At 45.4% G+C, this 72,089-nt stretch overlaps 2 protein-coding genes across 3 annotated transcripts in view; both read left to right on the forward strand.

Annotated features, from left to right (window-relative positions):
* The first annotated feature begins 24,265 nt into the window (after nt 1-24,265).
* Nucleotides 24,266-32,841, forward strand: RIT1 (Ras like without CAAX 1). Its single transcript, XM_063439227.1, has 6 exons — nt 24,266-24,585; nt 29,233-29,352; nt 30,100-30,156; nt 30,536-30,609; nt 30,857-31,048; nt 31,582-32,841. The coding sequence occupies exons 1-6, from the start codon at nt 24,273-24,275 to the stop codon at nt 31,810-31,812; spliced, it is 987 nt and encodes a 328-aa protein (XP_063295297.1). The 5' UTR covers nt 24,266-24,272; the 3' UTR covers nt 31,813-32,841.
* A 17,826-nt stretch (nt 32,842-50,667) lies between these two features.
* Nucleotides 50,668-72,089, forward strand: part of IGSF8 (immunoglobulin superfamily member 8) — a 32,275-nt gene continuing 10,853 nt past the window's right edge. The window contains exons 1-2 of one of the 2 annotated variants that reach the window (XM_063439427.1): nt 50,668-50,689; nt 50,775-50,929. In XM_063439427.1, coding sequence (XP_063295497.1) covers nt 50,878-50,929 — 52 coding nt within the window. In that variant the 5' untranslated portion in view covers nt 50,668-50,689; nt 50,775-50,877. Of the gene's footprint in view, nt 50,690-50,756; nt 50,930-72,089 lie in introns of those variants that run through there. The other variant, XM_063439426.1, reaches the window with a different exon arrangement.

Raw genomic sequence — 72,089 nt, forward strand, 5'->3', positions numbered from 1 at the left:
TGACCTACCTACATAAGAGTGTACATAAATATTGTAAAGCGCTACGGAATTTGTTGGCTCTTTATAAATGGCAATAATAATAATAAGACAAAACTGTATATAACACTGAAAAAATGTCTGTTGTAATTTTTATCTTTTGCGTATTTGTGTGTATATATATATATATACACACACACACACACACACACAATATGTGACCTTGGCACTCACACCTTTAATGCTGCTCAATTAAATCTTGCCTTGGTGCAACCTTTGCTTACACATATATTCAGGAAAGAGTGGGTGCACTCACAGGTCTTTTCTCCAAAGTATATCTTTTATTATTGGTTACATATACATTGTCCCGATCAACATTTCGACCCAGAAAGGGTCTTTTTCAAGATCAACAATATAGTGCAGTTAGTGCAAATAAATAAGAAATGTAAAGTTATTACTTACCAATGAAGTGTGAGGAGAGATCCAATACCCGACCGAACCCGGAAGTGCACAGACGCTACACGTGACCGAACGTGATGACGCAAACGATGGCGTCGGCGTTGCTAGGCAATGTATGAGTTACTAAAAGATCGTGATTCCCCAGTGCTGTGCATATATATATATATATATATATATATATCCTATCATATATTAGTATTCAAGCAAGCCGGGCTATAACCACAGCCAAACAAGAACCATTAGCATTAGTTAGAATTTTTTTCATTAGACTCTATTTAACCCCTTAGTGACCAGACCACTTTTCAATTTTCTTACCGTTTGGGACCAGGGCTGATTTTACATTTCTGCGGTGTTTGTGTTTAGCTGTAATTTTCCTTTTACTCATTTACTGTACCCACACATATTATATACTGTTTTGCTCTCAATTGAATGGCGCTCAGACAGTCTCCCTGTTGGCAGCTCCTAGAGTCCTATTGCGGCGATGTGATCATAGTGATCACATGGCACTGGAGGGCCGGGGTGGCCGGAGCAGCTGCAGGGGTCTCCGGCATTCCCTCCCTGACTGTGATCGACACGGATCGCCGATCCAGGTAAGTCCAGGGCTCCTATTTGCCGCGGACATACTAGGTACACCTGCGGTCCGTAACGACCGTTTTGTTTAAGGAGATATACATAGAATTAAATTATATATATATCTAAGTGTATTTTTATATAAATATATTGTGTAAAAAAATAATAAGAGAGCGCAATGTATGGGAAAAAGCTAAACAATATAAATAATAATATAAATATAAAATATATGAAAGCTGATAAAACACACTAGAAATTTCCTTACAATTTCACAATATACAATGCATAAAAAATTTAAACGTGTTGCGCTATATTGGAGAAGCTCTCAGTTATATGCTGAGCACTCCGTAAATAATCTGATGGAAGAAAAAACAACCACTTTATACGTTTGAATTATCAGTTGGTTATAAAAAAAAACCTTAAGAATATCCACATCAAATATTGGTCAATATGTATTCTTCCACACATTAAAAAATATTAAACTGTCCCAGAGTCCTTGGGTGTTGAAGTGGTTTATCTTGCCACACAGGTAGGATCCACAGACTGGGGATACAATGTATACCACAGCAAATAGCAGTACCTTAAAAAGATACAAAATAAATCCTCATAGTGTAACACTTTATTTATTGGCTTAAAAATGTTAAACCCTCTCCCCCAAAAGGAACCCTTACATAGACAAAAGGTGGTACTTGTTTCCACAAACAAGCATGGGTTTTGTTAGAGTGAAATGTTGTTACCGCCCGTCCTTCTGATCTTATCGGTTGTGGCTGAATCTCTCTGCCGTGCAGCTGACTGCTTATCTTGGAAAGACGCCAAGTTTCAAAAGCCGGTATTGGTAATCACCCTGCATTCACCCTTCTAGGATAGAAGCTGTTAGCACTTCAACGCGTTTCGCCCAAACACTCTGGCTTTTTCAAGATCAGCATATAACTGAAGGCTTCTCCAATATAGCGCTAACACATTTAAATCTTCTATAAATATATATTAATATAAAATACAATTAGAATAAAATTACCTATACATATATATATATATATATATATATATATACAGTTGCAAGACAAAGTATGTGAACCCTTTGGAATGATATGGATTTCTGCACAAATTGGTCATAAAATGTGATCTGATCATCATCTAAGTCACAACAATAGACAATCACAGTCTGCTTAAACTAATAACACACAAAGAATGAAATGTTGCCATGTTTTTATTGAACACACCATGTAAACATTCACAGTGCAGGTGGAAAAAGTATGTGAACCCCTAGACTAATGACATCTCCAAGAGCTAATTGGAGTGAGATGTCAGCCAACTGGGGTCCAATCAATGAGATGAGATTGGAGGTGTTGGTTACAGCTGCCCTGCCCTATAAAAAACACACCAGTTCTGGGTTTGCTTTTCACAAGAAGCTTTGCCTGATGTGAATGATGCCTCGCACAAAAGAGCTCTCAGAAGACCTACGATTAAGAATTGTTGACTTGCATAAAGCTGGAAAGGGTTATAAAAGTATCTCCAAAAGCCTTGCTGTTCATCAGTCCACGGTAAGACAAATTGTCTATAAATGGAGAAAGTTCAGCACTGCTGCTACTCTCCCTAGGAGTGGCCGTCCTGTAAAGATGACTGCAAGAGCACAGCGCAGACTGCTCAATGAGATGAAGAAGAATCCTAGAGTGTCAGCTAAAGACTTACAAAAGTCACTGGCAAATGCTAACATCTCTGTTAGCGAATCTACAATACGTAAAACACTAAACAAGAATGGATTTCATGGGAGGATACCACAGAGGAAGCCACTGCTGTCCAAACAAAACATGGCTGCACGTTTACAGTTTGCACAAGAGCACCTGGATGTTCCACAGCAGTACTGGCAAAATATTCTGTGGACAGATGAAACCAAAGTTGAGTTGTTTGGAAGAAACACACAACACTATGTGTGGCGAAAAAGAGGCACAGCACACCAACATCAAAACCTCATCTCAATTGTGAAGTATGGTGGTGGAGGCATCATGGTTTGGGGCTGCTTTGCTGCGTCAGGACCTGGACGGATTGCTATCATCGAAGGAAAAATGAATTCCCAAGTTTATCAAGACATTTTGCAGGAGAACTTAAGGCCATCTGTCTACCAGCTGAAGCTCAACAGAAGATGGGTGTTGCAACAGGACAATGACCCAAAGCATAGAAGTAAATCAACAACAGAATGGCTTAAACAGAAGAAAATACGCCTTCTGAAGTGGCCCAGTCAGAGTCCTGACCTCAACTCGATTGAGATGCTGTGGCAAGACCTCAAGAACGCGATTTACACCGGACATCCCAAGAATATTGCTGAACTAAAACAGTTCTGTAAAGAGGAATGGTCAATAATTACTCCTGACCGTTTTGCACGTCTGATCTGCAACTACAGGAAACGTTTGGTTGAAGTTATTGCTACCAAAGGAGGTTCAACCAGTTATTAAATGTAAGGGTTCACATACTGTTTCCACCTGCACTGTGAATGTTTACATGGTGTGTTCAATAAAAACATAGCAACATTTCATTCTTTGTGTGTTATTAGTTTAAAGGAACACTATAGTCACCTAAATTACTTTAGCTAAATAAAGCAGTTTTAGTGTATAGATCATTCCCCTGCAATTTCACTGCTCAATTCACTGTCATTTAGGAGTTAAATCACTTTGTTTCTGTTTATGCAGCCCTAGCCACACCTCCCCTGGCTATGATTGACAAAGACTGCATGAAAAAAAGACTGGTTTCACTTTCAAACAGATGTAATTTACCTTAAATAATTGTATCTCAATCTCTAAATTGAACTTTAATCACATACAGGAGGCACTTGTAGGGTCTAGCGAGCTATTAACATAGCAGGGGATAAGAAAATCTCAATTAAACAGAACTTGCAATAAGGAAAGCCTTAATAGGGCTCTCTTTACAGGAACTGTTTATGGAAGGCTGTGCAAGTCACATGCAGGGAGGTGTGACTAGGGTTCATAAACAAAGTGATTTAACTCCTAAATGGCAGAGGATTGAGCAGTGAGGCTGCAGGGGTATGTTCTATACACCAAAACTGCTTCATTAAACTAAAGTTGTTCAGGTGACTATAGTGTCCCTTTAAGCAGACTGTGATTGTCTATCTGTCACGGTAATATACCCCAACACGCAGGAATAGTTCAATAGTCAATAGACAAGTAACCAGGGTTCGTCTTACCGGACCTTAGAATGGCCGGACTAGGACGAGTAAGAAAGACAGAGTCTAGAACAAGCCGAGGTCAAGGGAACTGAGAGACAGCGTAACGTAGAACAAGCCGAGGACTGGTACACAGAGGACAAAACAGCGGATAAGCAAGCAAGGATAAGGAGAGAGCGGAGTCAGGAACAAAGCCAAGGTCAAGCACCAAAAAACCAACTGAACGATACAAGCACTAAAGGGAACTGGACAGAAACCACGATAGGGCAAGGAGCAAGGGAAACAGGTGAGTACAAATACCCTAAAGTTCACTTTGATTGGCCCTTGTCATATCCACGCCCCCAAAACGTGAGTGTATGGGGAACGTGGTATGACAGGGGCCAATGGGAGACTGATTCTAATTTAGTCTCCCACTGTCCCTTTAAGAGCGCGCCCGAGACGCGTGGCGCGCTCTTAGTGTCGGGCGGGACACGTGACCGCTTCTCGCGGTCACTGCCCGCCTGACAGATCTTATCGTTGGCTGAGCCGCGCGCGGCTCGTGCAGGAGCAGGACCGCGCGCGGCGAGAAGAGAGGACCCCGGCTGGCCCCTGGAGAGGGTAAGTACCGCTACAGTACCCCCCCCCTGAAGACACGCCCACCGGGCGGGGAGGAGCAGGCCTGGCAGGAAAACGAGCGTGGAAAGAACGCACAAGGCGAGGAGCGTGAACAGCGTCAGCGGAAATCCAACTGCGTTCCTCAGACCCATAGCCCTTCCAATGTACCAGATATTGGAGGCGACCCCGAAGCAAACGAGAGTCAATTACAGCCGCCACTTCAAACTCCTCATGGCCCTCCACAGAAACCGGAGGAGGAGGAGGGACATGCCGAGTATAACGGTTGCACAGGAGGGGTTTTAACAAGGAGGTATGAAACACGTTAGGAATGCGTAGATTTTTAGGAAGATCCAATGCATACGAGACAGGATTAACCACATGCAAGATACGAAAAGGACCAATAAAACGAGGGGCCAACTTCATAGAAGGCACACGAAGACGAATATTGCGAGTAGAAAGCCAAACCCGGTCTCCCACAGCATAGGATGGAGCCGCCCTGCGATGCTTGTCTGCCTGAACCTTCTGGCGAGCAGCTGAAGCCACCAAAGAACACTGAACCTGCTCCCAAGTATTACGTAGACTAGCCAAATGTTCGTCCAGAGCTGGCATGCCCTGTAAGGAGAATGCAGCTGGAAGAACCACGGGATGCCGGCCATAAACAACGTAAAAAGGGCTGTTACCGGAGGATTCATGAGCAGCATTATTACGAGCAAACTCAGCCCAAGGAAGAAGGTCAGCCCAATTGTTCTGATGGTGGGACACGAAACAACGAAGATACTGCTCTAGAGATTGGTTGGCACGTTCAGCAGCTCCATTAGACTGGGGGTGGTAGGCGGAAGAAAACGAGAGGGAGATACCCATCTCTGTACAAAACGTTCTCCAGAATCTGGAGATAAACTGGCTACCCCTATCGGACACGATCGAAGTGGGAATACCATGCAACCGAAACACCTCCCTGGCAAAGATAGAGGCAAGTTCCTTGGATGATGGCAATTTGACAAGAGACACAAAATGAGCCATCTTAGAAAAACGATCCACAATCATCAGGATGACAGTTTTACCATTAGAGGGAGGTAATTCAACAATAAAATCCATGGATATATTGGACCACGGCCTCTCGGGTATGGGCAACGGATGCAACAACCCACAAGGAACTCTGTGGGAGGACTTCATACTGGCACAAGTGCTACAGGCATTAACGTAATCGGTGACGTCCTTGCGCAAGGAAGCCCACCAGAAATATCTAGAAACTGCTGAGAATGTCTTAGAAATACCAGGGTGTCCAGCAGTTCTAGTGTCATGATATAATGACAAGATGTCTCGTCTCTCCGGTATGTCAACGAATAGCTTATCAGCAGGCCTCTCCCCAGGAGCCAAGTTTTGTTTAGCCTGAATAGCTTGTAAGAGAGAAGACGAAATAGAAAGAACAGTAGTAGCTATTATTCTGTCAGGCGGAATGACAGGGGTAACATCGACCTCGAGTTTGTCAGTAGTCTCGAATTGTCTGGACAGAGCGTCAGCTTTAGCATTACGATCACCCGGTCTGTATGTGATTATGTAATTAAAACGAGACAAAAACAGAGACCACCTGGCCTGCCTAGAAGACAATCTTTTTGCTTCACTAAGGTACTGAGAGGTTTTTGTGATCCGTTAAAATGAGGATGGGATCCCTAGTACCCTCTAGCAGATGTCTCCATTCCTTGAGCGCCAAAATGATAGCCAGGAGTTCACGATTGCCTACATCATAATTCTTCTCTGCTTTAGACATCTGTCTGGAAAAGAAGCCACAAGGGTGTAACGGCTTTTCAGGTGAATCTCTTTGAGACAAGATAGCACCTACCCCTATCTCAGAAGCATCAACTTCAAGAATAAAGGGCAGTGAAGGGACAGGATGCTGTAAAATAGGAGCAGAGGCAAATGAAGCCTTCAGGAATTCAAAGGCCTCGAGTGCTTCTGGTTTCCAGACATGAGTATTACCATCCTTCTTGGTCATTCTGGTTATAGGTGCTACAATGGCAGAAAACCCTTTAATAAAACGCCTATAATAATTAGAGAACCCCAGAAAACGCTGAATGGCTTTCAAACCCTGAGGTAGAGGCCATTCCATAATGGCAGACAGTTTCTTGGGATCCATACGAAAACCCTTGGCAGAGATTATATAACCCAAGAATTGGACTTCAGATTGATCGAATGAACATTTTTCGAGTTTGCAATAGAGACCGTTAACCAGAAGAGTTCTCAACACTAATTTAACATGCATGTGATGAGTCTGTAAATCAGTAGAATAAATTAATATGTCGTCCAAGTATACTATAACGAATGTATGTATATATTGACGTAGGACATCATTAATAAATTCTTGAAAAACTGCTGGGGCGTTACAAAGACCAAAGGGCATCACAGTATATTCGTAGTGGCCACTCCTGGTATTGAATGCGGTCTTCCACTCGTGATCCTTTTTGATACGTATAAGATTGTAAGCACCCCTAAGGTCCAATTTAGTAAAAACTGTGGCCTGTTTAAGTCTATCAAATAGTTCTGTGATCAAAGGTATGGGGTACGCATTTTTGACGGTGATTTTATTTAGGCCCCTATAGTCAATACAAGGCCTTAATTCGCCATCTTTCTTAGATACAAAGAAGAAACCTGCCCCTGCCGGGGAAGAGGATCTTCTTATAAATCCCTTCTCTAGAGATTCCTTAATATATTCCTCCATAACCAGATTCTCCTGAGGAGATAAAGGATATATTCTCCCTTTGGGAGGCATCGTACCAGGTAATAAATTAATAGCACAATCGTAAGGCCTGTGAGGTGGCAATTTTTCAGCCTCCCTTTTATCAAAAACAGATTTAAGAGACAGGTACTGAGGGGGTATGACCGTAGGCATGGGAGGAATATTAGTAGAATTCAAAGGGGTGATTTTAACAATACAAGACTCTTGGCAAGAATCACTCCAAGAAACTATTTGTCCTGACTCCCAATCAATGGTGGGATTATGAGTACGTAACCAAGGATACCCTAACACGAGGTGAGAGGAAGGAGAAGTAATGATCTGAAACCGAATGGTCTCAGAGTGTAACACCCCTGTAGACATATGTAGTGGAACAGTTTCATGTGTGATAACTGGAGAGCATATGGTCTACCATCTATGGCCTCAACGGCCAAGGGTGTCTCCTTCTCTCTGGTGGGTATGTTATTCTCCTTGACAAAACTGGAATCAATAAAGTTTTCGGCCGCTCCGGAATCAACCAGGGCTAGTATATTCCCTGCTACGCAGTTACTACCAAGGTGCAGGGAAACAGGGAGAAGTAATTTATTAAGAGGCAAATGTGAGGACTGTGATGTCACACCCAAGGCCAGTCCTCTATACGGTCTTAGGTGCGATAGTTTCCCGGACGCACGGGACATTCTTGTCTCATATGACCCCTCGTACCACAATAAAGACAAAGTCCCTCCTTTCTCCTATAAAGCTTTTCAGCGTCAGTAAGTTTGGCAACCCCTAACTGCATAGGTTCCTCCTCAGAACCTTTAGATCCCTCGGGAGTCTCAGCTCTAGGGGAGTTAACGGGAACAAAACGTCTATTTCTGGACCTGGTATATAACCTGTCACGGATCCTGTTATCTATATCGATAAGATAGTCAATCAGGTCCTCCAGGGGTACAGGGAGGTCCTTAGCTGCTACCTCATCCAACATAGTTTCAGACAGACCCTCCATAAACGCAGTAGTAAGCCCATTATTAGTCCAATCTACCTGTGAGGCAAGGGTACGGAACTGAATAGCATAATCGGCTACAGATTTAGATCCTTGCTTTATTCTCATTAATGCCCTGGCGGCATTTTTTGACCTTTTAGTCGTGTCAAATGTTCTACGAAACGCTGTGAGGAAGCTAGTGAAGTCGTGTACCATAGGCCCATTAGCCTCCCAAATAGGATTTGCCCATTCTAGTGCCTTATCCGTAAGCTGGTGCATAAGAAAACCCACCTTAGATCTATCAGTGGGAAATGAACGTGGGTACATTTCAAAGTGGAACTCCACTTGATTAAGGAATCCCCTACATGTCTTAGCGTCCCCTCCATACCTAGGTGGCGGGGTTAGATGTGCTGAAGCATTAGGCATATTAGCTGTGTCTGGTATAGGGTTTACAGGAGGCGCAGGTACAGGTACCGGAGCTGATCTGGATAACAGTGTCTGGATGGCTTGAGCCATTTGATCCATACGGTGATCCTGTTCTGCGAATCTAGCCTCATGAGTGGCCATCTGTTGTCCTAAACCTGCGGGGTCCATGGCCCTATCGTAATGTCACGGTAATATACCCCAACACGCAGGAATAGTTCAATAGTCAATAGACAAGAAACCAGGGTTCGTCTTACCGGACCTTAGAATGGCCGGACTAGGACGAGTAAGAAAGACAGAGTCTAGAACAAGCCGAGGTCAAGGGAACTGAGAGACAGCGTAACGTAGAACAAGCCGAGGACTGGTACACAGAGGACAAAACAGCGGATAAGCAAGCAAGGATAAGGAGAGAGCGGAGTCAGGAACAAAGCCAAGGTCAAGCACCAAAAAACCAACTGAACGATACAAGCACTAAAGGGAACTGGACAGAAACCACGATAGGGCAAGGAGCAAGGGAAACAGGTGAGTACAAATACCCTAAAGTTCACTTTGATTGGCCCTTGTCATATCCACGCCCCCAAAACGTGTGTGTATGGGGAACGTGGTATGACAGGGGCCAATGGGAGACTGATTCTAATTTAGTCTCCCACTGTCCCTTTAAGAGCGCGCCCGAGACGCGTGGCGCGCTCTTAGTGTCGGGCGGGACACGTGACCGCTTCTCGCGGTCACTGCCCGCCTGACAGATCTTATCGTTGGCTGAGCCGCGCGCGGCTCGTGCAGGAGCAGGACCGCGCGCGGCGAGAAGAGAGGACCCCGGCCGGCCCCTGGAGAGGGTAAGTACCGCTACACTATCGTTGTGACTTAGATGATGATCAGATAAAATTTTATGACCAATTTGTGCAGAAATCCATATCATTCCAAAGGGTTCACATACTTTTTCTTGCAACTGAATATAAATTGTTTACATGTTCTTTTATTTATTTTTAATTAATTTTATTTAATTTGTATAATAGATAATATATATAAGTATTATATAAATATATATCATATATAAATGTGTGTAATTTTACTCTAAGTGTATTTTTATATTAATATATGTATATATTAATAATAAAAAATACACGTAGCATGACGTTATATATAAGATGTATATATATATATATATATAAATATAGATATAATTATCTATATATATATATCATATATATATATATTTTTTTGTAATTTATTAATTTTTAAAAAAGTTTTTTTACTTTTATTAACTTTATTTTTACTTTTTCACCAGTCTGTCAGTTTAGGCATTCCCCCTGCTGGCAGCTCTGTGGACATCTATTGTGGCCATATGACCGCTCTTTTAGAGGGGGTCCTACAGTGCAGAGGTGGGACTGTCTGGTCTCAGACCAGAAAGTCCCCCTCAGAAGACCGATTGCCGGCGGGGAAATGGCGGCGATCGGTAAGTGCATGGGGAGGGAGGGTAGAAGGTTAATTTTTTAATTTAATTTTTTTTTTTAAAACTATTACTGAGTGCCTCGACCCCTCGAGGCACTCAGTACAGGCAGTGCATCGGAAGCCTGCCTGATGGCTTCAGATGCTCTGCTTTACACTCAAAAGTGATCGATACTGGAGGTGTGGGGGTGGGCAATCACTCAGGTGCCCGGCAGTGTGGGGGGGTATTATATGTAATACCTTAGAGCGACTGGAAGTGATCACGATTGCTTGCAGCGCTCATTTTGGCAGCGGAAATACAAAGTACGTCAGCGGTCGTTTTTTGGCTGACGTACCCTGTACGTCTGCGGTCACTCATGATTTCTGACCAAATTAATTTCCATATTTGGTGATCTTATATCCTCGTGACCTTCTGTGGCAAAGTTTTTTATTATAAAGTGATGACCATGAAGGAGTTTAATATAAAGACATATCCAGCCCCCTTTTCTATCCTTTTTAAATAATGTATATCCATTAAGTCCAAAAGTCCAACCAAGTGTTTCATCCCACCAAGTCTCACTTTCATTAACGAAAAATAATTCATAGTCTAATTCCGTATAGTGGTAAAGACTACAGACATGGCAACTCCTAATGTGCACCTATACGTTAACTTGTTTTGTAATTCCAAATGTGTCATTTTTGCACTTGTGAGACTGCTTTGTCCATTTCCAGCCACCATCTTAGAAGTGGAGACAACAATATTCTGGAAATGTGTCTTCAAGCTCTGCATTTGCCAGAAATGTTGAGAGTTTTGTGTACACATTGTATGTTACCTACTGTAGCGGAATGGACCCTGCACCAGAGTCTGCCCCAGTTTACTGGAGGGGACTGCTTGCTCGCCTCCTGCCCAGTGATTATGGTCCTGGGAAGATGGGACCCTTTAAACCCCTTTGACGGGACCTAAGAGATTGTGTATGACACTACTGGCCCTTTAAGACCAAGCAAGGGACATTAAGCTATGTACCAAGATTTGTGCCTTTCTGCAGACTGTTAAAGCCATGTTACCCCAGATAGCTATACCATGGAGCCCAGCCGAATATTGAAAGACTGTATGAAAGACTTTGGCTCCATGGCGATTGAACTGTATGTATGTAGTCTGAGCGCAATCCGGTAATAATGTGCGCTCAGATCTAAGCTATCTGGGGATAGGTAGAATGTCTGTATTTTATGTAATAAATGTAACCTTGTGTATTTTATTGTATTTTTATGTCTTTTATTGTCCTTTGTCTGCCATGTAGCTAATGGAGTTTTGCCTCTGTCCTTGGAGATAATTGGATTACTTCTCAATTATCTCCAGGATAGAAGACTCTGAAACTGGTTTGGGCCGGAAAGCCATACTGGCAGGGGGTTTTATTAATACTTTTGCTAACTTTTGAACCCCTGTTCTGATTCGTGCCATTTTTTAATATGTTGTTCCCCTGAATGGACTGATTATGAAAATGTATGTTTTATGTTTGTGACATGTATATTTTAGAAGTTATAAATATTGTGTAAAAACTGTATTTCTCTGCTTGTGATAATTAGATTTCCCATTGTGTAAGATAATTGTATCACATGCAGCGGGAAGGACTTTACTGTGGGTTGTAACTGTTATTTGATTGGTTATTGATTGGTTATTTTATACCTCCCTGTGGGCGGTCCTGTATGTGCAAGACTGTAATAAAAACCAAGCTAGGTGTGCCAGCAGAGGAGTTCCTGTTTTAACCCTCAAAGTGAAGTGTCGTCTCATTATTGGGGGAAGGATTTATTGTATGCTGTTCCAGTTTGACTGCTAGGAGAGAAAACCTATTCGTATAGTTCCTATTCAACTGTCTACAGCATTCATATGCTTGGGAGAATTTAACTGTTTCTCCCGTTCGGTGATTGTGGTGTCTGCTGCAGTGCTTGGAGTCCTCAGGAAGCGCTAGGAGCATCCTTCAACTGAGGTACCCAGTCCGTTACACCTACCTTAAGGAGGAATTGTCATCTACATATTTTGACAAATTATACTACATATTCAGAATGGATTGGCTCAACATTACAGCTTCTGGAAACAAAGACATGACATGAAATTATTTATGGTAAGTTTACAGCTCTACTTTATTAGGCCCTCTTCTTACAAGAAGAACAAATGTCTAAAGAGGGCACTTTTTAAAACTCCGGTAAGTCTCCATGATAGTCTTTCCCTGTCAGTGTCAGAGAAGCATCATTTATAAAAAAATAAATAAAGATAAATAGACACTAAATGTCTTTGCACAGGCGTACAACCATAACTCTTTTCTAACAATAACGTGGTAATAAACACCTACCTTGATTTAAAACTGTAAATTTTATAGCAAGACAGGAGGCTAATATTATGCATTAAAGGACCACTATAGGCATCGGTCTGGGTGCCAGGTCCCCCAGATTTTAACCCTGCAGCTGTAAACATAGCAGTTTCAGAGAAACTGCTATGTTCACACTGAGGGTTAATCCAGCCTCTAGTGGCTGTCTCACTGACAGCCTCTAGAGGCGCTTCCGCGATTCTCACTGTGAAATTCAGTGAGAAGACGTTGGACGTCCATAGGAAAGCACTGAGAAATGATTTCCTATGGACTGTCTGAATGCGCGCGCGGCTCTTGACATGCATGCGCATTCAGCGCTGACGTCGGGAAGAGGAGGAGAGTTCCCCAGCGCCAAGGGAGCCCGGTGCTGGAGAAAGGTAAGTGTTTAACCCCTTCAGTCCCCTTGAGCCCAGCGAGAGTGGGACCCTGAGGGTGGGGGGGACCTAAAGACCCTATAGTGCCAGGAAAATTAGTTTGTTTTCCTGGCACTATAGTGGTCCTTTAACTTTCTTTACTTAACTCCAGCAGCAAATAATTTTTTTCAATAAAGTTTAGTGAATAAAAGACAAAAAAACAGTAACTGAAATGGAACACGTTAGTCAATCAGCATTCGGCATAGTCTATATAGTGAATGATCCCCAATATTCTTCCTCTTTCTTTGCTGCTCCAATAGAGATAAGCATCATATATATTCACTTATGCAGGTTTGACAAGCACCTGAGCATAAACTGCCTAATCTACCCTATACACCTGCCAATCTGCTATAAACCAGACAAAATGCGACACACCGCAAGTGGGGATCCTGCTGGTTCGTGCGGTACCAAAGTCGGTGCTGTACTGTCTCGGGAAACTAACTTCTCGCTATTTGTGGCCTGAAAGCTGGACAGGCGTCGGAGGGACGGCCACTCTCCAGACACCACGTCCTACTTCACAACACGGACTTCAGCTCTCCCCTTCCCCCTTTTGAACCGGTGGGGGTTATCCCAGTCCACAGGAGATCTCCAATAGCTACTCCCAACACCTCAGCCTGCGGGGTACAGAGGCACCATGAGGCTTCTAAAATGGGGGCAATCGCAACCAGAAACGATGCAGAGACTCATAATGCCACAACCTAGGCTAAACTGGATCATATCTTCGCGAAATTCTGGGCTACTATCAAGGCAAGGAAGCAGTCTGCCTTGAGACCCCAAATCAGTCCTCCTACCTGCTTGTTCTGCATCAACCTCAAGATCACCTGGTCAGCCTTATCCCCACACAGCGGATACCAAGGCAGCACAGCATCACTTACCCCTCGGGACCTGGAACGGAGCCTGCGGCAGTCCTGACTCTAGCTACAATTCATAGGCCTGGAGCATTACACCTCATGACCCAAGATGGTGGCTGCTGCACCAGAAGGGAGATATGGTACCCGACCGCAGACCTCTCCTTGATGCCCCGCGCCACTTACACTCACCCATATGGAATCCTCCTCACAGAGCCAAACAGTCTACTAGCAAGTTGGGCATCTGATGAAACCTGAAGCACATCCTGGAAACTCGGACTGCATGGGCTCTCTTAGTTTAACTACCACGCGGTGGACTCCTGTTACCTGTTTCTATTATCATTTCCTTGCTTTGCGTTTTCTCCTGATATAATAACAAATCTTTTCTAGTACCTCAAGCAATGCATAACTAGCATGATTTTTGTCAAAACGCAGCACTAATAGCATGATTAATTTTATTTTAACATGCCTAGAATATCTTGCAAACCTTGAAGTTTTGTTTCATCACTACTCTAAACAAGTTTAACTAGCTTGCATTTGCTTTCTTGTGCTGTCAGTTGATTTCACATGAGTATCTCTTAACCCATTTCTTGTATACTAACCAAGACTTGTTTATTTTCTGTAAAAAAAAAGTGCTATATCTCTGACATTTTTTATGAAGATCTTACTTTCAACCTAATTGTACTTTTTCATATCAGAATTTCACTGTAAGCTTGTGAGTGAACCTATGCACTACAAAAATAAAGAATAATAATAATAAAAAAAAAAAAAAAATATATATATATATATATATATATATATATATATATATATATACATACACACACACACACATTTGGTTCATACACACTGGCATTCACGCCTTTTTATCCAAAGTGAGTTTGCGGTTTGTCCACGTTCGGTAGTTTTTATACGAATTGTTACTTTTCAGTTATTTCGAATGACTTGTGTTCAGTAGTTTTCTCACTGAATTGCGGCCATCGTTTTTTTGTTTTAGTTTATTACCCTTAACCTTCTTAACCTGGACCGGTGGCTGAAGGTCTCCTATTGGGAGAATCCTTTATTAACCCCTTAAGGACCAAACTTCTGGAATAAAAGGGAATCATGACATGTCACACACGTCATGTGTCCTTAAGGGGTTAAAGACATTAATAAATATGTAAATTTATTTAGCTTCCTTGATAAGGCCCAGTCATCTCTGCGGAAAGTATTCAACCCTAAGGTTTTTGGAAGGGCTGGAAGAGGAAGGAACTGCTCTTCCAGCCGCTCCTTTCAACATAGACAGGTTCCAAGGAACACCTTTCAGCCCACCAGGCCCTCATATGAGACCCAACAAACAACTCCATTCTTCCCACTATGTGGCAGACCTTGGAGATCAAGAGGCCATCGCGGAATGTCTCGCTTCAGATCTTCATCTGGTAAGTATGACAATTCCCCTTTCTTCCCTAGAAGGGTTAGGGGCAGACTCACTCTTTATTTCCACATTTGGAGTCAGATTACAAACGATTCTTGGATACAAAATGGATTTTATATCATATCCCGCTCAAAGAAATATACCTTTACCCATAACATTTTCGATCCAAGACCAAACTCTAGTCCATCAAGAAATATTACATTTATGCTCAAAAAATGCCATCATGCAGGTGCCCATGAGCAGTCCAGGCTTCATAAGCAATTTATTCTTGGTAAAAAAGAAAGATTCTGGTCACAGACCAGTCATAAATTTAAAATATTTAAACAATTTTGTCAGATACCACAATTTTAAAATGGATGGAATTTATTATCTCAAAGACCTATTGATACTCAACAACTGGTTGATAAAAATAGATTTGAAGGATGCGTACCTCGCGGTACCTATTCACAATTCATATCGGAATTATTTACACTTCATATGGCAAGGGAAGAAATGGCAGTTCAAATCATTGCCTTTTGGATTATCCTCTGCACCTTGGTGTTTCACCAAATTGCTCAAACCAGTAGTATCCCTGCTTCGAAGCAGGGGAGTGAGAATGATAATCTATCTAGACGACATATTGATTGTCACAGAGTGTGCAAACTCTTTAACTACATTCTCAATGGACATTGAATCTGTTAACAAGCCTTGGCTTTGTAATAAATTATGATAAATCGATTTTAACTCCCTCTCTGGAGATAGAATTTTTGGGATTTCTAGTGAATTCCAATTTAGCCACTCTCAGTCTTCCATCACCGAAATTGAAAACAATTCGGAAAGAGATCAGTTCTGAACAAGGAATTAATTTCCATCAAATCTCTGGCACGGATTGTAGGTCTTTTATCAGCCTCGATTTAAGCAATTTTCCACCCCATCCCTTCATTATCGGGCTCTTCAAAGATTAAAAAGGGAACATCTACGCAACGGTCTCCTTTATTCAGACGAGATCTCTTTGACTCCAGAGACAAGAACAGAACTATTCTGGTAGTTAGATCACGTTCAAATTTGGAACAGGAAAGCCATTTTCACTTCATTCCCAGATCTGATTATAGAATCCGATGCGAGTCAAGTAGGCTGGGAAACCGTTGTGGAGGCAATTCCACAGGAGGCAAATGGTCTCTAGAAGAGACGAGTATGCATATAAAGTACCTGGAACTCATGGCAGGAATTTTCGCTCTATACAACTTTGCAAAACAAAAATCCCATTGTTGTATTCTTCTCAAGATGGACAACATATCAGCAGTCCAAAAAATAAATCGCTTAGGAGGTACAAAATCCAATTTTGCTTCGATCAAAACCTAGTTTTACGGGCAGAATATCTTCCCGGCCTTTCCAATACAGTAGCAGATTAGAATTCCTGTTTCCTAGTGGATTACAGGGACTGGATTTTGGAACCCAACATCTTCCAATGACTACTTTCCCTGTGGGATCCATTTCAATACAAGCTCTTTGCATCATGAATCAATCGCCAATTAGAAACATTTTTCAGTTGGCGTCTGAATCCAGAGGCAGCAGATCAGTATGCATTCCTCTAATGTTGGAAAGATGGAGTCAATTATGCATTTCCTCCATTTGCGATGATATCCCAGCTACTTCAGAAAACATGGTCTCAGAAATCAACCCTAGTGGTAATAACCCCTCTCTGGCCATCACAACCATGGTTCCCTCAGCTTCTCAGCATGCTGATAGACTACCCACGACTCATACAGATGTGTCGGGATGCTCTTCGCGGTTCGGAGGGAAATCTTCATCCTCTAGTACTATCAGGCCAACTACCTTTAATAGCATGTCTCATCTCAGGTCATCCGAATCTAGTAGGGAATTTTTAAACTCAACTAGAGACATTCTCTCAGAAGCATGGTCACTAGGTACCCGTGCAAATTACAGAACAGCCTGGCTGTGGATCCGGTACATTCAGATTTAGCAAACATTCTAAATTTTTGTCAGCCTCATTTGACTCAGGTAAGGCTTATCGCACCATTAATGTTTATCGACCAGCTATTTTAGCAAATCACGACCCTATTGAATTTTTCCCTGTGGGCAAACATCCCTTAATCTGCAGACTTATGAAGGGTATCAGATTTAAGCGTCCTCCATGCTCTAAATATTTTTTTTACTTCGGATGTTACTCTGGTACTCCAGTTAATAGAATCGTGGGGTGACAATGACTCATCCTTAAAATTGCTGTAGTTTACACTCCGCCAAAACAGAAGAAACCATCAAGCTACCCCGCACTAACCGGCAACAACTTAGAATTGCTAATGTTTCCGCTTGCACTGTGCGATTGTATAACTATGTTAAATGTCAAAGTATCTGTACAAACTCATTATATCATATGCTCGTGCAACCAGGCACGCCTATATCCTTCTTAATGTTGTAAACCGCTATCGTGCATGAACTGAAATAAAAAAATAAAAAATAGCTGTAGTTTAAGTTTACCACACTACTATGCTTCATTTCATTTAAAACAGTTTCTGACGTTAAGGCTTTAGACTTAAATAAAAGACAATATACTCCTGATGGTGTAAATTTTTCTATTGTTGAACGTACCAAAACTAATCTCCGCTCTGTGTTCTATCCTTCTTTTTCTGACCATCCTCTTCTATGAGCTGTCACATAACTTAAAACCTCATCTATAAGAAATTCTAATTTCTCTCAATTGCTAATCTCTTTTCGTAAACCTTTTCTGCCTGCGTACTCTACATCTTTAGCCAGATGGGTAAGACAAACTATGTTTATGGCAGGTATTAGACATGTGTAATTAGTTTCGTTCCGAATGTGAATACGGATACTTCCAAATGTCCGAATAGCTGAATTGCCGAAGTGTGGAAGTTCAGAAGTGCCGAAGTTTACAAACATATTCAAATGTAAGTTACTTAGCCAGTCAATGGATGGGAATGAGTAAGTAGATAACTTCCTAATTCCCATGGTATAAGGGAGCTATGTACCAGAAGGCTGAAAGACCTAAATTGGTCTTTCAGCCAAATTTACTAACACTAAGTACAAATTACTTATTAGTAAGTTCTGCCCCTACTCGCTATACTGCGAGTAGGGGCATGTTTAGTAAACAGTGAGCAGCCTGTGGCTGCTCACTGTTAAAAAAAAAACCCAAAAGACCCCCCAAGTGTCCCCCCTCCCGTGCCGCGCGAGTGGGGGGCTTTTAAACTAAAGGGGGGACCTATTGCTCCCGACCCCCACCCCTGAGCGGCGGGTGGGAGCCCTAAACCAGAAAAAAGGGGGAGGGGGGACCTATTGCCCTCCCCCCATCCCTCAACCCTGAGCAGCGGTTGGGGGCCCTAAAGTAAAATAAGGGGAGGGGACACCTAAATTACTTCAAGGGGGGTAACTATTGTCCTCCCCCCTGGCCCCCACCTCTGAGCGGCGGGTGGGGCCCTAAAAGAAGAATAAGGGGGGGACCTAATGTCCTCCCCCCTGAGCGGTGGGTGGGGGCCCTAAAGTAAAATAAGTCCTCCCCCCGACCCCCAACCCCGAGTCACCCCCCTCCCACAAAAAATTAATAAACCCCTACCTACCCCCTCACCCTAAAAATAGTAAGGGGGGGGAACAACGACTAAGTACCTGTAAAAAAAAAAAACAACAAAAAAAAAGAAATAAAACTTACCATTTGATGTCTTTTATTTCTAAAATCTTCTTTTTTCAGCCCCCATAAAAAACCATAATACCCGTCAAAATAAAAAAAAAAAGAAACCAGGGCGCAAAAAAATAAAAACAGATGAAAAAAAATCCCCCTGACACTGAAAAAGTAATCCATCTTCACCCATGGAGGGCACCGCACAGACCAAGCTCCACAGGGCGTGGGAAGGCTTATAAAGCCTTGCCCCATCCTGCAGTTAGGTTCAGAGCACTCTGATTGGTTGGTTTAAGCCATTCAATCAGCATGCTCTGACAGGTAAATGCAGAGACTGACAGGTAAGTCGCTACATTAACCTGTCACAGCACTTTGATTGGTTAGCTTGAAATCCAGCCAATCAAAGTGCTCTGTGTCATTTTACACAGCGTGGGAAAGTTCTTTGGAATTTGATTTATAACAACACTGATTGGTTGATTGAAAGCAACCAATCAGAGAGTTATGAGGCAAATTACATTGGGGTGAGGGCCAGGACAATAAGTCGCCCCCTTATTCTAATTTAGGACCCAATCCGCAACTCAGGGGTGGGGCCGGGGGGGGGGGGGTTGGACAATAGGTGTCCCCCCCTTATTGGTATTTAGGGCCCCCACCAGCCTCAGGGCACAGGTGGGGGCTTGGGAGAGGGGACACTTGTTTTTTATTTTTTTTAACAGTGAGCAGCCACAGGCTGCTCACTGTTTACTAGACATGCCCCTACTCGCAGTATAGCGAGTAGGGGCAGAATTGACTAATTCTCATCTTACTTGGTATTAGTAAATTTCACTGAAAGACCAATTGAGGTCTTTCAGCCTTTTGGTAGATCGCTCCCTAATACCGTGGGAATTATCTACTAAGCGGCTGCAAGAGAAGATCCGAAGTCCCGAAGTTCTGAACCGTACCGCCGAATTTCAGAATGCCAAACCAAACCGAATATTTTCCCCATGCACATCCCTAGCAGGTATTGATATTTCAGTGTTTGGAGCTCACTCTTCAAGAGGAGCTATGACCATTAAAGTGTTTCAAGCAGGAGGCTCTATATCAGACCTGTTAAAAACTGCAGATTGGTCTTCAGAATCTACATTTAAACAGTTTTATTTTAGACTTAGCATGCATGTTTCCAAAATAATATTGTAATATCTTAACGATGTATTTGATATATATTTCTATGATTATTCAGCTTTTAACATGCATAAGATTTTCCTAGTCTTGACATCAGAATATATAGATTTTATTAAAGACAGGAGGTGAGTATTATCCCTCCCATTAACCCACCCTGTTCTTTATGTTTCAGCTTAATCCTGTTTGGAGTTTTGTCGTTCTTATCCTTGTAGTTCACTCTACTAGATACTTCTTCTAGATTCGCAGATCGAAAGAGGAAGAATATTGGGGATCATTCACTATATAGACTATGCCAGGTGCTGATTGGCTACAGAGTGTTCCATTTCAGTTACTCTGTTTGTTTTGTCTTTTATTCACTAAACTTTAGTAAAAAAAATTCTTTGCTGCTGGAGTTAAAGGACCACTCTAGTGCCAGGAAAACATACTCGTTTTCCTGGCACTAGAGTGCCCTGAGGGTGCCCCCACCCTCAGGGACCCACTCCCGCCGGGCTCTGGGGGGAGGAAGGGGTTAAACTTACCTCTTTCTCCAGCGCCGGGCGGGGAGCTTTCCTCCTCCTCTCCTTCTTCCTTGCGACGTCATCGGCTGAATGCGCATGCACGGCATTAGCCGCGCTCGCATTCAGCCGGTCGCATAGGAAAGCATTTACAATGCTTTCCTATGGACCCTTGCGTGCTCTCACTGTGATTTTCACAGTGAGAAGCACGCAAGCGCCTCGAGCGGCTGTCAATGAGACAGCCACTAGAGGATTTGGAGGCTGGATTAACCCTCAGTATAAACATAGTTTCTCTGAAACTGCTATGTTTATAAAAAAAAAGGGTTAATCCTAGAGGGACCTGGCACCCAGACCACCTCATTAAGCTGAAGTGGTCTGGGTGCCTAGAGTGGTCCTTTAATTAAAGGATCACTATAGTGTCAGGAAAACAAAGCGGTTTTCCTGACACTATAGTGCCTTGAGGGTGCCCCCACCATCAGGAGTCCCCCTCCTGTGATGCTGAAGGGGTTAAAACCCCTTCAGCAGGTTACCTTAATCCAGCGGCGGGCTCCATCGGCCATGGTGACCTCTCTTCCCCTGCCAACGTCAACGGAGCCGAATGCCCGGCAAGTGCCGAATGCACATGCGCGACAAGTGCCGCGCGCACATTCAAAGTGTCCATGGGAAAGCATTTCTCAATGCTTTCCTATGGACGCGCTGCGCGATGGAGGCATAATATGCCTCCAGCGTCGCAGATGCGCCTCTAGTGGCTGTCCAGAAGACTTTCTCTGAAACTGCTATGTTTGCATCTGAAGGGTTAAAACCTGAGGGACCTGGCACCCAGACCACCTCATTGAGCTGAAGTGTTCTGGGTGACTATAGTGTCCCTTCAAAGAAAGTTAATGCATAATACTCGCCTCCTGTCTTTAAAGGGAAACTCCAGTGACAGGAAAACGATCCGTTTTCCTGGCACTGGAGGGTCCCTCTCCCTCCCACCCACCAATCCCCAGGTACTGAAGGGGTGAAAACCCCTTCAGACACTTACCTGAGGCAGCGGCGATGTCCCTCGCCGCTGTCTCCTCCTCCGCACCACTCCTCCTACTGGCTCCGTCGGCCGGCGGGCGAGACTGATCCCGCCCACCGGCTGAGGAGACCTAATGCGCAGGATATCAGTCAGTATAGAGGGGGAACAGGATATCAGTGTGTATGGAGGGGGGCAGGATATCAGCGTGTATGGAGGGGGACAGGATATCAGCGTGTATAGGGGGGCAGGATATCAGCGTGTATAGGGGGGCAGGATATCAGCGTGTATAGGGGGGCAGGATATCAGCGTGTATAGGGGGGCAGGATATCAGCGTGTATAGGGGGGCAGGATATCAGCGTGTATAGGGGGGCAGGATATCAGCGTGTATAGGGGGGCAGGATATCAGTCAGTATAGAGGGAGAACAGGATATCAGTGTGTATGGAGGGGGGCAGGATATCAGTGTGTATAGAGGGGGGGCAGGATATCAGTGTGTATAGAGGGGTGGCAGGATATCAGTGTGTATAGAGGGGTGGCAGGATATCAGTGTGTAAAGAGGGGTGGCAGGATATCAGTGTGTAAAGAGGGGTGGCAGGATATCAGTGTGTAAAGAGGGGTGGCAGGATATCAGTGTGTAAAGAGGGGTGGCAGGATATCAGTGTGTAAAGAGGGGTGGCAGGATATCAGTGTGTAAAGAGGGATGGCAGGATATCAGTGTGTATAGAGGGGGGGCAGGATATCAGTGTGTATAGAGGGGGGGCAGGATATCAGTGTGTATAGAGGGGGGGCAGGATATCAGTGTGTAAAGAGGGGGTAGGATATCAGTGTGTAAAGAGGGGGGTAGGATATCAGTGTGTATAGGGGGGCAGGATATCAGTGTGTATAGGGGGGACAGGATATCAGTGTATAGAGGGGGGCAGGATATTAGTCAGTATAGAGGGGGGGCAGGATATCAGTGTGTATAGAGGGGGGCAGGATATCAGTCAGTATAGAGGGGGGCAGGATATCAGTCAGTATAGAGGGGGGGCAGGATATCAGTGTGTATAGGGGGCAGGATATCAGTCAGTATAGAGGGGGGCAGGATATCAGTGTATAGAGGGGGGCAGGATATCACTGTGTAGAGGGGGGCAGGATATCAGACAGTATAGAGGGGGGGGCAGGATATCAGTGTGTGTAGAGGGGGGGCAGGATATCAGTGTGTATAGAGGGGGGGCAGGATATCAGTCAGTATAGGGGGGGCAGGATATCAGTGTGTATGGGGGGGCAGGATATCAGTCAGTATAGAGGGGGGCAGGATATCAGTGTGTATAGAGGGGGGCAGGATATCAGTGTGTATAGGGGGGCAGGATATCAGTGTGTATAGAGGGGGGCAGGATATCAGTGTGTATAGAGGGGGGCAGGATATCAGTGTGTATAGAGGGGGGGCAGGATATCAGTGTGTATAGAGGGGGGCAGGATATCAGTGTGTATAGAGGGGGGCAGGATATCAGTCAGTATAGAGGGGGGCAGGATATCAGTGTGTATAGAGGGGGGCAAGATATCAGTCAGTATAGAGGGGGGCAGGATATCAGTGTGTATAGAGGGGGGCAGGATATCAGTCAGTATAGAGGGGGGCAGGATATCAGTGTGCATGGGGGGGGCAGGATATCAGTGTGTATGGGGGGGGGCAGGATATCAGTCAGTATAGAGGGGGGGCAGGATATCAGTCAGTATAGAGGGGGCAGGATATCAGTGTGTATAGAGGGGGGCAAGATATCAGTCAGTATAGAGGGGGGCAGGATATCAGTGTGTATAGAGGGGGGCAGGATATCAGTCAGTATAGAGGGGGTCAGGATATCAGTGTGTATAGAGGGGGGCAGGATATCAGTCAGTATAGAGGGGGGCAGGATATCAGTCAGTATAAAGGGGGCAGGATATCAGTCAGTATAGAGGGGGGCATGATATCAGTCAGTATAGAGGGGGGCAGGATATCAGTCAGTATAGAGGGGGGCAGGATATCAGTGTGTATAGAGGGGGGCAGGATATCAGTCAGTATAGAGGGGGGCAGGATATCAGTCAGTATGGGGGGGGCAGGATATCAGTCAGTATAGGGGGGGGGGCAGGATATCAGTGTGTATGGGGGGGCAGGATATCAGTGTATATAGACGGGGGCAGGATATCAGTCAGTATAGGGGGGGCAGGATATCAGTGTGTATGGGGGGGGCAGGATATCAGTGTGTATGTGGGGGGGGCAGGATATCAGTGTGTATGGGGGGGCAGGATATCAGTGTGTATGGGGGGGCAGGATATCAGTGTGTATGGGGGGGCAGGATATCAGTGTGTATGGGGGGGGGGCAGGATATCAGTCAGTATAGAGGGGGGCATGATATCAGTCAGTATAGGGGGGGCAGGATATCAGTGTGTATGGGGGGGGCAGGATATCAGTGTGTATGGGGGGGGGCAGGATATCAGTGTGTATGGGGGGGGCAGGATATCAGTGTGTATGGGGGGGGGCAGGATATCAGTCAGTATAGAGGGGGGCAGGATATCAGTGTGTATAGGGGGGGGGCAGGATATCAGTGTGTATGGGCAGGGACAGTTCCCGCCCTTTGCTGTGTGCGGAGACAGTTGCCATGGAGACGAGCGGGTGATGTCTGCGCATGCGCGGGCGCCATGTTAGGTTCTGGTCGGTATGCCTAGTTAGGGCTTTTCATGTGATATCTGCCTGGTTTTCCGTTTTCACACAGACTGCGGTCACCGCTGCTCGCGCTGTAACGGTCTGCCGGGGGGATTCCCGTCCCTGTATGAAATGCCCGCTGCTGGAATCCGCAGCCCCGCCCACCCGTGACGTAACATGGGAGTTAGCCCATCAGGAAGTTGCATACGGGTCACGTGTCCCCAGAGACTTTACCAGCTGTGCATCCCGGATAAGGCTGCTTTGTGTCCGAACCGTGAACTGCGGGAGGATTCCAGGTACGGGAGCTGGGTGGGCGCAGAGGGCAGGGTACATGGGGTGCCGAGGGAGGGGGTTACCAAGGGGCAGCAAGGGCTGAGCGCGGAGTAAGGGAAGTTGGTATCAGTGTACCGAGTGCTGGAGCAGGTAACTAAGGTCAGGGTGTATGGAGTGCTGGGGTCACTAAGGTCAGGGTGTGTGGAGTGCTGGGGTTACTAAGGTCAGGGTGTGTGGAGTGCTGGAGTCACTAAGGTCAGGGTGTGTGGAGTGCTGGGGTCACTAAGGTCAGGGTGTGTGGAGTGCTGGAGTCACTAAGGTCAGGGTGTGTGGAGTGCTGGAGTCACTAAGGTCAGGGTGTGTGGAGTGCTGGAGTCACTAAGGTCAGGGTGTGTGGAGTGCTGGAGTCACTAAGGTCAGGGTGTGTGGAGTGCTGGAGTCACTAAGGTCAGGGTGTGTGGAGTGCTGGGGTTACTAAGGTCAGGGTGTGTGGAGTGCTGGAGTCACTAAGGTCAGGGTGTGTGGAGTGCTGGAGTCACTAAGGTCAGGGTGTGTGGAGCGCTGGGGTCACTAAGGTCAGGGTGTGTGGAGCGCTGGGGTCACTAAGGTCAGGGTGTGTGGAGCGCTGGGGTCACTAAGGTCAGGGTGTGTGGAGCGCTGGGGTCACTGAGGTCAGGGTGCGTGGAGCGCTGGGGTCACTGAGGTCAGGGTGCGTGGAGCGCTGGGGTCACTGAGGTCAGGGTGCGTGGAGCGCTGGGGTCACTGAGGTCAGGGTGCGTGGAGCGCTGGGGTCACTGAGGTCAGGGTGCGTGGAGCGCTGGGGTCACTGAGGTCAGGGTGCGTGGAGCGCTGGGGTCACTGAGGTCAGGGTGCGTGGAGCGCTGGGGTCACTGAGGTCAGGGTGCGTGGAGCGCTGGGGTCACTGAGGTCAGGGTGCGTGGAGCGCTGGGGTCACTGAGGTCAGGGTGCGTGGAGCGCTGGGGTCACTGAGGTCAGGGTGCGTGGAGCGCTGGGGTCACTGAGGTCAGGGTGCGTGGAGCGCTGGGGTCACTGAGGTCAGGGTGCGTGGAGCGCTGGGGTCACTGAGGTCAGGGTGCGTGGAGCGCTGGGGTCACTGAGGTCAGGGTGCGTGGAGCGCTGGGGTCACTGAGGTCAGGATGCGTGGAGCGCTGGGGTCACTGAGGTCAGGGTGCGTGGAGCGCTGGGGTCACTGAGGTCAGGGTGCGTGGAGCGCTGGGGTCACTGAGGTCAGGGTGCGTGGAGCGCTGGGGTCACTGAGGTCAGGGTGCGTGGAGCGCTGGGGTCACTGAGGTCAGGGTGCGTGGAGCGCTGGGGTCACTGAGGTCAGGGTGCGTGGAGCGCTGGGGTCACTGAGGTCAGGGTGCGTGGAGCGCTGGGGTCACTGAGGTCAGGGTGCGTGGAGCGCTGGGGTCACTGAGGTCAGGGTGCGTGGAGCGCTGGGGTCACTGAGGTCAGGGTGCGTGGAGCGCTGGGGTCACTGAGGTCAGGGTGCGTGGAGCGCTGAGGTCAGGGTGCGTGGAGCGCTGGGGTCACTGAGGTCAGGGTGCGTGGAGCGCTGGGGTCACTGAGGTCAGGGTGCGTGGAGCGCTGGGGTCGCTGAGGTCAGGGTGCGTGGAGCGCTGAGGTCAGGGTGCGTGGAGCGCTGAGGTCAGGGTGCGTGGAGCGCTGAGGTCAGGGTGCGTGGAGCGCTGAGGTCAGGGTGCGTGGAGCGCTGAGGTCAGGGTGCGTGGAGCGCTGAGGTCAGGGTGCGTGGAGCGCTGAGGTCAGGGTGCGTGGAGCGCTGAGGTCAGGGTGCGTGGAGCGCTGAGGTCAGGGTGCGTGGAGCGCTGAGGTCAGGGTGCGTGGAGCGCTGAGGTCAGGGTGCGTGGAGCGCTGAGGTCAGGGTGCGTGGAGCGCTGAGGTCAGGGTGCGTGGAGCGCTGAGGTCAGGGTGCGTGGAGCGCTGAGGTCAGGGTGCGTGGAGCGCTGGGGTCACTGAGGTCAGGGTGCGTGGAGCGCTGGGGTCAGTGAGGTCAGGGTGCGTGGAGCGCTGGGGTCAGTGAGGTCAGGGTGCGTGCAGCGCTGGGGTCAGTGAGGTCTGGGTGCGTGGAGCGCTGGGGTCAGTGAGGTCTGGGTGCGTGGAGCGCTGGGGTCAGTGAGGTCAGGGTGTGTGGAGTGCTGGGGTCACTAAGGTCAGGGTGTATGGAGTGCTGGGGTCACTAAGGTCAGGGTGTGTGGAGTGCTGGGGTCACTAAGGTCAGGGTGTGTGGAGTGCTGGGGTCACTAAGGTCAGGGTGTGTGGAGTGCTGGGGTCACTAAGGTCAGGGTGTGTGGAGTGCTGGAGTCACTAAGGTCAGGGTGTGTGGAGTGCTGGAGTCACTAAGGTCAGGGTGTGTGGAGTGCTGGAGTCACTAAGGTCAGGGTGTGTGGAGTGCTGGAGTCACTAAGGTCAGGGTGTGTGGAGTGCTGGAGTCACTAAGGTCAGGGTGTGTGGAGTGCTGGAGTCACTAAGGTCAGGGTGTGTGGAGTGCTGGAGTCACTAAGGTCAGGGTGTGTGGAGTGCTGGAGTCACTAAGGTCAGGGTGTGTGGAGTGCTGGAGTCACTAAGGTCAGGGTGTGTGGAGTGCTGGAGTCACTAAGGTCAGGGTGTGTGGAGCGCTGGGGTCACTAAGGTCAGGGTGTGTGGAGCGCTGGGGTCACTAAGGTCAGGGTGTGTGGAGCGCTGGGGTCACTAAGGTCAGGGTGTGTGGAGCGCTGGGGTCACTGAGGTCAGGGTGCGTGGAGCGCTGGGGTCACTGAGGTCAGGGTGCGTGGAGCGCTGGGGTCACTGAGGTCAGGGTGCGTGGAGCGCTGGGGTCACTGAGGTCAGGGTGCGTGGAGCGCTGGGGTCACTGAGGTCAGGGTGCGTGGAGCGCTGGGGTCACTGAGGTCAGGGTGCGTGGAGCGCTGGGGTCACTGAGGTCAGGGTGCGTGGAGCGCTGGGGTCACTGAGGTCAGGGTGCGTGGAGCGCTGGGGTCACTGAGGTCAGGGTGCGTGGAGCGCTGGGGTCACTGAGGTCAGGGTGCGTGGAGCGCTGGGGTCACTGAGGTCAGGGTGCGTGGAGCGCTGGGGTCACTGAGGTCAGGGTGCGTGGAGCGCTGGGGTCACTGAGGTCAGGGTGCGTGGAGCGCTGGGGTCACTGAGGTCAGGGTGCGTGGAGCGCTGGGGTCACTGAGGTCAGGGTGCGTGGAGCGCTGGGGTCACTGAGGTCAGGGTGCGTGGAGCGCTGGGGTCACTGAGGTCAGGGTGCGTGGAGCGCTGGGGTCACTGAGGTCAGGGTGCGTGGAGCGCTGGGGTCACTGAGGTCAGGGTGCGTGGAGCGCTGGGGTCACTGAGGTCAGGGTGCGTGGAGCGCTGGGGTCACTGAGGTCAGGGTGCGTGGAGCGCTGGGGTCACTGAGGTCAGGGTGCGTGGAGCGCTGGGGTCACTGAGGTCAGGGTGCGTGGAGCGCTGGGGTCACTGAGGTCAGGGTGCGTGGAGCGCTGGGGTCACTGAGGTCAGGGTGCGTGGAGCGCTGGGGTCACTGAGGTCAGGGTGCGTGGAGCGCTGGGGTCACTGAGGTCAGGGTGCGTGGAGCGCTGAGGTCAGGGTGCGTGGAGCGCTGGGGTCACTGAGGTCAGGGTGCGTGGAGCGCTGGGGTCACTGAGGTCAGGGTGCGTGGAGCGCTGGGGTCAGTGAGGTCTGAATGCGTGGAGCGCTGGGGTCAGTGAGGTCTGAATGCGTGGAGCGCTGGGGTCAGTGAGGTCTGAATGCGTGGAGCGCTGGGGTCAGTGAGGTCTGAATGCGTGGAGCGCTGGGGTCAGTGAGGTCTGAATGCGTGGAGCGCTGGGGTCAGTGAGGTCTGAATGCGTGGAGCGCTGGGGTCAGTGAGGTCTGAATGCGTGGAGCGCTGGGGTCAGTGAGGTCTGAATGCGTGGAGCGCTGGGGTCAGTGAGGTCTGAATGCGTGGAGCGCTGGGGTCAGTGAGGTCTGAATGCGTGGAGCGCTGGGGTCAGTGAGGTCTGAATGCGTGGAGCGCTGGGGTCAGTGAGGTCTGAATGCGTGGAGCGCTGGGGTCAGTGAGGTCTGAATGCGTGGAGCGCTGGGGTCAGTGAGGTCTGAGTGCGTGGAGCGCTGGGGTCAGTGAGGTCTGAGTGCGTGGAGCGCTGGGGTCAGTGAGGTCTGAGTGCGTGGAGCGCTGGGGTCAGTGAGGTCTGAATGCGTGGAGCGCTGGGGTCAGTGAGGTCTGAATGCGTGGAGCGCTGGGGTCAGTGAGGTCTGAATGCGTGGAGCGCTGGGGTCAGTGAGGTCTGAATGCGTGGAGCGCTGGGGTCAGTGAGGTCTGAGTTACAGTTTTGAAGTAAATAGGTTTGTGGCACACTGGGTAAACATTGATCTATAGGTATGTGTACAGTAACTGCAGAGAGATTGTGGTGCTCTATGGCAAAGGGCAAATAGGATGGCATGGACTGGAGGCATAAAATGTAGTGATTGAGGATAGTGGTCAGTGCAGTGGGTTCTGGATTAATAGTGAGAGTGCAAATAGTATGGCTACTGGAAGCAGTAAGGAATAGAATTATGGGGTGTTCTGCAAGCTGGTGGCCTAAAGTAAAGTTGAGTTAATTTCTGACTGAATTTTCTTTCTTCCTAAGGAAGAGCAGCCACGGTTTGTGATATGGACTCTGGGGCCAGCAGAATGGTCCCGGCAATACCAGTGCCTCCCCGAGAGTACAAGCTGGTAATGCTGGGTGCCGGGGGTGTTGGAAAGAGTGGTAAGATACTTTATATTAATATTTGTGTAAAATTGTATTCATAATGTCTGAAGAAGTGGGACATTCTGATTGATCATGCATGCATTATCTACGTAAGACAAGGAAATGATATATTCACTGTGCAGTATTTCTGTAACACACTGCCATGTGTCTGCCATAAGAATAGAGCTTGGAATGCCATTAAATGACCAGGGGTGAATTTCTCCTTGCAAGAGCTAAATCTTAATTTTGTAATAGCTGGTGGTGAGTAGAACGTTGGAGCCTTGGTTACATGTATAGAACATTTCTATACACGTATGGTCAATTATTGCCAGTTAGTGTCTGTGTTGCAAGCCTCCAGTGGTGACAACAACAGTTGAAAATAGGGGTGTGTGTATATATATGTATATGTATATGTATGTATATATATATATAATTATCTATCGATGTTACTGTCACATGAAGCAGCTAACGTAATGGAGGTCCCCTTACTGCTATAACTTGTAGTCTTCTTGAAAAAATAAAGGAATCATTTAGGATGTACTAGTTCTTTAGTGTCACTGAATTGCAACTCCTCTGGTCAGTCACGGATATATTAATGTTCTTTTAGGATACATGAAGGGCAATATGGGGCATACATTTTTCCCACAACTGCACAGGCAAACTGTTCATTTAATCCCTCTTAATTTTGACATATCTGACTCTCTCTATTTTTGTCTGAGTAATTCGTATCTTTTAATGTGGATATTTTTAATTGTTTTTTTTTAGCCATGACTATGCAATTCATAAGCCATAGATTCCCTGAAGACCACGATCCTACTATAGGTGAGTAAAATGTTTTGTTAGGCATGGGTTAGTATTTGGACAATAAGTTGCTTCCTGCCATAAGAAGAGAGCTTGGAATGCCATTAAATGACCAGGCGTGAATTTCTCCTTGCCAGAGCTAAATCTTAATTTTCCCATAGCCGGTGGTGAGTAGAACGTTAGAGCCCTGGTTACATGCTGAGAACATTTCTATACACGTATGGTCAGTTAGTGTCTGTGTTGCAAGCCTCCAGTGGTGACAACAGTTGAAAATAAGAGCGGATATTCTGATATACAGGTACAGCAATGCTGGTCTCTGAGGCAAGCAATGCACTGCTCATTTTGGATCTAAATTTCTATCGTTGCTTCCTTTTAAATCCTGAATCTTGATGTCTTTCAGAGGATGCTTATAAGATACGTATACGGATTGACGACGAACCTGCCAACTTGGACATTCTGGACACAGCAGGCCAGGTATATGAGAATGGGTGGAAAGCAAAGGGTGCTGGAGTAAGGGCCAGAGAGCATGTAATAAACATTAATGTATCTTTGTTACTACTTCTGTGTCCTGCTGTGGTTTCCAACCTTCTCTAAATCTTACTCTCATCTACTCAAACATGTAATGTTTATACTCCTACTGCTTTCTTTTCCCCAACCAGAACTTCTTTATTTTTGCTTTGAAGGTTTTTTTTTTTTTTAAATGTATTTATTTATTTTTCAGGCTGAGTTCACAGCAATGCGTGATCAGTACATGAGAGCCGGAGAAGGCTTTATCATCTGCTATTCCATCACAGACCGCCGCAGCTTCCACGAGGCACGGGAATTCAAACAGCTGATCTATCGCGTGCGGCGCACTGATGACACGCCAGTTGTGCTGGTTGGGAACAAGTCAGATCTATCTTATTTGCGGCAGGTGAGGATATAATTCTGTTGTGTATCTGCGATGTTCTCTTAAAATCTGTGTTCCATTGTTATTTTATATTCTGACAGGTAATTGCATATGTGGATATAAACCCGCACTCTCCTTCGCACATGCTGACCTTTGTATGGAGTTATACATATAGACCTATAGCTGGGAGGTACACATTCCCTTTCACATGGGAATGTGTACATACACGCCCTTGCCTTTGTACATACACAGTATACGCATTTAGACTCTCTAAATATATCCCTACATAGCCGTTTTGGATACTTATTTAACTAGATGTGGGACTGGCGTACATCTAGTTGTGTGGTGCTAGTTTTGATTTTTGAATTCAAGGTTGGTTTAAAGTGTATATGATCTATTTAAAGCAGTAGCAAACAGACCGTTATTTTTTACTGGCTTTTCATCCTATTTACATATTTTCTTTTCATGTATAGCATAACTGGAAAAAACTATCCTTTTCCAGTGCTGGTTCTGTGTAGTTAGTGCTCTTATGTTTTGACCGCTTTGTCATTCCTCAGGTCTCCAAGGAAGAAGGCGGTTCTCTAGCACGTGAATTTAACTGCCCTTTCTTTGAAACGTCTGCTGCTTTCCGTTTTTACATTGATGATGTTTTCCATGCACTGGTCCGTGAGATTCGCAGAAAGGAAAGAGACATAGCGCTAGCAAACGAGCGTAAATCCAAACCACGTTCCTCCATCTGGAAACGCTTAAAGTCTCCCTTCAGAAAGAAAAAGGAATCCATAACTTGAAATTACTCCAGCCTTGCAGTGCTGACGGGGGCTTTGGTCCCTCTCCAGCTGGCTTTTCATCTCTGAAACCCCGTGCCTTGTAGAGTGACTGTGGTTATTGATGTTAATGTTTATGTAATGTGATATTTGCACTGGACTTACTTATCCCAATTTCTAATTAATCTGTATGTGCCTTAAATACACTCAGGTGTTGACTGGTAATGCCCCAGGGGCTTCTCGTTGCTTCACCAACACTGAGCTTTTACTAGTTCTCCATTCACTTACTCTAGTGTTCTCTCCAAGAAGGAATATTAAGGGAGGGAGTTATTAGATCATTCTTTATTCTTTATGGGCTGCTCCCATTATTACTGTTATGAGGTTTAAAATGCTAGTATTTACTCTTGTCTTTTTTATCTTTGTAATGAAAGATACATCTGTTCCAATAATTTCAAAATACCCCCATCCAGGGCTCAAAACCAGTTTACTAGAGGTTTCTTGTACCCCCTACTACACTTTAATGTACAGGCCTAAAAAGTATTCTCTCCTTTTAAGCCTAGATGACAGTTGCTAGTGGGTAAATTTAAATTTTGGATCTCTGTCACAACCATTTCCTTTCTAATATATAAATGGTTCCGTCAGAAGGCCTGACTAACCGTTTGTTGCATACAACAAGAACATAACGTTTTTTTTGTTTTGTTTGTTTTTTAGGAGTTAGACAAAAAAACACTTTCAAACAGGGTTCTTCTGTCTAGTAACACATTTTGCAGACTTTGCCAGAGCTATTCACAGTGAGTTTAAACCCTACAAAGTGCAGATTGTTAGGGTCATCTTTTAGTCCACTTCATACAGAGACCTTCTGTGAGGCTACTTGTGAGGGCGAATCAAAAATGGTAGCTATTTAATATACATAACTACTTATCTACAAGCAATCTAGCTGAAAGAGATATATTGGGGTTTTTATTCAAACACTGTCTAACTACAAATGCCTTCATTGTTCAATTAATTATTAAATGTTAAAACCTTTTAGTATTTTTATGTGGAATTTGCACACATGTTTTTACTTGATGTATATAAGAATACACTTTTTAATTGAAAAAAATGTGCAGTGTGAATTGTGTGTGTGTGTGTATATAATAGTTTTTATTAACCCTTTAAGGACCAATGGCTGAATTATTTTGTTATAGCTGTCTTATTAAGGACCCATGACTGATTAATTCAGTCATGTGCTGTTCTACCTGCAGGGACCTTTACCCTACTGGTAACTTGGAACCCCATGTATCATTTGGTGGCTGGTGCTCCCCTCTGTCAGCTGGAACCAGAATTAGTGGCCCAGTGCAGTGAGTGCTGCAGACAGGCATTTATTTAAAATCACCATTGTTACAATGCAGTGCGATCAGGGTTAAATCAATTGTTACCTGGGGCTCCCCTCTCATCTGAGGCCATTTTCCATTGCCCCAGACTGATTTGAGCAGTGAGAATGCTGTGGCATAGCAACCAGACTCCGACACAGTGATTCTCTGTGCAGCCGATGTTTGGGAGACCCTGGATAGTCTCCCTTCATGCCCTAAAACCATTTCACAGTGATGGGCTATTATCAGTTTAACAGGAACCTGTCATACTGAAAATAGCCAGTAGATGCCAGCAACATGCCACTCTTTGTTTTGGCTTAGAATTATCTTTGCTAATATCCGTACTGATATTAGCAGATGGAAACTCTTGGGATTAGATTTGAGAGAAGAATAAGTTTTGGGTTTGTATTGGCATTCAGGCAGGCAAGGGAATCCTTATGCTGTAATCTGCAGAGGGAATCCTAACACGATTCCTAGCGTTTAGATTAGGGATAGGATTAAGATAGTTACTGTTTAAAGCAAGTATGTCCAACTAAAAGGCTAACATGGGCCAAATAAACAAGGTTTAAGTTTAGGTGGGCCGCAAAAAATAACAGTTTTGATTGAAATTGAGAAAAGTACAGTATTTACAGTATAAGAGTTGCCTGACAATGGACGTACTTGCGCTCGTATGGTTTCAAAGTAAACGAGAGCAAATTTATTTTAAGGAGACGTGTATTTGCATATAACCAATGTTTCAGTTCAACTACCTTGACATATTAAGAAAAGTTTGGTAATGGGACTGAAATGGTGAATGTATGCTGTTGCACAGCTATAAAAAAAAAACATTATGCTCTCTTGTTGATTTTGAAGTCCTATGAGTGTGTTTTTCACTTTGGCTGAAATCATCAAGTCTAATGATCTCGGCCAAAGTGAAGAACACACCCATGGGAAAGCTCTGGGATGCTATTGTGCATGTGTGGCAAAAGGCTGCGTGGACCATCATCTTCATAGCGTTTTGCATCTCCATTCCGACCCAATCTAATACTCTGCCCCCTCCCCCACTTCTAATACATTGCCTGCAAATCCTATAAACTGCCCCCTCCCTCCACTCTTATACACTGCCCCTTAATCTAATACACTGCCCACTACCTCTCTCAAATTGATACACGGCCCTTCTCCACAATATAACACACTTAACAGGAAGGTCCCCCAAACCCCTCTTCTCCTACCTTAAGATGATTTCCAGTCCTACTCTTCTCTGTTCATGCAGGCCAAACGCTCCACTGGCACTGCGAGCAAGAGGGAAGGGGGAGTGGTTGGCTTGCTCTGAAGACAGCCAGCTATACTGCTCTTTTGTGGCCGCGCAAGCATGCGATTTACCTTTGGAGGTAAGACCGGAATCCGACAGGAAAGAACTTTCCTGTTTTTTGGCTGGTCGCAGCCCCAGGGCCACAAAGATATGTGGCCTGCAATTTTGACATGCTTGGTGTAAAAGCTAAATAAAGGTTGGGTTGGGTTTTTGCACTCTGGTACAGTTAAGATTAATTTATAACAGTGGCACACATGCTATTTGAAATATATAAGCAGCAAAAAAGTGTATGTAAAAATTAATTCCACCACCTTTTGAAGAAGGAAATATGGCCCCTCAGTAAACCTAAAAAAAAAAATTGTCCTTAGGGTGTGCACATAGTATGCAGTTATTAAGTAATTTAATTATGTGATCTACAGAAATGCACCAATCTTCGTTATGTATTTTTAAATTATTTTTTTTTTTTTAAAACTGCACTGGGCAGGTTATAAATTCTACTCTATATATTTTCACAAAAACTTGACAAATGTATGCAAAGGGGGTCATTCTGTACTTGGTAGATATAGTTAAGCACATTTACTGTTTTCTTTTTTTTCTTATTGATTAATACAGTGGCACATAACATGTTTATACAATGTACAGCTAAAGGTTATGTGCATTAAAAAATATATATTTTTTTTTAAAGAAATCGGTGCTAAAATGACTGTATAATAAGAATCAAAATATACTATATTACATACCCTGAGATGTCTACTTCGACAAATAGTATGGATTTATGGGGTAATTTGAACTGTAAAACTGCTACAATGCTGCACAAATGCAGACTATGCCCATAACATCCACGTATCAAAATTCTAATAGTGAAAACTGAAATAGTCAGGTCTCTTATATAGACTAACATTGCAAGAAAGTATCAAAGGCATACATTGGGTGTACTGTTTTATTCAGGAGACTTTGCTGAGCTTTAATGTCCAAAATGAGACAAAATGAGGCCAATCAAATTCATCTTTCAAAATTCTAGCTGTAAAAACTGAAATAGTCCGGTCTCTTATACAGCACTGCAACTTCACAGGATAGTGACAAAGGCTTATTGCCAGTACGTTGTATTCAGAAGATTTAGCAATATGGGGTTTTGTATAGGAGAAGTAAACATCAGGTTTACAAAATAGACAAAGTATTACTATAACATTTAGCAGAGACAGACAGTTAAATTCCGTAAAAAAGTGTCAAAATACCCTACTTTAAATATCCTGAGATCTCCTTTATATCAATATATACTTTTATTTGTGGTAATATTGTTTTCTGTGATGCCTATTAACATACAAGACAAACATCCCATTTTCTAAAATCTTTCCACATTGAAATTCTATTTTACTCCTTGTATTTTGTGACCTGTAATTACCATAAATAAATTGAAATCCTAGACATCAGATTAAAGTCCCCTTTGTTCTTAAAAAGAAAACAAATAGTATATACCGTATTTATTCGAGTATAACGCGCAAAATGTTGTACCGATTTTTAATAGAAAATTAGGGGTGCGCGTTATACTCTAATAAATAGCAGAAGAGGGAGGGAGTGGGTGCTCCGATAATACCTCCCAGGACCGCCGGGCTCATTACAAGCCCGGCGGTCCTGGGGGGGCGAGCAGCAAGCGTTTACTCACCTCCCTGCAGCTCCTCCAGCTCCCCAGTGTAAATCTCGCGAGACCCGCGGCCAGCTCTGACGGCCGCGGGTCTCGCGAGATTTACACTGGGGAGCTGGAGGAGCTGCTGGGAGGTGAGTAAACGCTTGCTGCCCGCCTGCCCCCCCAGGACCGCTAGTTAGTTTGATTCACTTAAAAAAAGTCACTGGTTAGTTAATAAGCCTTTTTATTAATAAGGCTTTTTATTTGCTGTAGATCCACCTATGAATTATAACAGGTTACTTGACATTCTGCAGGAGAGTGCTCAGAACTCCACAATAAGCGAATTTGTTGGATGAGAAAGTTACTTGAAGTGAGTCAGTGTGTGCTGTGTAAGAATTCAGGCATTTTCATGGGTGCTGTAACATCAGAGGTGGTTTCAAGCCACACACTGCCATCGGAGCACCCACTCCCTCCCTCTTCTGCTGGGCTAATATTTATTCGAGTATAACGAGCACCCCTAATTTTCAATTAAAAATCGGTACAAAATTTTATACCGATTTTTAATCGAAAATTAGGGGTGCGCGTTATACACGTGTGCGCGTTATACTCGAATAAATACGGTATGTTTTAGTGCAATAAATAAGACAAATGGAAATTGCACTTTAACACACACACGGAAAAAAATATTTTGGTCTTTAGTGCTTCGTAAACAAATTAAGCTTGGCCCTTAAGTGGTTAAATGTACAGTGTAAAGTTTTTGTAATGAAAAGGTAAGAGGTTGTGAGATAATATGACATGAGTGTGTACAGTGTATATATTTCACTAAGCTCTCTATTCCTTTCAGTTATGTGTTTTTCCACTAGGGGGCAGGATCTAGCTACCTTAAGTGTATCGTATTTGCATTATTTTCAGTAGAAATTTTTTATTTTTAGAGAATTATTTTGGGATGGGTTCTTGTCTTTCCTACCTTTGACCCTCAACAGAATTCCAGCTGTTCTCATTCTGTGCAGGATTTAGTTTATAATACACACGATAGGATAATTATAAAACATGTTCTAAATAGGCCTGTAGTTATACTATTCCAATTATTTCCCCTGTCCTCTCATCAGGGAAGGAAACATGTTGGGTTTGATTGTTTTTGGCTACCCCTTCTAATTTTTCATACAGCTTTATCCAAGAAGCCTCTGTTCTTGGAATGCAGTCTATGCAGGTGACCCCCTGTGGCAGGAATTATTTTTATGGCTGCTATACCTTTCTGTGTGTTGCTTTTCCTGGTACATTTGTAATGTCTCTTGACTTGCAGGTCTGCTATGGATGAGTTTGCTTTGAGTTGACATTCTCTGCCCTATCCCTTCTCCTGCCTGAGAGGTGGTCTCTCTCTGGGTGTGACTGCCTTTTCCTGGTTTCACGTATTGGAACCTCTTTCACAATTTTCTGTTAATACTTGCCTCTTTTGTGGCTTCCTGGCATTTCGGGGGTTCACCATACTGGCATAGCCATTTTCCTTGCTTGGCCAGCCTCTACCGGGGTGAGATGCAACCCCCCCGACATTCTCCTTGGATTAAGGATTCTGTGGCGCAGGGTATTAGGGAAAAGGAGAAAAGCAGGCTGTGTCCTCATCATTTTAACATGATAGCAAGTCCTCTGTGTCATGGGGTGTTAAGGATATTCATGTGGGATCAGTGAACTGCAGATCATGGACTTTGGTCCCTAAAGTAGATGTGAAAGTAGATTGATTAGCGAGGTGTATTTCCCTACCTATAGATAATACTGTACACAATTATCCTTTCTTTAGGTTATACAACTCATCTTAGCTACACAGGTGGACATGGGTCCTTAGCAACTCCTTTAAAATAAGCCCCACACAGCACTATACGCCTACATATAGGTTGATGAGGACCCTGTTAAAATGAACTTACATAGCCCAGTACACCTGTGCAACATCCCTTCTACACCACAACTTGGACAAAAACAATATAGGCATTTTAGAAATGAGAATTCTGGCTAATTGACAGAGCACTTGTGGAAGGGCGGGGTGTACACTTGCACGCCACACATTAGGGAAAAGAAGTTCAGGGTACTCTAATCACTACATCTAATTATTTTTATTTAAAAAAGGAGCTTTCAGCCTGAGCCAAGCCTGGCGGTGAAGGTCAGCTGGAGCTCTCAGCCAATGAACTAGCACTGCACTGATGAGTTTAGCTCTGGAGAACTAAAATAAAAAAAAAGCTGGCTGGCCTGGTGGCTGCAGAGAGGAAGGAAGTGGTACCTCGCTGACCTGAAATAATAAGCCAAACCATTGTAAAATGGTTTGCTTACAATAGGGGCGCAAGGGAACTCCTAACACGATAACCACTACAGTGTGCTGTAGTGGTTATGATGTTTTGAATGTTCCTTTAAGTTGAGTTGATGTCTGGAGTGTCCCTTTAATCTCTGCAATATCACACAATTGAGGTACATAATACTCATAAGGATAGTGTCAGGATTACTACTTGATCCAGCACGTAGAATTGTGTCACACAGAGGACTAATAGGTAACGTATTACCGGGCCTTAGAATGGCTGGACTTACGTACCAAAGAATAGTCAGGATACTAGTATGTGTCAGTGTTTGTATCTGTATATCTGCATGTGTGTCAGGTTGTGTGTCTGTATGTGTCAGTGTGTGTGTCGGTGTATCTATATGAAGTCAGTGTGTGTACCTTTGTATCTGCATGCATGCCAGTGTTTGTATCTGTGTGTGTCTATGTGTGTGTCAGTGTATCTATATGTAGTCTGTGTGTATCTGTATTTTCTTGTGTGTATCTATATGCGGTCAGTGTGTATCTGCGTGTGTGTGTCAGGTAGTGTATTTGTGCGTATCTATATGTAGTCAGGGGGGCCCAAGTAAATGCCCAGGATCCAATACAAATTAAAGACGGCCCTGTCTAGGTGATGCTTGATCCAAATGAAAGTAGGTATGTCAGCTGAGAGGTTAAGGTTATAGTATCACACTGGGTGAGCCCCTTAACCCACTCACCGTCCGTAAGGCCTCTAACCATGTAAGATGAAAACAAATGAAAATAAATGAATGCAGAGGCTAAAGAGGTGAGCGTGCAGAGTGGTATTATGCTAGGCAAATTATATACAGCTATATCTCTAGGCAATGAGTAAAGGCATGAACCCTCCCCAGTATAAGCCTGTGAATTCAAGCAGGTTTGCCCATTCTCACAGCATTTGTATAGCAATTAGCTTGCCCCCAACCTAGCATGCTAAAGGAACTAACTAGGTGAGGCATATCACACTGGGAGGGAGTACAAGAGAAAGTCCGCTGGATCCTGCAAGGGTTCGGTAGCAAAGTAGTGGTTTACAGCAGTGTGCGCCAGACAACCAGTCCAAGCTTAGCCAATGCCCACATATGGGAAGTTCATGATGGAGGCAAGGGATTCACCGGTGTGTGCCCAGTTCCCGGTCATTTGTGCGATGGTCCTTCCCTCTCGGCCGGTGTCGTATGGAGCAGGGCTTAGATCAGCGTATGCGGCTCGGTGGGAGTGAGGTAAGTTCACCCCTCCAGTCCCAGGTCGGTTTAAAGGCAGACATCTTCATTCCACAGACCCGGTTCTCTCAAGGGGCCGGGTCCCTCTGCCTACGGGAGTGGCGGGGGTTCCCGTTGGTCAGCCGCTGGCTGCGGTGGTGGGCCATCCGTCTGCGTGGGTGATGTCTCAGGGTCGCGCCCAAAGTGGCCTTCGGCCCAGGTAGACCAGTAGTAGGAGACACGGGCGTTTGTGGTGCAGCTGGGCCCAAGGGGGTCTCCCGCGTCTTCAGGCTCTCGCCTCTCCGATCTTCCACCCGTGGTCGTACTGGTAATATTCTGCAGCATTTCGTCAGAGCTTCCCAGAATCACTGGAAGTGCCTGTCTATCTGCTGCATGAGATGTTCCGCTGGGTTAGGGATTGTATCAGTTTGCACGTTTGCGTTCTCTTTAGGCCAGGACGCTGTCGCCATTTTGTTGAGGGCAGGTCTTAGGTACCGTCGGGTGCAGCTTCCTCTCCTGTTTTTTAGCTGTGGGAACAGCGTTGTGTGTGTGCGGATTGGTAGGTAAGCACCCCGATTTTAGTCTCCAGACGTGGGAGCTTGTGCTAGCTAGGCTCTGCCCCCCAGGAAAGGTAATTTTGAGTTTAAATACATGCTTTACCTTTCTGATTGGCCGAGATTAAACTTTGACCACAAAACGTGCGCGTGCGGCGCCCGCGTGACGTCACGCACACGCTGACGTTGTCAATCATGTGGGTGGCCGTGGGGGTATAGTTTGCCGTGGATCCGCAGCGGCCGGCGTCCATTAATATGCCGCAAGTGTCAGTCATGCAGACGCATGGCCGCTGGTTGCAGAGACCGCAAGGTGAGAGAGAGTATGTTACAGATAGACATGCTCTTTGTCCCCCATTGTAAAGAGTCAACAGTTTGACTTCTTACCTGGTGTCGCTTGCTGACTCCACTACTAAAGCTGGAGAGTTAGAAGCTCCTAAGCAGGTTGTAGCGAAGTGCTAGTCCTGACAAGTACTTTTCCTCCGCTGGATCTGTGAAGAATGGAACTCTGGAACAAGGAGCTGAAATGTGAATAGCTCTTTTCCCCCCAGTAACTGGACGACACACAGTTCTTGGAGTACAACTGATTTATTTAGCTAAAACACAGCCTTTTATGTACAGAACCCCAGCATGGGGTCTTAATACAAAAAATACACAAGCCCCTTCCAGGCGACCCATAGTCCGAAATATAATTAAGTCAAAGCTGAGTAACTCAATTATCTCTCAGGTACAGGAAAATATACAACATATATACAAAACACCCCAAAAACCTAGTCATAATTCACAGGAACCCCCTAATTTGTATATTCTTTTGTACACAATTATCCTTTCTTTAGGTTATACAACTCATCTTAGCTACACAGATGGACATGGGCGCCCAACATATCCAAAAAGCGCTCAGCTCTGTTGACCGACTGGCCATGAGGCGATAACCTAAATCAGTTCCTTAAGAATGAGGGTGAAGGCCGGTTGGCTTTCGGGGGTTCCTGTGCAAACACCGAAGAACACTCCCCCATGCTTCTAGGGAGCAAATGCTCCCCCCAGTTAGTAGTTCATATCTCCCGAACGTCGTTCGTCTAGGTGGTCGGGAAGTAGAATGGGCTGAGGTACTGTACCTTGGCCATCACTATTTGGCACTTACTAGGCTTAAGGGTTAAGCCAGCTTCCCTGATCCTATCCAAGACCGCTCATATATGGGTCAAGTGCTCATGCCAGGTATTGCTAAAGATGGCGATATCGTCCAGATATGCACAGGCATAGTCTTGGAACCCATCTAGGAGCCGGTCTACCATCCTCTGGAAGGTAGCAGGAGCATTCTTCATCCCAAACGGCATGACTCGAAATTGGTACAAGCCGAACGGGGTGAAGGGAGAAGTAGGAATGGCTTCTGTGGCTAGGGGGATCTGCCAGTATCACTTACAAAGGTCTTTTGTAGTAAGGTACTGGCCCCTAGTCATTCTATCTAGTAACTCATCTATCCTAGGCATAGGATAGGTGTCGAACACAGTCCAACACACTGACTACCACCGGTAGTCCACACAGAAACAGGTTGTACTGTCCTGTTTCGGCACTAGGACTACTGGGGAGGCCCAGGGGCTGTTGGAGGACTCAATAAGCCCCAGTTGGAGCATCTCCTGGATCTACTTCCGCATATTCTCGGGGGTTGGCGAAGTGGGAACTGACCTAGTGTCCCTACTCGGTGACTGGCCAAAGGAGTGTACCCGGGCAAGTTGGAGTAACTGTAGTACCTAGGTACGCTCCTGAGGGCTCAGCTGCTCTCCCAACTTGACCTCCTCTAACTCGACTGTCTGACTCCCGTCCCCTATTGAAATCTCCGGAGGTAGGGGCTCAGATCGCCGCCACTTCCTCCGCTCTTTCATGGTAGGGCTTTAGGATATTCACTTGGAGCATTCGTCGCCCTCCCATTCCAGAGCAAGTGCCAATCACGTAGGTGGTGTCGTGTTTCTGCTCTACCACCTGGTATGGGCCCTACCAGGCTGCCTGTAGGTTGTTATTATGGACAGGTTTTAAAACTAAAACTTTCTGTCTTACCTGAAAGCTACGGTCCCTGGCTCCCCGATTGTATCATGTGTGCTGACGACTCTGCGCCACCTGGAGGTTCGTTCACACAGTTTTAGTCAGCTCCTCCAGGCAGTCATGGAACTCCTGTACATAAGGAATTATGGGGGGTCCCGTCCTGGATGATATCCCCTTCCCAGTGCTCTCTGTTAAGGTCTAGTGGCCCCCTCACCCGCCTCCCAAAGAGTAGCTCAAATGGGTCGAACCCTGTGGATTTCTGGGGCACCTCCCTTTACGCAAACAGGAGGTGCGGCAGGAATCTCTCCCAGTCTCGGCTGGTGGCCATGAACGTTCAGAGCATTTACTTCAATGTCCCACTGAACCATCCGCATAGGCTGTTCGTTTGGTGATAGTAAGGGGAGCTCATGATCGGCTTGATGCCGCAGAGCCTCCACAGTTGGTGGGTAACCTCTGTGGTAAACTGGGAGCCCTGATCCAAAAACTATCTCCCGGGGAAATCCCATTTAGGAGAATTTTTGCATCAGGGCTTCAGCGATCTTCCTGTCTCTGCGTGAATATTGGTTAGTGCCACTGCCTCTGGGTAGCTGGTCGCGTAGTCTACCACCGTCTAGATATATTTCTTGCTTAAGGGCTAGACTTAGCTAAGGGTCCGACTAGGTCCATGGCTACCCTGCTAAACGGTTCTTCAATAGTGGGGAGAGAGTGGAGTTTGACCTTGCAGAGATCTCCCCTCTTACCTACTTTCTGGCAAGTATTGCACCTTTGACAATACAGCTGAATGTCCTGGGAGATACCTGGCCAAAATAAAATTCTGGGTGAGCCAATACCTTGTTCTGCTAGCCCCTAAGTGCCTGTAAAGCAAAATATTGTGAGCTATCCGGAGCAGTTCCTGTCTGTACCTCTGTGGTACCACCAGCTGTCTGGTGGGGATCGGTTCCTAATCGGGCACTACCCTCTCTGATTCTTGGTAGAGAAGTCCCTTATCCCACAAATACCTCTCTCCCTCTAACCCAGCTTGATGCCGCAGAGCCTCCACAGTTGGTGGGTAACCTGGCCAAAATAAAATTCTGCGTGAGCCAATACCTTGTTCGGCTAGCCCCTAAGTGTCTGTAAAGCGAAATGTTGTGAGCTATCCTGAGCAGTTCCTGTCTGTACCTCTGTGGTACCACTAGCTGTCTGGTGGGGATCGGTTCCTAATCGGGCACTACCCTCTCTGATTCTTGGTAGAGAAGTCCCTTATCCCACAAATACCTCGCTCCCTCTAACCCAGCCTGATTGCAGGCGACCCGGTCCTGGTATACCTGTAGTGTGGGGTCAGTGTCCACCTCCTTTTCCAAATTCAGCAGGGGCATCCCAGGGGAGTCATTCTAGGTATGGGGAACCTGAGCCTCCGGGTGTAAGTTATGGTCCATGATACGGGCCTGCTGTCGTGGGACTACCGGCTACAGTTCCTCCGGCTGCGCCTGGGGCTCAAAGGCGGACGTGAGCTTGCCCAAATCATTCCCCAATAACACTTCCGCAGGAATCTCCTGCATCAGCCCAACCTCCACCATTCCTAACCCTGCTCTCCAATGAAAGTGTACCTGGGCAGTTCTCAATCAGTAGACGGCTCCCCCAGCTACACGAACGGCTACCAAACTTCCTGTTTGTGCTGAGTCGGGAACCAAGTGCCGCTTGACTAGGGTGTGAGTGGCTCCCGAGTCTAAGAGCCTTTGGACCATCTTGCCATAAATGTACGGAACGGACGGTGGTGCTGTCAGTTGTCTGCTGCTGCTTGAACCAGGTCTGCTTCATGCTGGACTTCCCAGTTCTCCTCTGGGCGTTCTGGAGCTGAATAATGCACGGGGGCCTCTGCTTGGTAGTAGTGGGCAACTGCTCTGGCTGCTGGAGGGGGCTCTGGACGGATCCATTGTCCCCTGTTCCCTGTTCTGGGGACATTCCCATCTTATGTGTCCCATCTTTTTGCATAGATGGCACTGCACTTGGTTTTGCTGTTGGAAGCTGGGTGGTGGGGGGTTGAATGTACCTCCGCTTCTGGGTTGTATCACCGGTCCAGGAGGGATTAAAACTGGTGAGGTAATGATCTTGGCTGGCCCGGTCTTTGATGTCGGTGGTCTAGGTACTTCCGACTGGGTACCTCCGCCAAACACGCTTCCTAGTGATCACCGAGCTACCATAAGCACTTTATGCCCATAGCCGCCGCTGCTTGGCTGGGGTCTCACCGTCTCCTCCCACCCTGGACCCGAATTCTGGATCTAGCAACCAGTGGGTAGACCTCTACTCCAGAGAGTATAGCTGTATAGCAGTAAATTAGAGCAGGTATAGCATTTCCCCCACACATATTAGCCGAGACTTAAAACTGGGAGTAGATCTGTTTAATGCAGGCAAGCACTCACAATTTATACACGCATTTAATCCCCCAACAGTCTCATTAACATTCAATAGGGTACATAGAGCACTACAGTAGAAGGAAGAGTGGGGTCAGACAATAGCAAGGGCTAATGGGAGATTGAGGAGGGACAAAGCAGACAGTTTAAACTGGTCTGGCAGTGTCACTAGGACAACGCCCTGCTGGGGAAACAACAAACACACACACACCTTGTAGGATGAGGTAGTCACACACACACCCCCGTAGAAGAAAGTAGTCACACACACACACCTTGTAGGAGGAGGTAGTTACACACACACACACACACACACACAGTCTGTAGGAAGAGGTAGTCAAACACACATTCTGTAGGAAGAGGTAGTCTCACACACACACTCTGTTGGAAGAGGTAGTCACACACACACACTCTGTAGGAAGAGGTAGTCACACACACACACACACACACACACACACACACAGTCTGTAGGAAGAGGTAGTCACACACACACACACACCCCTGTAGGAGGAGGTAGTCACACACACACAGCCTGTAGGAGGAGGTAGACACACACAGCATGTAGGATGAGGTAGACACACACACAGCCTGTAGGAGGAGGTAGTCACACACAGCCTGAAGGAGGAGGTAGACACACACGCACACACGCACACACACAGCTTGTAGTAGGGTGTAGTCACACACACAGTCTGTAGGAGGAGGTAGACACACACACACACAAACACACAATCTGTAGGAGGAGGTAGTCACACACAGACTCATACAGTCTGTAGGAGGAGGTAGTCACACACAGACACATACAGTCTGTAGGAGGAGGTAGACACACACACACACCCTGTAGGAGGAGGTAGTCACACACACACCCTGTAGGAGGAGGTAGTCACACACACAGTCTGTAGGATGAGGTAGTCACACACACAGTCTGTAGGATGAGGTAGTCACACACACAGCCTGTAGGAGGAGGTAGTAACACAGCCTGTAGGAGGAGGCAGTCACACACAGTCTGTAGGATGAGGTAGTCACACACACAGCCTGTAGGAGGAGGTAGTCACACACAGCCTGCAGGAGGAGGTAGTCACACACACACAGTCTGTAGGAGGAGGTAGTCACACACAGCCTGTAGGAGGAGGTAGACACACACACACACACACACACATCCTGTAGGAGGAGGTAGTCACACACACAGCGCCTGAAGGAGGAGGTAGTCACACACACAGCCTGTAGGATGAGGTAGACACACACACAGCCTGTAGGAGGAGGTAGTCACACACGCACACACACACACACACACACACACACACACACACACACACACACAGCTTGTAGTAGGATGTAGTCACACACACAGTCTGTAGGAGGAGGTAGACACACATACACACAGCCTGAAGGAGGAGGTAGACACACACGCACACACACACACACAGTTTGTAGTAGGATGTAGTCACACACACAGTCTGTAGGAGGAGGTAGACACACACACACACACACACAATCTGTAGGAGGAGGTAGTCACACACACACCCTGTAGGAGGAGGTAGTCACACACACACCCTGTAGGAGGAGGTAGTCACACACACACCCTGTAGGAGGAGGTAGTCACACACACACCCTGTAGGAGGAGGTAGTCACACACACAGTCTGTAGGATGAGGTAGTCACACACACAGTCTGTAGGATGAGGTAGTCACACACACAGCCTGTAGGAGGAGGTAGTCACACACAGCCTGCAGGAGGAGGTAGTCACACACACACAGCCTGTAGGAGGAGGTAGTCACACACACACACAGCCTGTAGGAGGAGGTAGTCACACACACACACACACACACAGCTTGTAGGAGGAGGTAGACACACACACAGCCTGTAGGAGGAGGTAGTCACACACACACACAGCCTGTAGGAGGAGGTAGTCACACACACACACAGCCTGTAGGAGGAGGTAGTCACACACACACACACACACACACACAGCCTGTAGGAGGAGGTAGTCACACACACACAGCCTGTAGGAGGAGGTAGTCACACACACAGTCTGTAGGATGAGGTAGTCACACACACAGTCTGTAGGATGAGGTAGTCACACACACAGCCTGTAGGAGGAGGTAGTAACACAGCCTGTAGGAGGAGGCAGTCACACACAGTCTGTAGGAGGACGTAGTCACACACAGTCTGTAGGAGGAGGAAGTCACACACACAGCGCCTGTAGGAGGAGGTAGTCACACACACAGCATGTAGGAGGAGGTAGTCACACACAGCCGGTAGGAGGAGGTAGTCACACACAGCCTGAAGGAGGAGGTAGTCACACAGACACACACACATACACACAGCTTGTAGGAGGAGGTACACACACACACACACACACACACACACAGCCTGTAGGAGGAGGTAGACACACACACACACACACACACAGCCTGTAGGAGGAGGTAGACACACACACAGTCTGTAGGAGGAGGTAGTCACACACACAGCCTGTAGGAGGAGGTAGTCACCACACAGCCTGTAGGAGGAGGTAGACACACACAGCATGTAGGAGGAGGTAGTCACACACACAGCCCGTAGGAGGAGGTAGTCACACACACAGTCTGTAGGAGGAGGTAGACACACACACACACACACACACACACAGCCTGTAGGAGGAGGTTTTCACACACACATAGCCTGTAGGAGGAGGTAGTCACACACACAGCCTGTAGGAGGAGGTAGTCACACACACAGCCTGTAGGAGGAGGTTGTCACACACACACAACCTGTAGGAGGAGGTTGTCACACACACACAACCTGTAGGAGGAGGTAGTCACACACACAGCCTGTAGGAGGAGGTAGACACACACACAGCCTGTAGGAGGAGGTAGACACACACACAGCCTGTAGGAGGAGGTAGACACACACACAGCCTGTAGGAGGAGGTAGTCACACACACACAGCCTGTAAGACGAGGTAGTCACACACAGCCTGTAGGAGGAGGTAGTCACACACACAGCATGTAGGAGGAGGTAGTCACACACACAGCATGTAGGAGGAGGTAGTCACACACACAGCATGTAGGAGGAGGTAGTCACACTCACAGCATGTAGGAGGAGGTAGTCACACACACAGCATGTAGGAGGAGGTAGTCACACACACAGCATGTAGGAGGAGGTAGTCACACACACAGCCTGTAGGAGGAGGTAGTCACACACACAGCCTGTAGGAGGAGGTAGTCACACACAGCCTGTAGGAGGAGGTAGTAACACACACAGCATGTAGGAGGAGGTAGTCACACACACACCCTGTAGGAGGAGGTAGTCACACACACAGTCTGTAGGAGGAGGTAGTCACACACACACAGCATGTAGGAGGAGGTAGTCACACACAGCATGTAGGAGGAGGTAGTCACACACACAGCCTGTAGGAGGAGGTAGTCACACAAACAGCCTGTAGGAGGAGGTAGTCACACACAGCCTGTAGGAGGAGGTAGTAACACACACAGCATGTAGGAGGAGGTAGTCACACACACAGCCTGTAGGAGGAGGTAGTCACACACACAGCCTGTAGGAGGAGGTAGTCACACACACAGCCTGTAGGAGGAGGTAGTCACACACACAGCCTGTAGGAGGAGGTAGTCACACACAGCCTGTAGGAGGAGGTAGTAACACACACAGCCTGTAGGAGGAGGTAGTCACACACAGCATGTAGGAGGAGGTAGTCACACACACAGTCTGTAGGAGGAGGTAGTCACACACACACACAGCATGTAGGAGGAGGTAGTCACACACACAGCATGTAGGAGGAGGTAGTCACACACACACCCTGTAGGAGGAGATAGTCACACACACAGTCTGTAGGAGGAGGTAGTCACACACACACAGCCTGTAGGAGGAGGTAGTCACACACACAGCCTGTAGGAGGAGGTAGTAACACAGCCTGTAGGAGGAGGCAGTCACACACAGTCTGTAGGAGGACGTAGTCACACACAGTCTGTAGGAGGAGGAAGTCACACACACAGCGCCTGTAGGAGGAGGTAGTCACACACACAGCATGTAGGAGGAGGTAGTCACACACAGCCGGTAGGAGGAGGTAGTCACACACACACACACACATACACACAGCTTGTAGGAGGAGGTACACACACACACACACACAGCCTGTAGGAGGAGGTAGACACACACACACACACACACACACACACACAGCCTGTAGGAGGAGGTAGACACACACACAGTCTGTAGGAGGAGGTAGTCACACACACACACAGCCTGTAGGAGGAGGTAGTCACCACACAGCCTGTAGGAGGAGGTAGACACACACAGCATGTAGGAGGAGGTAGTCACACACACAGCCCGTAGGAGGAGGTAGTCACACACACAGTCTGTAGGAGGAGGTAGACACACACACACACACACACACAGCCTGTAGGAGGAGGTTTTCACACACACACAGCCTGTAGGAGGAGGTAGTCACACACACACAGCCTGTAGGAGGAGGTTGTCACACACACACAACCTGTAGGAGGAGGTAGTCACACACACAGCCTGTAGGAGGAGGTAGTAACACACACAGCCTGTAGGAGGAGGTAGTCACACACACAGCCTGTAGGAGGAGGTAGACACACACACAGCCTGTAGGAGGAGGTAGACACACACACAGCCTGTAGGAGGAGGTAGTCACACACACACAGCCTGTAAGACGAGGTAGTCACACACAGCCTGTAGGAGGAGGTAGTCACACACACAGCATGTAGGAGGAGGTAGTCACACACACAGCATGTAGGAGGAGGTAGTCACACACACAGCATGTAGGAGGAGGTAGTCACACACACAGCATGTAGGAGGAGGTAGTCACACTCACAGCATGTAGGAGGAGGTAGTCACACACACAGCATGTAGGAGGAGGTAGTCACACACACAGCCTGTAGGAGGAGGTAGTCACACACACAGCCTGTAGGAGGAGGTAGTCACACACACAGCCTGTAGGAGGAGGTAGTCACACACAGCATGCAGGAGGAGGTAGTCACACACACACAGCATGTAGGAGGAGGTAGTCACACACAGCCTGTAGGAGGAGGTAGTCACACACACACAGCCTGTAGGAGGAGGTAGTCACACACACAGCCTGTAGGAGGAGGTAGTCACACACAGCCTGTAGGAGGAGGTAGTAACACACACAGCATGTAGGAGGAGGTAGTCACACACACACAGCATGTAGGAGGAGGTAGTCACACACACACAGCATGTAGGAGGAGGTAGTCACACACAGCCTGTAGGAGGAGGTAGTCACACACACAGCCTGTAGGAGGAGGTAGTCACACACACAGCCTGTAGGAGGAGGTAGTCACACACACAGCCTGTAGGAGCAGGTAGTCACACACAGTCTGTAGGAGGAGGTAGTAACACACACAGCCTGTAGGAGGAGGTAGTCACACACAGCATGTAGGAGGAGGTAGTCACACACACAGTCTGTAGGAGGAGGTAGTCACACACACACACAGCATGTAGGAGGAGGTAGTCACACACAGCCTGTAGGAGGAGGTAGTCACACACACACCCTGTAGGAGGAGATAGTCACACACACAGTCTGTAGGAGGAGGTAGTCACACACACACAGCCTGTAGGAGGAGGTAGTCACACACACAGTCTGTAGGAGGAGGTAGTCACACACACAGCCTGTAGGAGGAGGTAATCACACACAGCATGTAGGAGGAGGTAGTCACACACACAGCATGTAGGAGGAGGTAGTCACACACAGCATGTAGGAGGAGGTAGTCACACACACACCCTGTAGGAGGAGATAGTCACACACACAGTCTGTAGGAGGAGGTAGTCACACACACACAGTCTGTAGGAGGAGGTAGTCACACACACACAGCCTGTAGGAGGAGGTAGTCACACACACAGCCTGTAGGAGGAGGTAGTCACACACAGCATGTAGGAGGAGGTAGTCACACACACAGCATGTAGGAGGAGGTAGTCACACACACACCCTGTAGGAGGAGATAGTCACACACACAGTCTGTAGGAGGAGGTAGTCACACACACAGCCTGTAGGAGGAGGTAGTCACACACACAGCCTGTAGGAGGAGGTAGTCACACACACAGCCTGTAGGAGGAGGTAGTCACACACACAGCCTGTAGGAGGAGGTAGTCACACACACACAGCCTGTAGGAGGAGGTAGTCACACACACAGCCTGTAGGAGGAGGTAGTCACACACACAGCCTGTAGGAGGAGGTAGTCACACACAGCCTGTAGGAGGAGGTAGTCACACACACCCTCAGGGAAGGATTGCTGCTGCTCTGTTACTTGCAGAAGATGTGATTTTTTTTTCCTGTTTCTGTCTGTATTCCTGGTTTGTGTTAACATGGAGGTTCTATCAGAATGTCTGCGTTCTCTGCTGCTATGCTCTGTGATGGGTGAGTGAGTGTGCTGATCTCCTTATATACACACATTGTCAGCCATTCCATGCACACGGTATTATCTGTCAGAGGGAGAGTAACTGCAGCATGGGTGTGTATTGCCATGTAAATCCGGGAGAGCACTGACTGGAACGGCAGCCGGCTGCTTCAAATCACACTGGTCTGTGTATAGATGGCCAAGACAAAAACTGGGCAATGTGTATACAGGGTGGGCAAAGACACACACTGGGCAATGTGTATACAGGGTGGGCAAAGACAAACACTGGGCAATGTGTATACAGGGTGGGCAAAGACACACACTGGGCAATGTGTATACAGGGTGGGCAAAGACACACACTGGGCAATGTGTATACAGGATGGGCAAAGACACACACTGGGCAATGTGTATACAGGATGGGTAAAGACACACACTGGGCAATGTGTATACAGAATGGGCAAAGACACACACTGGGCAATGTGTATACAGGGTGGGCAAAGACACACACTGGGCAATGTGTATACAGGGTGGGCAAAGACACACACTGGGCAATGTGTATACAGGATGGGTAAAGACACACTGGGCAATGTGTATACAGGATGGGTAAAGACACACTGGGCAATGTGTATACAGAATGGGCAAAGACACACTGGGCAATGTGTATACAGGATGGGCAAAGACACACTGGGCAATGTGTATAGAGGATGGGCAAAGACACACACTGGACAATGTGTGTACAGGATGGGCAAAGGCACACACTGGACACTGTGTGTACAGGATGGGCAGACACACACTGGGCAATGTGTATACAGGATGGGCAAAGACTCACACTGGACAATGTGTGTACAGGATGGGCAGACACACACTGGGCAATGTGTATACAGGATGGGCAAAGACACACACTGGACAATGTGTGTACAGGATGGGCAAAGACACTGGGCTGGGTATACTGGATGGGCAAAGACACACTGGGCATTGTGAATACAGGATGGGCAGACACGTACACTGGGCATACAGGATGGGCAGACACACACTGGGCAATGTGTATACAGGATTGGCAAAGACACACAACGAGCTGGGTATACAGGATAGGCAGAAACACTGGGCTGTGTATACAGGATGGGCAGACACACTGGACTGGGTATACAGAATGGGCAGACACACACTGGACTGGGTATACAGGATGGGCAGACACACATGGGGCAATGTGTATACAGGATTGGCAAAGACACAATGAGCTGGGTATACAGGATAGGCAGAAACACTGGGCTGGGTATACAGGATGGGTAGACACACTGGACTGGGTATACAGAATGGGCAGACACACTGGGCTGGGTATACAGGATGGGCAAACACACACTGGGCTGGGTATACAGGATGGGCAGACACACTGGGCTGGGTATAAAGGATGGGCAGACACACACTGGGCTGGGTATACAGGATGGGCAGACACACACTGGGCTGGGTATAAAGGATGGGCAGACACACACTGGGCTGGGTATACAAGATGGACAGAGGCACACTGGGCTGGGTACACAGGATGGGCAGACACACACAGGGCTGGGTATACAGGATGGGCTAAGACACATTGGGCTGGGTATACAGGTTGGGCCAAGGTAGCCCCATTGGCCCTGGGCTATATGTATATGGTGGTCAAAGGAAAGCACTGAATTATACTGGATGTACAAAGTAAAGACGCAACTGTACTATAGATGTAGGTTGGGCAAGCTATATTATTAGTATATGAGCAATGCATGCAAGGTAGATGCAATACTAATGTCAAGATTATGTAACTGAATGTACATGGCAATATACATATATGTCCTTACAATGTTTTTTTCCTTAATTGATTTAAAAAATTATTTTTCAAGATAAAAATATATTGTTACATATAACCAAGATGATTCATTTGCTGGTAACAATCAGAGAAATTGACAATTAATTTTTTTATGCGGAAGATGTGTTAGAATGGAGATATAGTTTTAAAAGGTTTTCCTGTCACTTATTCTGGAAAGATTTGAGCTTCATAGTAATCTTGAGATTCCTTCATTATTTTCCCTTTCATGTGCAGTAAAGGGACACTATCGGCACAAAAACAACTTTCACTTAATGAAGCAGTTTTGGTGCATAGATCATGCTCCTGCAGTCTCACAGCTCATTTTTCTGCCATTTAGTAGTTAAATCACTTGTTTCATGAAGACCTAGCCATACCTCCTTGCACGTGTCTTGCCCAGCCTTCCTAAACACTTCCTGTAGAAGTGAGATCTAATGTTTAAATTTCCTTTTTTGCAAATTGTTTAATTTAGAATTATCTTATCTTATCCTGCTTTGCTAATAGCCATCTAGACCCTACAGGATCCTCCTGTGTATGATTAAAGTTCAATTTACAGAGCAGGAGATAAAAGCTTCTAAAGCAAGTTAATATCTGATTGAAAATTAAACATTTTTTTTCATGCAGGCTGGTGAATCACATCCAGGGGAGGTGTGGCTTTCCTGCATAAACAGAAACATGTTACTTAACTCCTAAATGGCAGATAGTTGAGCAGCGAGCCTGCAGGGGCACGATCTATACACCAAAACTGTTTCATTAAGCTAAAGTTGTTTTAGTGGCTACAGCGTCCCTTTAACCCCTTAAGGACACATGACATGTGTGACATGTCATGATTCCCTTTTATTCCAGAAGTTTGGTCCTTAAGGGGTTAAGTGAATTTGTCAAAAAAAAACATGTGAGTGTTTCAAAAAGGTAAAATTTTTATGGAATACTCATATTGATAGCATGGGATTTCATTGATATAACAAGGCAGTCAAAAGATATCATAAGACAAAGACTGACATCTTCCATGTCTTCGTGCCCAGGTAATTGCTTCTAATAATACAGATAAGTGGTCCCCCTTTAGGATTAATGATTATCCTAGCTCACATGGTTACTCCAGCTCTCACTGAACCCACCTTAAAATCTACATAAGAAATAGGATAATAACATAATGCCGTAGAATTTAAAACAGGCCGATTGAACGTCTCCATGAAACTCTTTAAAACACTATGGGAAACCATAGATGGCATGCTGAGCAGTAACAGGGTCCATAAAGTGATGAGACCAAACCCTCCCCTTGAGTTATCCCTCAAGGTATAATCAGATACCTTAGTGACGCCACCCTTGAAGTCTTTATAAGCTGGTTTATCTACCTCCTGGGGAATCAACCATAAGCTGCAATGGCCGTTTCACTCACAAGACTCCGATGGACAGAATCTGTCTTTCATTTTTGATCAGCCACTTAAAGGAGAATAGAATCTAGAAATCACTTTACTAAATAAAATGTCACATGTAACTTGTGACTATAGTTACCAGAACAATAGCAGCTTATTTTTTTATTTTTTCTGGTAAGTATAATCATTACCTGCAGGCATTTCCATGCAAACAACTGCCTTTTTGGAGAAAATGCAGTTTTTATATTACAGCCTAGTGATAACTCTACTGGCCACTCCTCAGATGGCTACTAGAGGTGCTTCCTGGGTCAGTGCTGTACAGTGTGCAGCACTGACGGTCAGTGTCTCCACCCTCTGCATGGAAATGCTGAACTTTCCTCATAGAGATGCATTGATTCAATGCATATCTACGAGGAGGTGCCGATTGGCCAAACCAGTGTTTGGCTCTGCCCTGTCCCGCCTACTTGCAGATTTCAGCCAATCCAATGCTTTCCCTATAAGAAAGCATTGGATTGGCTGAAATCGTAAATTCTGATGATGTCAGAAAGGAGGCAGATCGGGCGCAGAGACAGCGCCAGCAGATCCACGCGGCGCTGGAACTAGGGCAAGTTTTCTTACCCTTTAAGGGAGTTAAGGGGGGCAAGCCACCTAAATGGTGATTTTAACACTAGAGGGCCAGGAATACAAGTTTGTGTTCCTGACCCTATAGTGTTCCTTTAATGCAATATTTTGTTTTATTTTAAATGTTTAGTAAATATATAATAAATGGCACAGTCTTGGTATATATTGCGTTGCATTGTATTGTAGCTCTCTAACTAATAGGTGCAATGGACATATGTTATAACAGTGACTGACTGGAAGCCAAGATGGAGGCCCCTAATTCCACCATAGATCTGTATGGTTTTCTATGTTTAGTTTAATTTTATGCAAACACACATTTGTTATATAGGGTATAATAAACATAATATTATAAATCTTGGAAAGTGATGCCCCCCTCCCTTTAAGAAGCCACTCGTTTATATTCTCAAAGGTTGAGAATTTTATCAAAGTTGGGGAAGACTTTGGTCTTGTCTAGGAAAAGCCTACAAATGCATCCATTACTCCAATGCATCAATTGCCTTCAACATATCCTTAAAGGTTTATATTATTATTATTATTATTATTTAGTACTAACTTATTCTGCAGCGCTTTACAATATTATAAAAGGGGGAAATTAACAAAAAATGACAGGAACAATAGGTTGATGAGGGCCCTGCTCAAACGCGCTTACAGTTTACAGTCTAAAATAATAATTACTGAGCACATATTGTACTCAACATGCCATTATATCCATTCGGTTCACATCCCATGAGCTTGTCCACAAGTAATGATTTTCTAGTTCACAAGCCTTTAAATTCTACTCTCCTCCCTTATTCACTACATTACGTGGTTCAATTATGCCATTGGGAACTATGCCAAATACAGATTAAAGAACAGTGCACACATAAAATTACAGTTCTAAATTTTCCAAGTTTATATTATATACTTAAAATCACCTATCTCAGCTTAGAAATATGGAGATTCGGTTCCATCGTATGGCCATATTGTGTTAAGCCCTCCATTACTTCACAGTACCCCAATATCGGTGGGTCCTACACTAATTCCAACGTGGAGACAAATTAAAGAAATACTATAGTGTCAGGAAAACAAACTTGTTTTTCTGACACTATATCATCCTTGGGTGACCCTCACCCTCAGGGTCCCCTTCCCGCTGGGCTGAAGGCGCTTCAGCCACTTATCTTTATCCAGCGCCGAGCTCCCTCGGCACTGGTGACCTCTCCTCCTCCGCCGACGTCAGCTCCCGATTGGAGTGGAATGCGCATGCATGGCACGAGCTGCGTGCATTCAAACAGTTCATAGGAAAGCATTTCCCAATGCTTTCCTATGGACGTTCTGCACGTTAGATGTGAATTTCGCATCCAACGTCACAGAAGCTCCTCTAGCAGCTGTCAGGAAGACAGCCACTAGAGGTTGGATTAACCCTGCTATGTAAACATAGCAGTTTCTCTGAAACTGTTATGTTTACATGTGAAGGGTTCAAACCTGAGGGACCTGGCACCCAGACCACTTCATTGAGCTGAAGTGGTCTGGGTGACTGTAGTGTCCCTTTAAATAGTGCTAAGTGAACTAAAGTGTATTTTAATAATCTGTTAAAAAGAATATTGTGAATATATACCATGCTAAATTAATGTGATAAAAAGAAAATACAGTGTCATAACTAAATAAAAACATCGCTATACAAAACCTCAAATTTATACTTTCTTGTGGTCTCCACATCAGGAGTGTCTGAAGCAGACGGGCAGGGTGGGGTGTTCAACCCAAAAGGAACTGGTCTGAACTGAGCATACATTTGAGGAGGTTTTGTATAGCAATGCCACTTTGAAGGACCACTCTAGTGCCAGGAAAACATACTCGTTTTCCTGGCACTAGAGTGCCCTGAGGGTGCCAATACCCTCAGGGTCCCCCTCCCGCCCGGCTCTGGAAAGGGGAAAAGGGGTAAAACTTACCTTTTTCCAGCGCTGGGCGGGGAGCTCTCTGCCTCCGATCCGCCTCCTCTCCACCCCGTCGGCTGAATGCGCACGCACGGCAAGAGCTGCGCTCACATTCAGCCGGTCGCATAGGAAAGCATTTACAATGCTTTCCTATGGACGCTTGCGTGCTCTCACTTTGATTTTCACAGTGAGAATCACGCAAGCGCCTCTAGCAGCTGTCAATGAGACAGCCACTAGAGGATTAGGGGGAAGGCTTAACCAATTTATAAACATAGCAGTTTCTCTGAAACTGCTATGTTTATAAAAAAAATGGGTTAACCCTAGCTGGATCTGGCACCCAGACCACTTCATTAAGCTGAAGTGGTCTGGGTGCCTAGAGTGGTCCTTTAATAATATTTTTTATTTCACATAGAGCAGATATGATATGCATTGTGAGTATGCATATAAAAGCACTATCACTTTGATTATTTAGTTCGGTAATTGTATTGTTTTTTTTTTTTCATCACATTAACTTTTCAGGATAAATATTCATAATGCTCTTACAATTCATTTCTGTGTGCGCGCTGTTCCTTAATCTGTATTGTGATCTTTTGACCAACATCCCAAGCATTTGGGAAATAGTGATCACTATATGGTTATCTTTGAAATAAACTCAAAAAAGCAAAAGCAAGTGGGGTATACTAAAATGTATAATTTTTAAAAAGCCAATTTAAAATAACATTAGGGCAGCTCTACAACATATCGACTGGCATAAATTCCTTTGTGGGAAAAAACACTGAGGATAACTGGAAACTATTCAAACAAATATTATAAAGGCACATTTCTCAGTATGTACCATTGGGTAATAAATATAAAAGAAACAAATTGAAACCAATGTGGCTTAGTAGAGAAGTAAAACAAGAGATTCAAAATAATAAAAGGGCATTTAAAGCATTTAAATTGGACAACTCAGGGGCATCCTATATAAAAGATATAAGGAAGCCAATAATGCTTGCAAAAAAGCAATTAAAGTGGCTAAACTAGAAAATGAGAAGTTGATAGCCAAGGAATGCAAAACCAACCCCAACAATATTTTCAAGTACATAAATTCTAAAAAAACAAAAAAATGAAAGTGTAGGTACACTGGAAACAGATATGGGTCTGTTAGTTAATGAAGACCAGGAAAAGGCAGAAATTTTAAATAACTATTTTTCTTCAGTATATATTAATGAGGTTCCTATGGTAAGAGATATGCAAATGATTGCTGTAAAAAAATTTCAGATAACTTGTGTTTGGATGACTCGAGACAAGGTGCTACAGCAGTTAAAGGACCACTATAGTGCCAGGAAATTTTTTTGTTTTTTTCCGCCGGGCTGAAGGGGGAGGAAGGGTTTAAATTCTTACCTTTTTCCAGTGCCGGGCTCCCTCAGTGCTGGGGACTCTCCTCCCTCTTCTGACGTCATCCGCTGAATGCACATGCATGGCAAGAGTCGCAGGCGCATTCAGTCAGTCCATAGGAACGCATTTCTCAATGTTTTCCTATGGACGCTGGTGATTTTCACAGTGAGAAACGCCTCTAGCGGCTGTCAATGAGTGTCAGGGTACCTGAAGTCTCTACCTCGGAGGAGGTTAGACTTCCCGACGGCCGTTCTCTCAGCGGGGCTGATTCATCCAATCCTCACAGCTCTCATAGTCATTCCCACGCCGGCCGCGAGAGTCCCGCTTCCTTTTATGACACGACGCTCAGGAGTCGACGTCATGACGGCAATCACATCCCGACCTGTCAATCTAGTTCGGAACAACCAATCAGGGCTCGGCAAGGGCGGAGTCATCAATTAAAGAACCGGGGTATAAAAGAGGGATGTGTGTAATGGTTCATTGCCCTGTCGTGGTTCTAGCTTGTCTGGTTCCTCAGTGCTCTTATGTTTATTGTTCTATTTGGTTTTGACTCGGCTTGTACTATCGTTCCTGTTTACCTCTCGTGTCCTTTGACCTCGGCTTGTCTCTCGCTTACCTGTTCTCTCGTTCCCTCGACCTCGGCTTGTCTCTGACTATTCTCTGCTCTCTCCTTACGTTAGTCCGGCCATTCTAAGGTCCGGTATACGTACATCTCTCCTGTTCGTACTCTGCGTGTTGGATCCCTGTCCCGATCCTGACATTACGACAGGGCCATGGATCCTGCAGGTACAAACGCTCAGCTTGGTTCGCCTGACTCGAGGTTTGAAGCCATGGACCATAGAATGGACCAAATGGCTCTAGCACTGCAAGCATTACTATCCCATCCTAGTAATCAAGCAGAGGAGATGCGTACTCCATCTATCTCTCTTGCTAACACAGGCCTAGAGGTAGCCACAGGGGGAACTTATTCCCGTGTTACTTCCCCTTTACGGTATGGCGGTGCTCCGGATACTTGTCGTGGTTTCCTAAACCAGATAGGAATTCATTTTGAATTACAACCCCGCGCCTACCCTACAGACAGGGCGAAGGTTGGATTCATAATATCGCTACTCATTGACAAAGCTCTTAGATGGGCTAACCCTCTGTGGGAGAATGATAATCCAGTAGTCTATAACTATAATGCTTTCATTACTACTTTTAGGAGGACTTTTTATCCCCCAGGGAGAAAGGCCAGTGCTGCTAGATTACTATTACGTCTTAGACAGCATAGTCTAACCCTTGTGGATTATGCGCTAGAGTTCAGATCCTTGGCGGCAGAGGTCAAGTGGAATGAACAAGCCTATATGGACGTATTTCTGAACGGATTGTCAGATGCGATCTTAGACGAGGTTGCCACAAGGGATCTTCCTGAAAATTTAGAGGAATTAATTTCATTTATTTCTCGTATAGATGAACGCATGAGACAGAGGCAGAACACTTGTGATAATGGTTATACATCTTCCTTAAGACTAACTCCCGCATTTCAGAATTCTGAATCTACTATTCTAGCTCTCCCAGAACCTATGCAGATTGGTAACACTCACCTTTCAGAGAATGACAATATAGGAAAAGGGAGGGTCGGTGTATGTATTGTGGAGTAGGAGGCCACCTACGCCTTAATTGCCCTAACCGTCCGGGAAACGCTCGCACCTAAGTTTCTCCAGAGGACAGGCCTTGGGTGTTTCTATTTTGTCCTCTACTTATGATTACAGGGATCATAGGCTACTATTACAGGTTTCTTTAACTTGGGAAAAGGGAGTACTTAAAGCTATGGCATTAATAGATTCCGGAGCAGCTGAAAGCTTTATTGATCAAACCTTTGTCAAGAAACATTCTATCCCATCTCAGTTAAAGGAGACTCCCTTGGCCGTTGAGGCCATAGATGGTAGACCGTTATTAGATCCAGTTATTTCTCGTGAAACTTTACCAGTTAAACTAACCATTGGTATTTTACACGAGGAGGAGATTTCTCTCATGCTTATCTCATCCCCTTCAGTTCCTATAGTTTTGGGGTATCCCTGGCTTAAAAAGCATAACCCTACTATTGATTGGGAACAAGGTGAAATAGTCTCTTGGGGTCAAGGTTGCCAGAAAGGTTGTGTACGGAAAGTCTCACCGTTGTGCCTAGTGGACACACCTAGTAACTCTAACAAACCCACAGATTTACAGATACCTTCCCAATACCAGGATTTAAAGGCAGTCTTTGATAAGAGGAAGGCTGATACTTTACCCCCACACAGGCCCTTTGATTGTAAGATTAATCTCCTACCTGGTACTATGCCCCCGAGGGGCAATGTATATCCTCTATCCACTAAGGAGAACTTAGTCTTAGAGGAGTACATTTAGGAGAATCTAGACAAAGGCTTTATTAGGAGATCCTCTTCTCCAGCCGGAGCCGGTTTCTTTTTTGTAGATAAAAAAGACGGCACACTACGGCCTTGCATTGATTATCGGGGCTTGAACAAAATAACAATCAGAAATGCTTATCTGATCCCCCTAATTACTGAGCTATTTGATCGCCTGAAAGGTTCTAAGATTTTTACCAAGTTAGATCTGAGGGGAGCTTATAACTTGGTGAGAATTCAGCAGGGTGATGAATGGAAAACGGCTTTCAATACCCGGTATGGCCACTATGAGTACACGGTAATGCCCTTCGGGCTTTGCAATGCCCCTGCTGTATTCCAGGACTTGATTAATGAGGTTCTTAGGGAATTTCAACATGAATGTGTTATAGTTTATTTGGATGATATACTAATACATTCTAAAGAGTCTGAGATTCATCACAAACAAGTCAGAAGGGTATTGCATAAACTTCTACAGCATGGGTTGTACTGCAAATTGGAGAAGTGTAGCTTTGACCAATCTCAGGTAAATTTTCTTGGTTACGTTATTTCTGGAGAGGGGTTTAAGATGGACCCTGTTAAACTCCAATCTATCTTGGATTGGCCATTGCCCAAGGGACTCAAGGCCATTCAGAGGTTTATCGGTTTCTCAAATTACTATAGGCGCTTCATTAAGGGGTACTCGTCTATTATCGCTCCTATTACCAACATGACTAAACAGGGTGCTGATACTAAGACATGGTCTCCAGAAGCGCTTGTTGCTTTCAGTACTCTCAAAAGTAACAGATCAAAGAACACGGTGTAGTTAATATCAAAAAATAAATAAAATGGGCAGCAACATACATATACAAGCGACTAAATTTGAGTGTAAGCTCACGATATAGAATGCATGTGCGCTCCTAAATAAACTGTAAAGATAACCAAAATTTATACAAATATAAATGTATTTATTATTAAATGATAAATAAAAAGATAGCTAGATAGATCTATAATTGATAAGATTAATATAATATATGATGTATGATATAATATAGCTATCTAGATATATAAAAAACACACAATGATATAAAAATGAAACAAAATATAAATGAGAAAACTCAATAAAAGTACCTTACCTCGGTGGGGGCCCCCACGAGGTATAAACCAGAGGAATACTCGGGAGCAGGACGAAGTCCGACGTGTGAGGTGTGTAGTGCTGGACCGCGGTCGGTATCTTCTAAAAAGACCGCGGTGAGTAGAGAAGGCACTCCAACAGGGAACACGTTGCACCACGGTCGGTGCCTTCAAAAAAGACCGCGGTGTACGAAGACCGGCCGGCAGCAGAACACGCCTCAAGTAGATACTCACGGGGATTCCTGCACCCGACCTCTTCCTGAAACAGCTGATCAGGGTGTCGAGCTAACAGCTGTGGCTTATCGACGCGTTTCGTCCCGCCCACGGGACTTTCTCAAGATGCAGAAACAGCCACAGTTCGAACTTTAGTACTTTATCTGGTGCTGCTCTGCACAGACTTGCTCTCAGCAGATCAGATTGTATCTCCCAGCACTACACACCTCACACGTCGGACTTCGTCCTGCTCCCGAGTATTCCTCTGGTTTATACCTCGGTGGGGGCCCCCACCGAGGTAAGGTACTTTTATTGAGTTTTCTCATTTATATTTTGTTTCATTTTTATATCATTGTGTGTTTTTTATATATCTAGATAGCTATATTATATCATACATTCAGTACTCTCAAGGAACAGTTTGCCTCAGCACCGATATTAGTTCATTCAGACACTTCCTTGCCTTTCTTACTCGAGGTAGACGCCTCAGAGACAGGTGTAGGCGCTATTCTGTCCCAAAGGTTAAGTTTGAATAAACCACTGCCTCCATGTGGTTTTTTTTCCAGGAAATTGTCTGGGCCTGAGAGCAGGTATGATATTAGTGACAGGGAACTGTTAGCGGTAATTTTGGCTTTGAAGGAGTGGAGACATTTGTTGGAAGGGACTTTACACCCGGTTACTATTTTGACGGATCACAAGAATTTGTCATATATAGGGGAAGCCAAGCGATTATCTGCCAGGCAGGCTCGTTGGTCTTTGTTCCTTACTCATTTCAACTATGTTCTCACTTATAGACCTGGTTCTAAGAATTCTAAGGCCGATGCATTGTCCCGCCAACACGAACCTTCTACTATGCCTGATATGGTTTTTTCTTCTATAGTTCCCAAGCGTAATATTGTTGCCAGCACTAGCATTAAGATTCACTCTCCGTTGCTGGATGAGATCAAGAAGTTACAACATCTGGCACCCGGACCTATTCCGGGGGACCGTTACTTAGTTTCTCCTAAACTCCAACTGGAACTTATGCAGTGTTTTCATAACAGTAAATTTGCCGGACATCCTGGCATACGCAAGTCATGTTCTTTGATTTCTAAAGATTTCTGGTGGCCTTCATTACGTAAGGATCTTAAGGAATTCGTCGGGGCATGTGATGTCTGTATGAGGACTAAACAACCTCATACGCTTCCATGTGGGCTTTTGCACCCCCTAGAAATTCCTGTGAAACCATGGTCTTGTCTGGCTATGGACTTCATAGTTGATTTACCGGTTTCTAAAAAACATACGGTTATCCTCACAGTAATTGACAGGTTTACCAAAATGGCTCATTTTGTACCTCTGCTCAAATTGCCCTCTTCTCCCGAACTGGCTGAAATTTTCGCGAGGGAGATTTTTCGTTTACATGGGATTCCTTCTGAAATCGTTTCTGATAGAGGTTCCCAATTTCGGTTTTGGAGATCCTTCTGTTCCCAGCTTGGTATCAAATTAAATTTTTCCTCTGCCTATCATCCCCAGTCCAATGGGGCTGCCGAACGCACCAACCAAAAGGTTGAACAGTTCTTGCGCTGTTTTGTTTCTGAACACCAGGACGATTGGGTCGGTCTGATTCCTTGGGCGGAGTTTGCGCACAACAACAGTGTTTGCGATTCTACTCGTTCTAGCCCCTTTTTCATGAATTATGGCTTTCATCCTTCCGTTCTTCCGTCGGCCTCCCCCTCCCAGGGGATACCGTCGGTTGATATTCATGTTGCCAATCTGAGGAAGTTGTGGGATCAGACTCGACAAATCCTTATTCATAATTCCATGGTGTCCAAACGACACGCTGACAAACGCAGAAGGGTGGCTCCTGTATTCTCTCCGGGTGATAGGGTATGGTTGAGTACCAGAAACATCCGCTTGAAAGTTCCTTCCATGAAATTTGCTCCTCGTTACATAGGCCCTTACAGGGTTCTGTCTCGGATAAATCCTGTTGCATATCGTCTGGCTCTTCCGCCTGCTTTACGCATCCCGAACTCCTTTCATGTTTCTTTATTGAAGCCTTTGGTATGTAACAGGTTTTCCTCCACTGTGCCTTCCCCTCGTTCTGTCCAGGTTGAGGGTCAGGAGGAGTATGAGATCAATTCCATCCTCGATTCTCGGATTTCTCGGGCGAAGGTGCACTATCTTGTTGACTGGAAAGGATATGGTCCTGAGGAGAGGTCTTGGGTGGTCCAGGAGGATGTGCATGCTCCTCGCCTTCTCAGGGCTTTTCATGCTCGCTTTCCGTCTCGCCCCGGTTCCTTCCGCCCGGTGGGCGTTTCTGAGGGGGGGGGGTACTGTCAGGGTACCTGAAGTCTCTACCTCGGAGGAGGTTAGACTTCCCGACGGCCGTTCTCTCAGCGGGGCTGATTCATCCAATCCTCACAGCTCTCATAGTCATTCCCACGCCGGCCGCGAGAGTCCCGCTTCCTTTTATGACACGACGCTCAGGAGTCGACGTCATGACGGCAATCACATCCCGACCTGTCAATCTAGTTCGGAACAACCAATCAGGGCTCGGCAAGGGCGGAGTCATCAATTAAAGAACCGGGGTATAAAAGAGGGATGTGTGTAATGGTTCATTGCCCTGTCGTGGTTCTAGCTTGTCTGGTTCCTCAGTGCTCTTATGTTTATTGTTCTATTTGGTTTTGACTCGGCTTGTACTATCGTTCCTGTTTACCTCTCGTGTCCTTTGACCTCGGCTTGTCTCTCGCTTACCTGTTCTCTCGTTCCCTCGACCTCGGCTTGTCTCTGACTATTCTCTGCTCTCTCCTTACGTTAGTCCGGCCATTCTAAGGTCCGGTATACGTACATCTCTCCTGTTCGTACTCTGCGTGTTGGATCCCTGTCCCGATCCTGACAATGAGACAGCCACTAGAGGCTGGATTAACCTTAGTGTAAACATAGCAGTTTCTGTGAAACTGCTATGTTTACAGCAGGCAGGGTTAACCCTAGATGGACCCGGCACCCAGACCACTTCATTAAGCTGAAGTGGTCTGGGTGCCTATAGTGGTCCTTTAAAGAAAATGAATGTAAATAAAGCTCCGGGTCCTGACAGTATTCACCCACAAGTACTTAAGGAGCTAAGTGGGGAAATAAGTGAACCTCTGTGTTCAATCTTTCAAGATTATTTTGTTTCAGGTATTGTTCTCGAGGATTGGAGGAAGGCAGATGTTATTTCTATATTAAAAAAAAAAAAAAAGAGTTCAAAATCCTTGCCTAGAAATTATAAAACCTGTGAGCTTAACTTCTGTGACTGGGAAAATATTTGAAGGGCTATTAAGGGATAATATTCAGGAATTCATTGGGAAGAACTTTGTTATTAGCAATAATCAGCATTGTTTTATGAAACATATGTCATGTCAAACTAACCTAATTGCATTCCACAAAGAAGTAAGTAGAAGTATAGATCAGGGTGTTGCAGTGGATGTGATCTACTTGGATTTTGCCAAGGCATTTGATACGGTTCCTCACAATAGGTTAGTCTTCAAACTAAAAGAAATTGGTCTAGATGAATATTCTTGTTCTTGGTTAGAACATTGGGTTACGGATAGTACAATAGAATAGAATAGTACAACGAGTTGCCATTAATGATTAATTTTTCAGGCTGGACAAAAGTGGTAAGTGGTGTCCCTCAGGATTCTGTTTTAGGACCGCTTATATTTAACATATTTATAAATGATCTTGCAATAGGCATTGAAAGCCGTGTTTCAGTGTTTGCAGATGACACAAATCTTTGGAAAGTAATACAATGTGAGCAGGATATTGCTTTGCTGTAGAGGGATTTGGATAGATTGGGGGATTGGGCACTAAAATGGCAGATTAACTTTAACGTAGAGAAATGCAAAGTTATGCACTTCGAGGTCAAGAATGCACAAGCAACTTACACCCTAAATGGTAGTGAATTAGGGATAGTCACACACAAGAAGGATTTGGGAATTATTATAGACAACAAATTAGGTAGCAATATGCAATGGCAATCTGCAGTTGCTAAAGCCAGTTAGGTTTTGTCATGTATAAATATGGGCAGAATTTCTCGGGATGAAAATATAATTTTGCCTCTTTATAAATCGCTGGTAAGACCACACCTTGAATATGCTGTGCAATTTTGGGCACCTGTTCTAAAGATGGATATCATGGCACTAGAAAAAGTGCAGAGACGAGCTACAAAATTGATAAAAGGAATGGAGCCTTTTAGTTACGAAGAAAGGTTAAAACACTTAAATCTCTTTATTTTGGAAAGACGGCGTCTCAGAGGGGATATGATAACATTATACAAATATATTCAGGGCCAGTACAAACCATTATCTGGAAATCTATTCATTAACAGGGCTATACATAGGACACAAGGTCACGCATTTAGGCTAAATGAAAGGAGATTTCATCTAAGGCAAAGAAAAGTTTTTTTTACAGTAAGAGTGATAAGGATAGGGAATTCTCTGCCTGAAGAGGTGGTTTTGTCAGAGTCCATACAGATGTTTAAACTGAAATTGGATAAATACTTGCAAAAACATAACATACAGGGATATCATTTCTAATTAGTGTGGCAATAGCTGCTTGATCCAAGGAGACATCTGACTGCTATTTTGGGGTCAAGAAGGAATTTTTTTTCTAGTTTGAGGAAGGCTGAACTTAAAGGGACACTATAGTCACCTGAACAACTTTAGCTTAATGAAGCAGTTTTGGTGTATAGAACATCCCCCTGCAGCCTCGCTGCTCAATCCTCTGCCATTTAGGAGTTAAATCCCTTTGTTTATGAACCCTAGTCACACCTCCCTGCATGTGACTTGCACAGCCTTCCATAAACACTTCCTGTAAAGAGAGCCCTATTTAGGCTTTCTTTATTGCAAGTTCTGTTTAATTAAGATTTTCTTATCCCCTGCTATGTTAATAGCTTGCTAGACCCTGCAAGATCCTCCTGTATGTGATTTAAAGTTCAATTTAGAGATTGAGATACAATTATTTAAGGTAAATTACATCTGTTTGAAAGTGAAACCAGTTTTTTTTTCCCATGCAGGCTCTGTCAATCATAGCCAGGGGAGGTGTGGCTAGGGCTGCATAAACAGAAACAAAGTGATTTAACCCCTTCAGGACCGGCCTGTTTTTGCGATGTTTGTACGTTAAGGACCAGAGCAGTTTTAACACTTTTGTGGTGTTTGTGTTTAGCTGTAAGTTTCCGCTCTCTCATTTACGGTTCCCATACAAGTTATATATTGTTTTTTTCACGACAAGAAGGGCTTTCTTTACATACCAGTATTTATATTATGTCATATATTGTATTTAAAAATAATAATAAAATATGGTGAAAAAAACAAAACAAAACATGTTTTTGGACTTTTACTTGAAAAATCTTTTACTTATCTACAAAAGCTAATGAAAAAAACTGCTAAATAGATTCAAAATTTTGTCCCGAGTTTAAAAACACCCAGTGTTTACATGCTTTATTGCTTTTTTTTGCAAGTTATAGGCCTATAAATACAAGTAGGAAATTGCTGTTTCAATATATATATATTTTAAATGTATCAATAGTGACATTGTTACACCGTTATCTGTCATAAATCCCCGAAACACACCTAACATGTACATATTTTTTAAAGTAGACAACCCAGGGTATTTAAAATGGGGTATGTCCAGTCTTTTTTAGTAGCCACCTAGTCACAAACACTGGCCAAAGTTAGCATTTATATTTGTTTGTGTGTTAAAAATGCAAAAAATGCTAACTTTGGCCGGTGTTTGTGACTAAGTGGCTACTAAAAAAGGCTGAACATACCCCATTTGCAATACCTTGGGTTGTCTTCTTTTGCAAATGGTATGCCATCATGGGGCTAATTCTCATTCCTTGGCTACCATACGCTCTCAAAGGCAACCTAACCAATCTGACAAATTTCAATAAAAAAAAAAAAAGTAAAATCAAGCCTTATATTTGACCCTGTAACTTTCACAAACACTATAAAACCTCTACATGTGGGGTACTGTTATACTCAGGAGACTTCGCTGAACACAAATATTAGTGTATCAGAACAGTAAAATATATCACAGCAATAATATCCTCAGTGAAAGAGCTGTTTGTGTGTGAAAAATGCAAAAAACTTCACTTTCACTGACAATATCATCGCTGTGATATGTTTTACTGTTTTGAAACACTAATATTTGTGTTCAGCGAAGTCTCCCGAGTAAAACAGTACCCCCATGTACAGGATTTAGGGTGTCATAGAAAGTTACAGGGTTAAGCACAGTGCTAGCAAATTAAATTATCTGGACTTTTGGCCTGGGTTGGCAGGCAGGTCCCTCAAATTGCAATCATTAAAATTACTTAATTAGGTAAAAATATTACATAAATATGCACGTAGAATTTTAATATATATACATATTTATATATTTGACGTCTACGTGTATATTTATGAAATTATTAATGTAATTTTGTATGTGGACATATGTATATTTCGTATTATTTTTATTTATTTATACATAGATATATATATCATTACATTCTAAGTGTATTTTGATATAAATATATATATATCAATATCAAAATACTGTTAGAATAAAATTGAATATATATATATAATTTTTTTTTAATTATTAAAAATTATTTTTATTTTTTGTTATTTATTTTTATTAACATATTATTTGTATTTTATAATAATATATATATATACCATATATATATAGTTATTATATATATTGTATATATTCGTGTGTAATTTAAATATAAGTGTATTTTTATATTAATATACGTATATATAAATATAAAAATACACTTAGTGTGACATTATATATATTATATATATACATATATTATATATAGGTATATATAGATATAATACATGTATATATATCATATATATATACACATATTATTATTATTTTTTTCACTGATTTCTTTTTTTTTACACTTTATTTTATGATTTTTTACTTGCAGGGAGACTGCCTGTCAGCACAGACAGTCCCCCTGCAGGCAGATACAAAGACCCCTATTGCGGTCATGTGATCGAGTGATCACATGGCCGTGGGGTCCTGATCTGCCGAGGGGGGACTGCCCGGGCAGACAGGCAGTCCCCCTGGACCGGGAGGAGAGCTGATCGCCGCCGTGGGACCGACGGCGATCAGGTAAGTTGCCCAAAACCGTTATGACGGTTCAGGACCGTCAGCGGTCCAAACGCACGTTTTGCCGCTGACGGTCCTGAACCGTCAGCGGTCCTTAAGGGGTTAATTCCTAAATGACAGTGAATTGAGCAGTGAAATTGCAGGGGAATGATCTATACACTAAAACTGCTTTATTTAGCTAAAGTAATTTAGGTGACTAATGGACGCAAGTCTCTTTTCAGCTATGTAACTATGTATGTGTATGAATTTTGGTATTTACGGCGGCAGCACCACTTCAGAAAAATGCATGTTCTGGGGTTTACCCCAATCCCCTCTTTTTTTTTTTTTTTTTTTTTTATAATTCTCTATTTTGTTAACATAGTTACATAGCTGAAAAGAGACGTGCGTCCATCAAGTTCAGTCTTCCTCACATCTGGTTTTGCTGTTGATCCAAAATAAGGCAAAACACCCAGTTTGAAGCACTTCCAATTTTGCAACAAACTAGGAAAAAAATCCTTCTTGACCCCAAAATATCAATCAGATGTCTCCTTGGATCATGGTTGTGCCACAACAGCACTAACAAGATGCAACCATAAATATAGAAAAACGCATATCAGGCAGAGCAGTAAATGTTGCAGCATGTGACATTGTAAAAGTCTAGCACATTTTTATTTTTTATGAAATAAGCAATAAACAATCATGACTATACTCATACGTGAAGGCTGGGCTGAACATTGGACATGAAGTATAACAGACAAAATTAGGCATAATATCAAAAGTTTAGTTGGCTTCATGTTGCTAAAATTGCCTATATGGGAACCACTGAAACTGTAAAGCCCGCTGCATGAAACAAGGTAACAAAGTAGGGTAAAAGGAAAAGAGTAACAGCGGAAATAATAAAAAAAAAAACGTGTTGCCTAGGTAGTTTTGTGAAAGTCATACGATGACTGTTAGCAGAGGCATGTAAATCTAATGTCATTGTCTCGGAACATTGTTCAACCTCTCCCCACGGGTGGCAGGGTTGGTACACAGCAGGGCATAAGCATGAGGGATGCGCCGCTTCACCAGATCTGGAACCCCCTCCAGCCCCGAGCTCGTAGGAGAGCTGGCATCTGGAGTACACAGACTTGGAGACACTTTGGTGCTAAGTCTTTCCCCCTTCTGGGGTAGCCGGTAGAACCAGGTGGTATCTTCTGCTGTCTGTGGGTGGTCTTTGACTGGTGTGAGTGATGGGATGAGGCAATGCCCCGTGGTGCTCTCAGCCAAAGTAGGTGAATAGTAGGTGAGTGTGATGCTTGTGGGTTTGAGTGTCTAAGAGGGAGTCCCCGCTTCCCCAGCAAAACGGAGATCCGCTTTTCCATCCTTGGTTTGGGTAGCGGTGCTCGTGTACGTTCCTGTAGTCGCTGCCAGAATAACTGGAAAATCTCATCCAGGCGTTGCAAGGTGCACTCAAGTCGGCTGCCAAGATGGGCCGAGAACCTGAGAGGTGGGCTGAGACACAGTCGCCATCTTGTTAATCATAGGAGACAGAGTGCTGTTATCAGGGTTCAAAGCTGAACATTGGGCAGGTGTAGCAAAACCTGCTTGTGTTTCAGTGGGGACCGGGATAACCCCCACCGGTCCAAGTCCATGCTGTGGGTATAAGAGAGAGAAGATCGACTGGCTTTCCCCTGCTCTTTGTTTTCCTATGGACGTTCTGCATGCTGAATGCGAGTTTCGCATCCAGCGTCGCAGAAGCGCCTCTAGCGGCTGTCGAGAAGACAGCCACTAGAGGGTTGGATTAACCTTGCTCTGAAACTGTTATGTTTACATTTGAAGGGTTAAAACCTGAGGGACCTGGCGCCCAGACGACTTCATTGAGCTTAAGTGGTCTGGGTGACTATAGTGTCCCTTTAAGGCTATATAAGTAAATTTTAGCACGTGTACTGTGCCCTTATGTGGTTTCCATTTAATGGTTTTCCGATAGTGCACATTTCTTCTAGTATACATTGGCTTTTCTGATCTCAGCTTATTTACAGACTTTTCTTTATTCTGATGTCCCTGACCTTTGTCTTGTCTTAACGTATATGTTACATTCTGTCTTGCTGACCGTGGCTTGTCTTGTACTTCTCTATTTTGCGTTAAGTCTGGCCACTCTAAGACCCAATAATACTCATTGTTCTCTTTCAACTTTTATATTGTTAACTTGGGTTCTTCATGTTGGGTCATATTTCATCCTGACACTCTTTCACCGGTAGTGTTACACAATATTCCACAACATATAATTTCCTTCTGATTGAAAGTCAGTATAGTGTGGTCGGTGGGGCACTATGGATTATGCATATACGCATATATTACATCTCTACTGACACATCTGTTAAATGTCTACTGGTAGGGAAAGGGATTTAGGGCCTATCCTCAATACAGACAGAGTACCAAATCCCAGTCTCAGATCTTCTGATTTCTCCACATCAAACATTATGTTCAAACACATGTGAGGCTACACTGAGTTCCCATATTCATGGTCTTTGAGCAGCTCTTTACTGCATCTCACAAAGCTTTTAAAACCATCATTATTGCTCCTTCTGGGATTCTTTGTGGTCATTACTCCACAATTACTGTATATAAAAAAAAAAAAGAAGATGATTTTGGGGCTTCCATCCCCTGAGAATTGCGTTCCAAGATTTACGCCAGTATGCATAAAATTAGAGGCCAATCATAGATTTAAAAATGCCTTGCAAGACCTTTGGTGGTGGTATTTCAGTCTTCTCCATTTACAATAAATATCCACTCCCTCTACGAGGTGGGTTTTTGCGACAAGTGTTCTACTTCCACTTGTGGTGGAGTCCCCTCTTCTAATATCGCTCTGACAAGAAGTATCCAGGGTCCTCCATGTTCCACTAGCAATCAAACATTTAGCAAACCCTCTATGATTCCACCACAATAATCTAATGGGACAACATGTCCCCTGATGCTTTGCCAGCATTATGGATGCAAGAGAATCATGGGAGATGTAATCCACAACATCTGCAGTGCCAAAGGTTAACACTATATTGTTAGGAATAGAGTTTTGTATACCTAATGCTATAGTGTTCCTTGAAGTGCTTGAGAGGTTCTGGAGTTTCCCGTTAAAGGACCACTATAGTGCCAGGAAAACAAACTCGTTTTCCTGGCACTATGGTGCCCTAAGGGTGCCCCCACCCTCATGGTCCCCCTCCCGCCGTGCTGATGTTGGAGGAAGGGGTTAAATCACTTACCTTTCTCCAGCGCCGGGCTCCCTC

This window comes from Pelobates fuscus, chromosome 13 (genome assembly GCF_036172605.1).
Source record: "Pelobates fuscus isolate aPelFus1 chromosome 13, aPelFus1.pri, whole genome shotgun sequence".
Taxonomy (NCBI): Eukaryota; Metazoa; Chordata; class Amphibia; order Anura; family Pelobatidae; genus Pelobates; species Pelobates fuscus.

What these genes read in the sequence shown, in the direction of transcription:
- RIT1 (XM_063439227.1), top strand. Translation starts at nt 24,273, where the DNA reads ATGCGCGGGCGCCATGTTAGGTTCTGGTCGGTATGCCTAGTTAGGGCT. An exon ending in CGGGGGTGTTGGAAAGAGTG is followed by an intron (nt 29,353 to 30,099) that starts GTAAGATACTTT and finishes GTTTTTTTTTAG; the next exon opens with CCATGACTATGCAATTCATA. An exon ending in AGACCACGATCCTACTATAG is followed by an intron (nt 30,157 to 30,535) that starts GTGAGTAAAATG and finishes GATGTCTTTCAG; the next exon opens with AGGATGCTTATAAGATACGT.